The sequence below is a fragment of the Vicia villosa genome, linkage group LG1 (assembly GCF_029867415.1).
Source record: "Vicia villosa cultivar HV-30 ecotype Madison, WI linkage group LG1, Vvil1.0, whole genome shotgun sequence".
NCBI classification, from domain to species: Eukaryota; Viridiplantae; Streptophyta; class Magnoliopsida; order Fabales; family Fabaceae; genus Vicia; species Vicia villosa.
This window is the reverse complement of record NC_081180.1, coordinates 117,408,261-117,480,349: the sequence shown is the minus strand read 5'-3', so window position 1 is coordinate 117,480,349 and position 72,089 is coordinate 117,408,261. Positions and strand designations below refer to the sequence as shown.

The following is a 72,089-nucleotide window of genomic DNA, read 5'->3' as shown; positions in this document are numbered from 1 at the left end:
CCTACATGATACATGTTTTAAAGTAGTTAAGTTGCATGGTGGTGATATGAACGAATGTGAGGGATTTACTAAATATTATACTTAGTAGGTTCTGAGTTATTGCTAAATGCCATTGAAATTGTGAAGCATAAGTTGAATGCTATGAGGGCTATCTGAAGATACAGTGGAGGAGGCTGATGTTCAATTAGCCAATAGATAGGTGCACATATGTGAGGAGGATGATTTAGTAGGATTTCAGACATGTTTCCCTTAAAATTTATTTATAGCATCGCATGTCATTTTTAACTCAACACCTGCAATATGTATTTAACATTTTGAACCAAGTATGCTAAATTGCTATTAGGTACTTGAAGCATTTGTTTCAATTAGCCAATAGATAGGTACACATATTCCGTTTTCTGACTTGGGTATTGTGGTATTTGCTCAATTTTATTTGGTAGGTGCGGTTGGAAGAAATCATGAAGTTGACAGTAATTTGTGCGGCCTGTAATATGTTGCACTTATGAAGAGCAATAGCCTTTTGGTTCTCTGCATGTTGTCATTTACATCTTGAATACATACTTCTTTCTTATGCCTGTATTTAGAAAGGTATTATATAATATGGACTAATGTACAAAGCTATTTATCATGTCTCTTTGTTCTATCTAGACTGATTGCTGAATAAAATTTGGCTTATATATGATATGTTGATGAATTTCTGGTGAATGTTATTATATATGGATTGTAGGTGCTATACGGTATAAGGTAGATTGTATAAGTAGTTTGAGAACTATATAAAAAATATAAATAAATGTACCTTAATTTTTTCCTGTGGTGATATTTTTTTGTTATCTAAATCAATTTGTTTTCTAAAATTTAAGCATTTTATAGTGGTGCTGAAGTTTCCTTTGGTGGAGTTTGTGTCCACTATCAGTATGTATTTTGTAACTGCTAGCACCTCTTGTGCATTCCTTTTCTTTTTAATTGCTCTTTCAAAAGACCTTTGCTCTATGAAAAATTCCACATGATTGATTGGTTAAAAAAAGCAAGGGATTCTAGCTCCCAGTTGGAAATTATAGGATTAAAATTGTTGAGAATTTCTTCACCCACCTCCCAACCTTCTTGGCCACCTCCGGTGAATTTACCACAATACCCCTTGTTTCAGAAGTTCATTTCCGAAACTGTACTTTTTTTCTTGAAAAAGGTGTTTTCGGAAATGAACTTCCGAAAACGTGTTTTTTTTAATATAAAATATTGATTTCGGAGATTCATCTCCGAAATAAAGTGACTTTTTCAGAAAATGTGGTGTTTCGGAAGTTCATCTCCGAACGCACCCCCCTGGGGAATTCGGAAATGAACTTCCGAAAATATGTCTGGACAGAATAAAATGAAAAACAACAACAATTCGCTTTATTTAATCGGGTGAAGATTACAACGATAATATTACATAAAATTTAAGTTACATATTGTTGAACACGGGTAGGTGGGGATGAGAGAGTGGTGGGGAGAAAAAAAGACTTCCAACGAAAATTAAAGTTTCAATTCGCTTTATTTAATCGGGTGAAGATTACAACGATAATATTATCATCTTAGTTTTTGGAAGTGGTAACCCGGGCCGGAACATATGACGGAGGAGGTGGATGTCCGGAGGAAGAAGAACCGGAGGTACGTCCACCGCGACACAAAGGAGCCAATCAATGTAAGCTATAGTTTATCATTATCATCAGGGGACGTCATTACAAAAAATTGGGAAAAAAATCTTATTATTTTTAATCTTGATTTTTTAGAAATGACGTCCCCAGATGATAATGATAAACTATAGCTTACATTGATTGGCTCATTTGTCTCGCGGTGGACGTACCTCCGGTTCTTCTTCCTCCGGACATCCACCTCCTCCGTCATATGTTCTAGCCCCGGTTACCACTTCCAAAAACTAAGATGATAAATCCAATACAAAAACATTATTCGATACAATCCGAAATCAGAACAAAACAAGACACGTCAAACAAAACAAAAACATGTTATTCTGCCCGACGAGCGTTACAAAATACACATCAAACAAAAAAAAACACGTTATTCTTCCCGACGAGCGAACTCCTCCGAATGAAGATAATTATACCAATCCTCATCCCACTCAGTCTCAGAACCATCAGCGTTGATCACGACTCTCACGCCTGAAGACTGAGCTTGAGCATCCGGGCCCCGGGCCCCCTGGGAACGAGAAGTAGAGTCGGTCGAAACCTTCTTCTTCTCCTTCACCTCCTTCACCTCCTTCACCTCTTTCACCTCTTTCTTTGAAGAATCCTTTCTTCCCTTAGCGCCCTCTCTAGAAGACATGTTCCTGTAAACAATTGAAATCGATTAATATGCGCAAAATAAAAAACAAAAAAATTTGAACTTCTGATATATTTCGGAAGTTCATTTCCGAAAACTGGGATGGAGGTGTTTTCGGAAATGAACTTCCGAAACACCCCTGCGATGCAAATTCCTGCAACTTCCATGGCAGACCCCTAAATCAACCTTCAAACCAAATCAAAATGCTTCTAAACAACCTAAATACTACTAACAACCTAGCCATATATCATTTATGCAATTAAAACCCTAAATAACATGCATTTGAATAATAGATCTAAAAATTTCAAAACTTACAAAGTGTTAGGATTGAGGGCTTTTGAATGTTGTTTAGCAGTGTGATTGGAGCCTTGATGCAGCTTTGGAATTCTGTTTGCACAAATTTTCGCCTCTGCCACTTTTTGTTTTGATTTAGGGTAAATGATTGGGGGAGGGGGAGTGTTTTGATAAATCTGCAGAAATCGCAGTATTTCGGAAGTGAACTTCCGAGATAATTGTTTCGGAAATGAACTTCCGAAGTAAGTCAATTTTTTTAAAAAAACACGCTTTCGGAAATGAACTTCCGAAGCAGGGGTAGTTTTGGTTTTTCGCAGGAGGTGACCACCCATAGGGAGGTGGGTAAAGAAATTTTCAAATTGTTAGCCTCTGGGCTCTCTTTTGTTTTTCCCGGGTAGAAAGTGCACCTGCTGATGGGATGATATATATTTTTTTGTAAAGCACCAATTTATTACCGCATCTATTTTTTTGTATAGCACCAATGTATATAAAATTAACTATTAGTAATTTATTTTTTATTGATTTTTATAATTTTTATTTTCAAATTATATTTATATTTGTTATCACCACAATTTTTAACAATAAAATATATTGTTAATTTAAATATTTTATATACCAAAAAATTATAGGTACATGCAAATTTTCTCTTTTAAAAGTAATAAACTCTTTTGATTCATTAATATTCATTTTTTTTCTTTTCATTCTTATTACATTTAGGAAACAAACAACAAGTATCCGTGCGAACGCATCAGTACCGTGCGAAGTGCGAACCCACAGGTTACTAGGTCAAAATCTGTGTGAACGCACGGTTAATATATTTTTTTGTACAGTTAAATAAAATAACAATAAATATATTTAAAACACAATAATTTTAAAGATAATACATGAATAATTGAAATATGTATTATTGATGTATTTCTTTAGAAATTGGAAAATTGATACAATTTTTTGTATTTTAAAAATATGTTTTTTATTTAATATTTATTTTTAATTAATTTATATATTTATCTTTAACTTTTTTTATTTTCTATTTTCTATTTTTTTCTATTTTACAATTAAATTAAAATATTTCTATTTTATATAAATTTTAAAACTAAACTGATGACATTCTATATTTATTTTAATTTGTTGATAAACAAAAATAAGACTTCTGACAAAAATTATTATCACGAAGAGAATATGAAATAATAATTTGTTTATCTATGATTACATATATTTAAAAATGATGATTACGATGTTGAAAATAGTATTTTATTAAGATGATAATTTTTATTTTTTTATAACAACAAATTAAAATAGCTATAACGAAAACATGAAATGACTGTTCAAAATATTGAATATTAACGAGACTGTCAAATTACTGATCAAATTATTGAACATTAATGGGAATATGAAATTATTGACTAAAATATTTAATTATTACTTTTTTTCACGAGTACTAGATATTTTTCTGTACATTTAATTATTTTTTTCGCGGATACCAGATATTTTTATATACATTTAATTATTATTTTTCATGGTACTAGACATTTTTTTATTAAAAAAATGTAAATCTGAAATAAATGCGCGTCCCGTTAAATACGTATTTTTTATGTGAGTTATCCTAAATTATGTTTCTATTGATTTTTAACTAATTTTAATTTTAAATATTTATTCATCTCATTTATTAAACTTAATATTTTCAACTAATTTTAAATTTATATCATTATCTTTTGAACATTTATTTTGTTTTGCTTTTCCACAATAAAACATATATCTTATCGATGTTGCATGAAATACTTCTCGATCTTAGAAGATATACACAATTTATCTGGTATATCCGGTTCAGGCCAAACCAGTACCTGTGCGGAGATAGCAAAATTATAAACCCTACATAATTTTGAATAATATATATTTTATAATACCAATTATACATCTGAAATGAATGAATGTGCGTCCCATACCAGAACCCGTGCACACGCACGGGTTAGTTACTAGTTTCTTAATAAACTCAATGCAATACTGCCACACCACGTGGAAATACAATAATGCCCCTAAATACACGCCTAAAAACATACAACTAAAGTTGAAATTGAAACACACCTCAATTTTGTCGTTATGTTGCATTTCCGTATTATAATGAAGCAGAAGCAGAAAAATTAGAAAGATGTAGGTTGACAAAATAAAAATTTCATTGATAACATAAGAAAAAGCATTATATAGGTGATGTTAGCATAGATCAAACATTACAGTTCAATATTCAGGTGGACGTTGCAACATCTTCATAATATCTTTGATCGATCTCAAAATCGTCGCATCCATCTTGATTGGAACTTTTGTTTCTAAACGAAAAAAGTATTCCACATAACCCTTAAATTTGCACCCGTCTTCAGCTCAAAGTTGTCAAACTCAATTTTCCCATTGTTGTCAACAAACGACGAACGATACTTGATCTTCACAATTTTTTGATTGTTGCTGTATGGTAGGAGATTCTGCAGTATGTATTTTAGATCTTCAAGAGGAGTGTACTCGTTGATCTTAAATTCAACCGAGGGCTTCACACCGTTAAAGTAGACATTTGCGACATGCCAAATGATGTTCATTCTAGTGTAATATGTTTTGGTATGAAACAATGAGACAAGTGCCCCATATTTGTAGTAGTTGTAGATAATTATGGACATTAGAAATTCTATCTTGTACCATGGAATATTCCGAAAATGCATCTTCGGTACCTCCCTGTTATCTTAATCCGCATATATATTTTCGGAACCTCACATAACAAAATGAAATTATGTTCCAGACAGAAACATAACATGTAATAAAGTCATAATTTTTTGGTAACATTAATACAAGATTACATATAATAAATTGATAAAGAAAAACTAAAATGAACTGAAAGACTTATCGCCGGCTAAATATATAACTATGAGTGGTATCCTTTTTTATTTTTATTTATTTGATTCTCTTTCAATCTCACTCAATTTGGTGAACTTTTGCATCCTTTCAACAAAATGGTCCGACCAAGTCTCGACTTTGGCTGTTGAATGAGCTATCGACTATGGCGGTGTAAGTGGTATAGGGCATCTCAGTTTCAAATAAACTTGAACAAAATACCGCAGATTTGAAACTCACCTAACATACATAATACGATCATTTGGATTTTGAGATGGGGCAGTGCACAGTGAATTTGAAACCCACCCAATACACACTCTATCTTACACAATTGCTATGAGATGACTCATTTCAAAGAAGCACATCCATTTATCCTCTAGTACAGGTCCACTAATGCAAGGAACAAGAGAGTGATAAATTACTTCAAAATTATCTTTTTTCCCGTATAGTCATGTGTATGATTCTTTATGGCCCCTCAACTCTTGGATAAGTTGTTGGCGAACAAGTGTATGATCCTCTTCTCCTTTACCGAGCAAACTAGAAACTGCTCAAAATCCGCAGTTACCGTCTCCCTTTACATTGAAGATACGTTCAATGTATTTGTGCATAAAAATTGGCATCTCGTTAATGAATGGCATTTTTGGTGGAGACGGTGAATGAGGTGGTTTGCTAATGTGAGTTCCTTTGAAAACACTTTTTTTTTTTTGAGATTTCAGAGTTGGTGAATTCGAAAAGGTTTGCCAACATGTTCAAAATATGAAGGAGACTGAATTGTTGAATGGTCACTCGGTATAGGTTTGACCTTCTTATGAGCACCTTTTGTTTTTACCGATTTAGAGGGTGATTTCTAGTCTGTGGTTTCCGGATAAGAAATCTTCTTCAATTGCTCTTTGATGTGGAGTTTCATATTGTCATCGAATTTCATAAATCTCTGTTGTATCGCTTCTTATTCAGTCAAGATAGAGATATTCGATTTACCATCTTTCATGACACCACCATCATCATCAAACCCAAGCTTTTTCCAATGAGTTCAAACTCCATCCATTCATATCGGGCTATCAAGTTTCACCTACTTAGATATAAGACAAGCACATGGGAGACCATAGATTTTCATAAGTCTGAAATCACATTTTGAGCTATCAGAATCTACATTATCAACTCGTTTGGATTTGTAAAAAATATTAATTCAAACCTGTTCGAGATTTGTTTACGACCAATTGAGAATAAAGATTATTGTGTTTGAATATGTGTTTCAACACTGTGATGCTAGGACCAAATGATATTTGTATCTTGTTATGCTGATTTTGGATCATTTGGCTCACATAGTCCCAATCTCTACAAAAATCACCATTACTATTTCCCAATCAATTCATTAGAGTAGCATGAGCAGACTCAACCCGGTTTGTGTTGTATTTCTAAGGTGTCTAACCTGATCGGTCTAGTACATACAATCTTCTCCTTCACCTGATTCAAAATTGTACTTTCAACATATTTCAATAAATCTGGATATTTCTCACACACTTTCCATAAATGTATAACACCATCGACATATAACTCTTTTGTAGAAGAATTGATCATAACATTCCATGCATCCATTTTTTCCACTATGACACATGCCTTGCCATTTTTCCATCTTCACCCTCTATCTCTTTCGTCCCTACCGCGTATTTAACCTGAATTCTCACATTTTTTGTTATATGATACCTACAAAGTAATGCATAAGAAGTAGGAAATACATTTGCAATTGAATTCATCAAAGAGGTATCGTGGTCGGTAACAATTATTTTCAACATGTCTTCTTGGTCCTACAACATTGTCCAACACACCTCTAAAGCCCAAATAACATTATCCTTTTTTTCCCTCTCTCTAGAAATGTAAACCCGACTAAAAAAGTCTTTTTAGTAGAGGTAGCACCAAAAATTTCTAATAATGAAAGTATGTACTTGTTTGTCTTATATGTTGAATCAATGATGAGCACAGTAGAAAACATATTGAACAATTTTATGGAATCAAGATGAGTCTAAAATATATCTCTAACGGTTACCCCTTCTTCTCACTTTCAGTACCTAGATACATAACTGTTATCATCTAAAAGTTTCAAGAGGTGTTGCATTTTAGTTTTATCCCCATCAATGCCTTGTTAGTTTGGTACCGAATATTGTACACTTGTATGATATTTGCGATATTTCCGGGTCTTTTACTTTTCAAAGTTGCAAGTATGATTTTGATTGCACCAAATTCAATGTCATGTCTGAAACACATTCCTTCTCTTCCGACATGAGGCGACTTGCAATTAGATGACCGACTAGATCTTCACACAAATCATGGTTATGTAAACCACATATCACATTAAATCTCTATTTGTTATTTGTTAATAAATAAACATGCAACTTAAAGAAACACTCACATTTTCTTGAACGAGTGTCATCTCATTTGAAATTCTAGATAAAAGGTCTATATTTCCCACTTCTTTCGCATGTCAATGTCATAAATGCACCTCTTTTATCCGAACCATTATCGAACCTTCCGATTACAACATCAAACCTCAGTTTGGATACCTTAGTACGAATCCATTGAAGCATGTGATCACAAAATTCAAACTCTTATTTTTAAATTGATTGCCAACACCTATCTCCTTTAGAACAACACATTTGGCATCCGGAGACACAATAGGTTTCTGAGAAATATTAGGGTGCACCATATCTAATGAAAATAATAACATACAATACTAAAAAACACCTAATATTAAAAATAGACTGTTGGAAAATAAGACTTACATGATTCAGAAATCCATTTATGGAGGAGTTCATACTGAATCCGAAAATATATTTTCGGATTAAACATAAGTTTTTCAGTTACAAAACAAGATTAATGTGGGTAATGAGGCTTGAAATAAATGAAGTTTATCTTGAATTCCATCTTTCTATGCTCCTTTTGATGTGGTGAAACATAAGAATGAAGTTTTGGAGTAAAAATCTTGATTTAGAATGGAAGGGTTGTTGAAAAGGATTTTTAGAAACAAATGAGTATGGGGTTTGATCATGCAGGTGACTATTTTTAACAAATTCACATTTTATAATTCTGAAGATGCATCTCTGAAAAAACATGACATGCAGAGGTGACATATTTTCAAATTCCCGCTTCAAAATTTCATAAATACATTTTCATAAACTTTACTGGGATGCTTACACAAAAATACGTTGAAGCCTTTTGTCCGAAGATACATCTCCGGAACTTTATTTTGTTTGGCAATATGGTGACACTGATTTTGTGTGTTATTGACTTATGCAAATTATGCGTATGAAAATACATCTACGGAAACTGATGGACATTTTTAAATTTCTATAGGTTTCTTTTCCACCCCATAGGATGGGATAATAAATTTCTAAATAAATTTACATTGGACCAATGTAATATAAAAATAGAAGCTTGTAACAAGGTTTTTATCGAAATTAGTATTTGTTTTATTATTGAATGCATTTTTCACATTATTAATGAAATGACACATCATAAAAATAAGCTTCAAATATGATTCCGAAAATACTTGAATCTTGTGATAATGTGGATTAAAATATAAGTTAAAATGTGATTAAACGTGCATTTAAGTCAAACTTAAACAAATTGCTTTATTTATAACAATAAATTCAATAAATAGTTGAATTATGTTATGAATAATGAATATTTTTTCTCAATAATTTTTTTATTTGTAATAATTTGTATTGATTATATTGTTTGATATGATGTCTTGTAAATATGATGATCTCATTGTGTAATGTTACACTTGTACAAAATATAATGCAAAACTTTTCATGTTTCTCTTTAAACTTTGTTCCTCTTTTTCTTTATTTTATTACAAATTATCACCACGAAATTCTACCATATGAATGTTTACTACTTGTATAAGAAGTGATACAAATAATTTGATAATGAAACTCTATTTAACGGAGGTAATATTTATTCTTTCATTTACTCGAAACTCTAAGATTTAGAAAGTAACATTATTTTTGGGCAAAATACCCTTTTTGGTCCCTTAACTATACCCCAAGGTTCATTCTAGTCCCTTAGTGTCAAAGTGGTCCTTTAATTGTTCAAAAAGGACCATGTTTGTCCTTTCTGTCAGCTCCGTTAGTCAAAGTCTGTTAAAAGTCTACGTGGCAGTGACACATGGATTTGACCAAGTACTGTGACAGATTAAGCGTCGGAAAAACGGACGCTAAAGCTGTTTCTGGATTTTAATTATTTTTGTTCATCTTCTTCCCCAATTTTGTCCTTAAAAAAATCTAGAAATTTAATGATAACAACAAAAACCCAGAATCTCTCAAATCTCAGCTTCATATATATTTAATTCAGAAACATGAAATTCAAATTAACTACAAACATGAAATTAGTAAAAAGAAATATTAAAGACAAAATCAAAAAGGGGATTAGGGTTTCTGTGAACACAAGTTCTTTGAAAACTCAGACTCCCTCTCACTTTCAGACTCAATGAAACAACAATGACACCCACAATCCCTCCTTTACTTGTCGCTCCTTTTCTTCTTTGCTCCTCTTCTCCGATTCCATTCTCTGCTTCTCATCTTCACTTTCGTTCTCATGATACTCTCTCTCAAACTCTCTATTTCCACGACTGAAGGATCCAACATCTAGGTTGTGTTGTTGTTCTGATTTAGCATGAATGGTTTGCAGATTATGGTGTTGTTGAACGATTGTTGTTGAATCGGTGCAGATCGTGGAAGTGATGAACATCTTGTGGTTCAGTTGCGTTTGAAGATGTTGTACTGATTGTTTCTGAAATTTGTTGCTGGTTCAGTTGCGACTTTGTTGTTGTTACACGATGAAGAAGGTGGCACGAAATCGGTGATGAAGTTGAAGTTTGACGGTGACACTGACTTGGTGAGATCTCTCTGAGTCTTCTTTTACTATGATATTTTGTGATTCTGGGATTCCTTTCTTCTTTGTGATAGTTTGATGGTATCCTTAAATTTCTGGATTTTTTTAAGGATAAATTTGAGGAAGAAGATGAACAAAAATAATTAAAATCCAGAAACAGCTTTAGTGTCAGTTTTTCCGACGCTAAATCCGTCACAGTACTTGGTCAGATCCACATGTCACTGCCACGTAGACTTTTAACAGACTTTGACTAATGGAGTTGACAGAAAGGACAAACGGGGGTCCTTTTTGAACAATTAAAGGACCACTTTGACACTTTTTAGAGACAAGAGACCAAAATGGACCTTGGGGTATAGTTAATGGACCAAAAAGAGTATTTTGCCTTATTTTTTTTGTTTCATAATGTGTGTGTGTATATATATATATATATATATATATATATATATATATATATATATATATATATATATATATATATATATATATATATATATATATATATATATATATATATATATATATATATATATATATATATATATATATATATATATATATATATATATATTTGTAGTTCTACTTATCATGTATCGATATATTGATTAGAAAAAAAATCAATGATAATTTACATTCATCTCAAAAGGATTGAATGAGTTATGTTAAAATATCCCAGAAAGATTATAAAATAAAATGTTTGTTATATAGTTCATGAAGAACTTAACCAATATCTCTAAATGATAGAAAAAAATATTGTGTTATATAGTTTCTGAACAACTTATCAAACATCCATAAAGAATAAAAGAAATGTTTTATTATATATTTCTGGAAAAACTTATCAAACATCCCTGAAAGATAGAAAAAATAATAATTTATTTTATAGTTCTTGAAGAACTTATAAAGCATCATACATGATTACAAATGAATAATATATTTTTATCATGAATTATAAATAAACATATATGACATAGTTCTTAAAGAATCATGACAAAACTAATATTATAGTATTTTTAAAGAATTGCATACACTTCTAAATGACTCGTAATAAAGTATCATATGTAGCATTCATGCATCATGTAGAGAGGTGATAGGCGGGGCTTCGGTCCGTTGACGAGTCTTGATCTATAAATGTGATTAGTGATGAGGCCTGGTTCAGAGATGGAATCAATGAGGAGCTCATGGTTTAGAGATGTAACCATTGATGAGTTTGGGGTTTAGAGATGGAACCCGTGGATGAATTCAGTAACATAACTCTGAAAATTCCAAAATATGGTACCACATGTAGCGGAGTATAATCGAGGTATCCATTGCATACATGATATTGCATGATGATTGATTGAATTATGTTGTGTATCTATCATTGTTGTATTATACACCACTAACATGATTTGAATACATTCTCACCCCTGTTTGTTGTTGTGTGACTGTTTATGTCATTGTTGCAAATACTCAGATAGATGAGCCTTAACGTCATGCGTGTTAGAGGATGGCTGAGATGGCTATCTCCGCTTCTTTATTTTTATGTTTATTTAGTTTATGAGAATAATTTCTTGATAGTGTAACAATGGGACAAGATTTGTTATGTTTATTTAGTGAGTTATTTTTAATTGTATTTTCAATTATTTTAAAGTTAATTCCTTTTGAGAATAAGAGATGTTTTAATTGCTTAAATTCCGCTGTGATATTTCTTAAATTTTGAAAAGGATGTTTGATTGAGAAGTATGTGTTACATCCTAGTCGTGATGTTAATCATGTATATTTGTTGTTATCATTTAAATTAAGAGTCGGTGTTTTACGGTGTTACAATCTTCAGGAGGGGTGTGAATGCCCCTTCCTCCTTTGAGATCAGGAGAAAGAGTACGACACCTGTGTTGTTAGTAACTTAGAGATTTTTAAACCTCTTATGGATCCTTCCTGGCTCGACGACTTTATGCGACGCCGCTTCTTGCACAATGTTGTTCTTTAGAATGACATTGTGCAGGCTTTCCTCAATATGGATTAGTCTGTATGCAAAAGATTGAGAGCTTTGTTGCTGAAGCATCTGGTACATACTGTTCAATAATTTGTTAGCTCTTTGCAAGTCTAGATTAGCCTGCAGAAGCTAGAAACCAGAAAGCACTCAGCGTTCGATTACAGCAAGCTGTAACGTAGGTCTGAAGGAAGGTTTGCCTAGTTGAGATTGTGGAGTGGATTCGACAAATGGATGAAGCTGAGAAGTTCCTTGATCCACCCTAGGCTGGAAAAAGATCATAGTGAAGTAACATAAAGAATGGTTGTCGCGACTTGATCATATGTCTTTCGAGAAGGAGATAAAGGATTCCTAGTCGCTTTGGTGGTTATAGCTATTTATTGTTGAATGGCGTTACGAGTGCCTTTGAAAGCTACCATTATTTTGATGGATCTGACATAAAGAGTTTGACTACGAACATGATGGAATTGATGTGAAGATGGAGATATGCGCTTCAACCAAGGAGATTTGGATCTGATTTAGTTAAATCGAGAAACGGTGGATCGTGGATATTGTAGGAAGCAAGAATCGATTCCCACAAATGATGCCAATGTTTTGCTATGAAACTGCATGGTGATCAGAGAGTGTGAAATTGCGGTTTGTTACGGTGATTCAATATTTTTGATGATGTGGAGAAGATGTTGATCTACAAGGTTAACACTCCAACGCCCAAATTAATAAGGGTGTGAAAAAGTAGAATTTGAACAAGAATGATTTTTGTACCTTAAAAGTGGCGTGTTTTCCTTTTTAATATGGGAGTTGGTTGGTATCTCCACATGCATGGGATGTGGTGAACCGTTAGATGAATAATGAGAAATTGACATGATATCCCCATGATGAATACTTTATGACGTCTAGAGATGGGAATAGGCCAGACTGACCTACAAGGACCTGTAGCCTAGCCTATTTAAGGCCAAGCCAGACCATGCCAGACCTATTTAATAAAAAGATCAGACTTAGACTTTTTTAAAAGCCTATTTAATTAAATAGGCCAGAATTAGGCTATTTAAAAAGCATATGAAGCCTTATAGGCCGACTTATATTTTTATATATATTAAAAATAGTCTAAATATGTTGGCCTATATATGCATATATATTAGAAAAAATGTTAAATAGGTTGACCTATATATACATATATATTAGAAAAAATAGTAAATAGGCGGACCTATTTATGCATATATAGACTTACCTATAAGACTTCTTAAATAATATGGATTAATTGAAAACCTTAATAAGAAACAAACTTTTAAATAGGCTTTCAGGCTAGGCCAGACTTTTAAAAAGGTCGGTTCAAGCCGAAAAAAGAGCCTATAATAAACCATATATCAGACTCAAATCTAATAAATTTATTGTAGGCTAGGCTCAGGCCTTCTAAAAATTTATTAGATTTGAGTCTGATATATGGTTTATTATAGGCTCTTTTTCACGCTTAAATTGTAGGATAAAATTTATTAGATTAGCCTATTTTCACGCTTAGTGATGTCGGGAAAAAGAAGTATGCCAACTTTGTGTGTGATAACCACATACGCCTCAACCAGGCTTCGCTTATTAGGCCTTGCACTACCCCCAAAACAATTACAATAAATCATTAAAATTTTAAAAAATTTTTTATTAAAAAGAAATTACTATTATTTTTAATTAATAGTATTATAAAAAAAACTCTTTAATATTATAAAAAAGTGAAAAAATCTTAGTCACTTTTAAAAATAAAAGTGGAAAAAATCTACTTATTAGTATTATAAAAAAACACTCTTTAATATTATCATTGTTAACATACAATTTATTTAATTCAAGATAATCTAATACATATATTTGAATAAGTTTTTTCATCAAACATTAAGTGGGATATTTTAATAAATTTAAATACATTTTATACGAAATCTAGAAAACAAACTATAGTTAACTAAAATTTTTAATACCACGATTTTAATTTTAATTTTAATTTATTTGTTTATAACAGTGATTAGTGGAAGTCTTTTGAAACTAATTAATAATGCCATTATTCTTAATATACCTGATTAAAAAATATACGGTCAATTAAATGAAAAATTTCCCATATTATAAAAACGATATTTTAGTAAAATAAAAATAAATTTCCTATAAAATAACAAAAAAAATATTATTTACTAAAATTCACAATTGTCTAATTTTTTTGTTTGCAATTTACAACAATGACCAGAATTTCATTTGCATTGAAGTGAATTACATACGACTCTAGGGATACATTTGTCATTTCCGTTCTCAAAAATTCCACCTCCGGCCAAACTAATGCTTTTTGATCCTTTTATGTTACGAAATACGATTTTATGTTTTTACCATAGTCGAATATATTTCAGATTTTCTCATAAAAATAAATTTATAAATAAATCCGTAAATTAATTCCCTTCCGATATCTTCAACTCCGTCCTCCGTAGCTCCGCCGTGGACACCAACCTAACACCGTCAGATTCATCAGATTCACAATCGGAACCCAATCGCGTAAAACGATTTTTTTCCTTTTTTTTTTTTTCAATCACAGTTCAAAACCAAACTTTTCATTTTCAATTCCAAACACATCCTAAGATTTAAGTTCAGTGATAACAACGCAATTAATTTTTTTCCAGTTCAGAATTTTTTCCTTTCAGTGTTGAATTCACTGTCATTTCCCAACCCTAAACCCTTTCCAGTTTCTGATTCATTGCATTGTTCCGTTTCAATCTCTATATTAATGCTTCTTTTCGAATGGAAATTGGTCACTCTGTGGTTAAACCTATCGTTGTAGCTTCGAAACTATCTTCAGCTCAAGCAATTTCTGAGGTATATCTCTAATGCTCCTTTTGCCTCTTAAATTTGTAGTGATTGAGTACTTTTTTGTTGTTGTTTTGTGCTTTAGTTTTAGTTTGTTGGTTTGGTTTGTTGTAGGGTGTTTTTATATCATGGATTCGAAGAAGTGCAGGCCTTCTAAGGTTGTTGCGTCTTCGAAGAATGTTGTTCCTTTGAGTGTTCCGAATCAGGAGGATGAGATGGCCCGGTCCATCAAGGATATGGTAGCTGTTAAGAGTGATGTGGATATAGACCTTAGGGAAGTTTACTTTTTGATTTTGCATTTTTTGTCTGCTGGGCCGTGCCAGAGGTCGTTTGTTCAGCTTAGGAATGAGCTTTTAGAGCACCGGCTTCTGCCTAGAAGGTATCATGCTCGGTTTTCAAGAAGTGGTGAGCCTGGTGAAGATGATGCGGCTGATGATGACCATGATGGCATCTCTTTACCTCTAGATTACAATAATTTAATGGACAGGTATTTTTATTGTCATTTTATTACGGTATATAAGGTTAAGGTTTTAGGGGCAGCCATTCAGTGTTGAAACTTAGCAATTCAGCGTTCAATTTCATTTGTTCATTATGGTTTTAAAAATGATGACCATTCAGTATGCTTCTGAACTATTCTTGTTAAACGCAACCAGAAACATATACTGAATCAGCCTGAAAACTTCTTTTTCCTTTCCATTTGGTTCATTATGTAGGCTGTTTAATAGAGTTCCATTGTCCAATATTTTAACAATGAAAACTTCTTTTATTTGTTTCTTGGAGTTTAGCACTGGAAATGTTTTTAATTTTTTCAATTAAGAAAAGGAAAAAGGAACTTATGACAGATGAGTATGATTGCTGCTGCCTATTGGTAGAGGTATCCCCATTTGTAGATTATTACATGGAAATGGGGGATGCTTCATCTTTTAATCCAGTTATCTGTTATTTGATTTGGAATTTTTTTCTCTTGAGCTAGTGATGACTGCTCCCTGATATTACTTGAACGGGGACTAATATTGGTTGTTTTGTGTAACTTCAAGGTATCCTCACATAGCTAAGGACCACCTGGTAAAGCTTATGAAGCAATTAATGCCGAGTACAGCCCATCCTTTGGATGGAAAACACGGAGGAAGTAGTCCTAATGCAGCGGACGTTCCCACTTTACTCGGAGATGGTTCATTTTCGCTTCTTGATAGTATGTGATATGCTACATTAGTCTTCTTTCTTTTGATCATTCAAGTTAAGATCTATATAGTTTTTAACTTAAATACACTGAAAACAACATCTTAATAATGTCTTGCAATTTTTGGCTAGTATACCAATGCTGTCAATTTGTGATTTATTCATATTTCATATCTATTAAAGATTTTATTTTTTTTGTCATATAGAAATTCGGAAAGGGATTTATTAATATGTTAGAGCTAGCTGCATACTGCTAGTTCTGAATTGGGTATATAATCCTTGTTTCAGAGTCTGCTTTGGTAATAATTGAAAATTGAATAAATGAATACCCCAAAATTAACTTTGCTTCCTTAGAATACACTTTTTGCAGTGAGTATCTTTTTGTGCACTTTGTCATGGCTGGTATTGGGGGCGTATATACAATATTATCATCATGCAGACATGAACATTTATAAAAGGGAAAAAAAGCCAAGATTTTATTGTTCAAATACTAATTGCTGATTGGCTTGGTCTTGTAATATCTTCACGGTCTTTCCTTTTTAGAAGTGTAGTACTGAATACTGATCTACCGCCTCTATTGACATTTATATTAATATGTCTTGTAATTGCTATACTTATGTTATGCCCAACATTCACTAAAAACATATCTGTGGAAGAGTGAGATATTCACATCTCTTTATTTTAATCCTTGTGTTTTTACAGTTGATAGAAAAACGACTGCTAAGCAGGTGAAGCGACCTCCACTTTACATGCGTTGGCCTCATTTGAAAGCTAATCAGGTTCAGGGACTAAGTTTAAGGGAAATTGGAGGTGGTTTTACAAAGCACCATCGTGCTCCATCTGTTCAGAGTGCCTGTTATGCTATTGCCAAACCATCTACCATGGTGCAGAAGATGCAAAATATTAAAAAGCTAAGGGGTCACCGTGTGGCTGTCTATTGTGGTATGACACACTCCTCTGTTGAATTTGCTATTAATATGGTGGTTTTATGGGGCATGCTTTTATACGAGTTCATATTCAGTTATTTTCATTAATGCCATTAATTAGATGTAAAAGCCACATGAAATCAAATCAACATATATTAGTTGATTCCAATACTTTTTGCATCATGTGTTTCTTTCTCTTTTTGTAGTTTTATTCTGATGCTAAATACTGATTTTATCATACTTCCTCTAAAACGCATATAATGATATAACTAATTATTTCAATAGCCAAACTAAGATTGATGAAATTTGAAAAATGGTGCTATCTCGCAGCCATACTTGATGGATCAGGGCGATATGTTATCAGTGGCTCAGATGACCGTCTTGTCAAGATTTGGTCTATGGAAACTGCATTTTGTTTGGCTAGTTGTCGTGGACATGATGTGAGTCAAGAGTTATGGAACTAATTTTGATAAATTTGTTTCTTTCAATATCATCTGACGTTCTCTTGTCATTACATAAAACAAAGGGTGATATTACTGACTTGGCAGTAAGCTCAAACAATGCTTTGGTGGCATCTGCTTCAAATGATTATTCTATTAGAGTTGTAAGTAGTATTTCTTAATCTGTATGTTCAATCCTGTAAACCTTTGGGAACTGTGTTGATAATTGCTTCACAACAGTGGCGCTTACCTGATGGGATGCCCATATCAGTTTTGCGGGGGCATGGTGGAGCTGTGAATACCATTGCGTTTAGTCCCAGGCCGAATGCTGTATACCAGCTGCTATCGTAAGTTTATTTTAAGAGTTACTGTTCCCCATCATTGCTTTTCTATGATTCTGTAGCTCGAATGTCTTGTTGTTAATTTATTTCGTACAGGGATAATATAATCCTAAATTTATTGCAAGTGTCAGGTGTGCGTGTGACACAATTGGTTCTTATTTTCATATATTTCAAATGTGTATATCATATTGATTTTTTTATCCATAAAATTATCTTATAAAATATTATTCTGGTTTTAAAATCGATCCTCTGGGTTCACGTGTGGTGTTTTTATGACTTATTTGATATATAGGTCATCGGATGATGGAACATGTAGAATATGGGATGCAAGAAATTCACAAAATCCATGCATATACGTACCGCGGCCTTCAGATGCTATAACTGGTCAGATTATAGATTCTAATTTTGTGAATAGATTAGGACTGGATCTGGAATTGGTTTGAGTTTGGCATTATTACCATACTACATTTGATTTAGTTTACAATATGTTATATTTTTAGTTGAACTTATATTTATAATTTATAATAAAATCTAACTACCATATAAAAGATCATTTTACTTTGAAACATATTACTCACTCTATCCCAAAATTTAAGCCATGTATTCAATACTGATTTTTCATATTCCGAAGCAAATTTGTAGTATAATTAAGGCTATGTTTGGAAAAAAATAATAAATGCATCTAGTAATTTGAAAGGGGCTTATATTCAGGGACACATTTCCAATGGGTGCTTATAATTAGGGATGGATGGAGTAGTTTAAATGAATATCATTTTAGAGCTATGAATGGAGTATTCATGTCTGGTTCAAACCCAAATTATTTAAGTGTGGACATGCAAGTTTCTTAAGCCTTCTAGATCAATAGTTTTACCTGTTCACTGCCATCTTTTTGTGATATTAGGTTAGTTCGACTCATTATAAGATTGCCTGAGGAATTATAAATTTTTGTAGGGAAGGGAAATGCTTCATCAGCTAATCTACCGTCCTCAAGTAATGCTCAACCAGAACTTCAAATACTTTGTTGTGCATATAATGCAAATGGAACTGTTTTTGTTACTGGTAGCTCTGATACTTTTGCCAGGGTATGCTTACTGAAACACTCTTCAGATATTTCCTATTCTCTGATTAATACAATTGGCCTTCTCTTGTTCAAATATGGCATCTATTCTGATTCAAAAAATACTGCTATTTAACAGGTATGGAGTGCTCCTAAGCCCAACACTGATAACTCAGAGCTACCAATACATGAGTTGGATTTATTATCGGGTCATGAGAATGATGTTAATTATGTACAGTTCAGGTAAGCTGTTGTGGTTATATCTTTTATCATTATGTTTTATTTTGTAATGATTCTCATTTTCTTCGCATCGGTACTTCTATCTACAGTGGTTGCGCCGTGTCTTCGAAAACTTGGACATCTGACTCTTGGAAAGAAGAAAATACACTGAAGTTCAGAAATTTCTGGTCAATATCTATCTTAATGATTATTTCCTTCAGTTTTATTATTTTTACTGAATTTGTTAGGTGTTCATTTAGTATAACTGCCGTACCCTGTTCTCATTCCTAATCACTTTCCATACTGATATCATGTTAATTTTTTATAATAAAAATTTGGGAATGGGAATGGGATTTGTACTCGTCCCTTGAGTTTACAAGGTCCAACTCTCACTACTGAATTAACACCTCATAGATGCATGCTGATATTGTATATTTTCAGGTATTCTCATGATAACATAGTTACATGCTCTCGTGATGGAAGTGCAATTATATGGATTCCTAGATCACGTAGATCTCATGTTAGTGCCTTTATATTATTTACCATAGAACTATAGTCTATTTCATCCATGAAGATATTTTTCTCCATTATATCTTTTCCACAAATATTTGGGCATCTTTGTTACACGCAGTTTAACCTTGCCCCCACGCCTACCGTGCAAAGTATGTTTTAAGTTTCCCATTGCCATTTCAGGGAAAAGTAGGACGTTGGATTCGTGCATATCATCTTAAAGTGCCAACACCACCCCTGCCTCCTCAACCTCCACGAGGGGGTCCAAGGCAGAGAGTGCTACCTACTCCCCGCGGCGTTAATATGATTGTATGGAGTCTAGACAACCGTTTTGTATTGGCAGCTATTATGGGTAATGTACTTGCTCAAATTAATTGCTATAGCTGGGCATTGTGTTGTGTTGTCGTTTGATCCAAATAGTCAATCCCATCAGTGGGAGAAGACTTGTTGTGTTGGTAGTATATTAGTGTATTTTTTGGTATTACTTAGATTGTCAAATCGATGACACCTTATATCCAAAGTCAAAGTTAAACTTCTGCTGTGATTATTACCATATGATTTGTATCTGTTTCACATTCTGTGAGAACATTTACCCATTTGGGTTACAGATTTGTCCTTGATATGTCATTTACTATCTCATCCATTTCTAGAGAAACATTATTTAAAATTTAATTAGTTATTCATGGATCAAGCTTGTTTTGGTACATCGTTTGAAATTCGATTTTCCCATTGACTAAATCTGTCAAATAGTACCTGCCACATAATATATACTATGCTAAATTTGTAGTACTGATTACTGCTGTCACTTATAAGTTATATGACATCACATTATATTGCTTCACAAGTCCTTGTTTTAGTATGCAGTTGACATTTTACATTATGTAACTTACAAAAATTATGCTATTATAATTATAATTGTCATGATAACACGTCTTTTAATTTTATTTTTTGGTTTTGCTTTCATATGCAACATAGCAGTACCTTTCCATATTTTCTATAGATAATTTGAGTTATTTCATAGCGGAGAAAGGCTTTTGCTTGCTTTAGCTGATGATTTGTCTTTTCATCTCAAAGATTGCAGAATATGTGTTTGGAATGCAGTTGATGGCAGCTTAGTGCACTCTTTGACTGGTCATACTGAATCTGTAAGCCTTGTTCTCTCTTAATTTCTCCCTTCTTTGTGTTCTTCCTAGACATGGCAAAATGGGCTACACGACTCGCTTCAGGTCAACCTGAACGGGGCCATGGGTTTTATCAAACAGGGATAATCACCCAGATTAAATATGGATTCTCAAAATAGTGCCCAAGTTCGATCTTGTATGGGTTGTGGGCTTTTCGGGACAGCCCGGCATATATTTTTTATTAAAGAAAAGGACAAAATTAAGGTGCATTTCCTGGTGAGAATTAGGGTAATATTATTTTCTGGTAAAAATCACAATTGCGTTTAAATTTATTTGGTTTAAAAATAAAAAATAAAAATAAATAGAGATCCTAGACAAACACACGTATGTTCCCTACTTCCTTGTAGAAATCTTAGACAAGCACACCTTATATCATGTGCTGCTAATTCGCTCCCTCAACACACATACTCGACTTATATTTTTACTAGACCAGCATAAAATAGAAATGTACTTATGCTTTTTCTGATTGGGGATTGCTTTCTAGCCTCTTCTCATTTTTTTGATTGGATTACTTTCTAGCCTCTTATCATTTTTCTGTAATTTGCATGCTCACTGTACTATTATGATGCATCTGAATGCTGAGTTTTCATTGGTTGGCAGTCTTATGTTTTGGATGTTCATCCTTTCAATCCTCGGATAGCTATGAGTGCTGGGTATGATGGTCGAACCATTGTGTGGGATGTAAGCTTCTTTTCTTATAGGTCCTTAGATCATAAGTACTTTGTACTAACTTGTTCTTCGAAAAACAACAATTAATTATGTGTTTTGATATATTCTTTTTCTAGATATATGCTAGCATGTTCTTTTTAAAACTATTATTATTATTATTATTATTATTATTATTATTATTATTATTATTATTATTATTTATTATTATTATTATTATTATTATTATTATTATTATTATTATTTTGGTGTTTTACAAAGCATTATAATGTTCTTTGTAAAACACTATTTAACTTGTGCTTTTTGTTATGTTCTTTTTCTAGATATGGGAGGGCATACCTATTCGAACATATGAAATTGGACGCTATAGGCTGGTCGATGGAAAGTTTTCTCCGTAAGTGGTTATATGATAATTTCTATTAATGGAAAGTTTCAGTTGCTTAGTCTTATAGTAGTATAAAATACATTTAATAGGTTCTGTGTTTATCTTATCTTTTTATGCACTGAAATTTTGATTTCTTATGTACTTTGGTTATACTTTATGAATGTCTTTTGTATTTTCCTTTCACTTATTGTGGAATTTGTCTTTGGCAAAGAGATTATATAACTCTAAACTAGTTCCTTGTAATTGCTTTGATTGATATCCATATCAAGAGAGTATGCTTAAGTTGTTAGTCAAAGAGTTATATCTTTTTTTTCCTTTTCAATGCAAGGCACTCCTTCATGCAAGATGCCTTCGAGCTTTGTGCATGCAATTCACAGGCTCACTTTGAGCTGTTTGGGCAAATGCCAACTAGACACATATTTGTGGCAATGTAATGCTGCTCAATAGTAGCCAACATGTTTGGTTACTTTGTCACTCTCATATTTGAAGTTCTATTACACTAAAAGTAAAAAATAAGAAATGAATACAAGATATACTCACTCTCAGAACTACTTGTCACATCCTTCTTCTGTCTCATATTAAGTGTCCTCCTTAGATATTTATTTGTCTCAAACTACTAGTCACTTGAAAATATGAAGTATTAATTACTTTTTTTAATAGGTTCCCCATATTTGTTTGTACTTCAACCATCCATACATTAATTAGTTTTTCTAACTAACTGCTCCACTAGTTACTATTAAAAAGGGTTTTTGTCAAGAAAGATTATTTCATTTTGGAAACTAGTATATCGAATAATTTTTTTAGAGATATGAAACGAAACATAATTTAACCCGGAAAGCATAATTTTAAATTCTATGCATATAATTATATTTCAAAAGTGGTTATTCTTTACTATTCAAATACAACTGTACTAAACTATCTGATAATATTGTAATATTTGCCATGTGACTAGAACTTCATGGTTTCAATTCATAAAATCATCCCCTTGAAAGCGCAATGTTGGATGCATATATTAGATTCACATTGGCTTCAATATTCCATAGATGTGCGGAAGTGAATTTAGAAAGTTATTGGAATAAGCTGCAAATGGTAACAGTGCACCCAAATACTAACATAAAATGCATGCTCATACAAATCTAAACAGATTGGGCCCTCTAGCTTGTGCATAAATTCAACTTGGAATTAGAAGAGGAAGGGTAGTAAGTAGTAACTCACTTAGTCACAGTGGCTTTGATACCATGTCAACAATACCCTCACCTTATATAGGAATCTAATCGCATAGGTTAGATGAAACAGAATCTAGAACTTCCCTCTAACTAACTCTAATCCTGTGCCACAGTGCACAGGCTAGACCTAACAGAATCTAGAACCTTCCTATAACAAACTCTTATCCAGTTCATAGGTGCGCATATTTGGTTTAACAGAACTACAGCTGTTAAAACAACTGGCACTGTAACTAACTAATCAGTTACTGATATACTCTAATATATATGAATTCGATAAAAGATCAGATAGAGGGACAAATTTCATAGCATTTTGCAATTCTAAAGATTATTTTGAAATATTCATTAGGCGGGAGACTAGGTCAATGCAGTGCTATAACTTCAGAGAGAATTATAGTATCTGACACATTCTTTTATTTGTTGGTTCACATAGGTCCCATTAATTTTATGTGGGGCCTACGTGATTTAGTGGAGTCCATTTGAAGTTTCAACCCGTAAAAGAGTGTGTTGCTAGCACTCCTCTTTCAGAGATCAGCTTGGATATTTACATAGCCGAGATCCTCTTTGACGTGTATATTGATTGGTTAAAAAATCATCACATTATGTTTGCTGCTTTGTATGTTGATGAAGAAACAATGTAGGCTCTATACTCACCTTGTTGATGATGAGTTTCCCATGTCATAGATATTATGCCTTATAGTGTCCATCTTTGATGAATCATCAAGAGCTATGAACACATGTTACTATAATATATAAATATACTTTTGTGTTTATTTTAGGGATGGAACATCAATCGTGCTTTCAGATGATGTTGGACAGATATATTTTCTGAGTACAGGTCAAGGCGAGTCTCAGAAGGATGCAAAATATGATCAGGTGGTCAAATATCACTATATTGCGAGGGCACACACTAATAAAGAAAGAGAGAGAAAGACATATTTATGACAAGTTGATTAATGTTGTTGTCTCTTTGATTTTTATCGCAGTTTTTCCTTGGTGATTACCGACCCCTAATTCAGGATACTCAGGGAAATATTCTTGATCAGGTTGAGAATCATCATCATGCTTTTTTAACTTTGATTTTACCATCATAGTTGAGATTGAATCAATAAATCTAATTTTCATTTATTGGCCTTTTCATACAATCTAAATCTAAACATATGTCACCTGATGTAGGAAACTCAACTTCCACCTCACCGAAGAAACATTCAGGAACCTCTATGTGATTCTAGTAAGTTGTGGCTCTTATTCTGAAATTCTTGCTGCCTTATTTGGATTCAAATTTCTCTTATCACATTATTTAATTACCAGGTATGATACCATATCCAGAACCTTACCAGAGTCAATTCCAGCGACGCCGTCTTGGTGCTCTGGGCATTGAATGGCGTCCTTCTTTGATAAAATATGCTATTGGTCCAGATTTTAGTGTTGGCCAGGATTACCAGGTGATACCTTTGGCTGATTTGGAAGGAGTGCTTGATCCACAACCAGAGTTTTTGGACGCCTTGTTATGGGAGCCTGAATATGATATCGCGAGTGATGATAATGACTCTGAATACAATGTGAACGAGGATAACTCTAGCGCAGCCGAGCAAGGGACTATTAGTGCCATCTCTTCTAGTGACTTAGAATGCAGTGAAAGCGACTCTAATAATAGGGATGGTCTTAGAAGATCAAGAAGGAAAAGCCATAATATTGGAGTAAGTAGTGTCTTTATTTTTGTTTGATCAATCTTTAATTATAACTTGTCATCTAATCATAGTGTTTCTCAGGTTGAGGGAATGACTTCTGGAAGGCGTGTTAGGAAAAGGAATTTGGAAGAATGTAATGGTAATACTTCTGGAAATAACAGAGTTAAGAAATCCAAAGTAAGCTCAAAATCAGCAAAAAGGAAATCTTCCAAAGCTAAGACATCGAGACCTCGAAGAATTGCTGCCCATAATGCTCGTAATATGTTATCTCATATTGACGAAACATCTACTGAAGGGGAAGATAATTATTCTGAAGATGAATCATCAGACAGTTTTCAAGATTCAGAAAATCACAGTGAACCTGAGAGGAAAGTCCATACTAAGCGTGAAGAACCTAAAAAAGCCCCATTGGAAAAGTCTGCCAATGCATCCAAGCCACCTCCAAATTCTGAGGCTCAGTCAACTCTTGAAAGTAGACCGAGACTGGTTCTTAAGTTTTCACTTTCTAAGAAGAATGTGCCTTTAGAGGACGCAAGATTTGCACGTGAGAATCAGGCTGATAGGGTATGCCAGTCTTCTACACCCCAATCTCTAGAAAATGTACTAAAAACTTCGCCAGACACACATGGTACGTCAGATGCTACCAATGCCAACCTTCCGGAAAGCCACACATATGACCTTTCAAGATCAGGGGATGCTTTGTTGACTGATACTGAAATTAATGGCCATCCTGAATTTAGTGCCACTGGGTATGCAAAGCATGCTACACGTGTTAAAATATTTTCTATGATACTGCTTTCTTTTAGTTATTTGGTAACCTCTTTGAACTCAAAAGCATATGTTTTTTCTACCATGTTTTGCAGGAAATCAGAACATATGAATAGCGAATTAAAGACTGACAGTAGCATGGTTAATATTGAGCTGTCTGATTTTGATAATACACCTAAATTTTCATCGCTCGAATCTTGGGGGCTTGACAACCATCAACCAGTTGCTGATGGTCCCATAGCATCTGGTTATGATAAGTTGAATGGTGGTTACAAAGGCCAGTCTAGATCTGATAAATGCACAGAGGACTCGCAGGAAAACAATGGAGTTGTTCATTCAAGCCACTCTCAAGACCTCAAAATGAAAGCACCCCTTAAACCTACTAAAATAGTTATTAAAAAGAAACAGCCTCTAGAAGACATTGAAGGTCCTTCCAAACTGAAATTTGGTAGTTCCAAGGCAGATTCAATCGTTACTAGAAATGATGTAATCTCTGGAAATCCCTCTTTTACAGGGCCTGATCGATTACCAGAAGCACAAGAAGGGGGAGATGGCAGAAGTACAAGTTATCCGCAGCTACTGAATTCATATTCTAATCAGAGAAGTTATAATCCCGTCCACGAAAGGAATAAATCATATAAAAGGGAACCTAATCCTAATGGTTTTGGTTTTGATCTGGAAGAAAATGCTTCAGTTTACAGCAATCAGCATAGCTTGGGAGTTGATTTATCTAATGTTGGCAGCGATCCTATTCGTCGAACGCGATCAATTAGGATGAAAAGAACTTACGAGGAGCCCGATGCTTTGAACGAGAGGATTAAAATCCGAGGTGGCCAAAGTTCAAGGGGCACATCCAGCCGGGAAGGTTCTTCTATCAAAGTGTCTGATGAACTTCATCAAAGAACAAGGTCTGCTAGAAACAAGTCTGATGAATATATTGCCAATGATCCTGGTATTTTAGCTCAAAGCATGCCAAATTACCATGGCAAAAAGCTTTCTTGGCTAATGCTTTCAGCAGAGCATGATGAGGGTTACCGTTATATTCCTCAACTCGGGGACGAAGTTGTATATTTGAGACAGGTAGTTTATGTTGTTATGATTTTTTTTCTTCCTCAGAGATCATACTATTGACTTTATTTTGGAATGCAAGTTTCTGCAATATGTTTCTTGGTTTACATTCTTGAGCATTTTGTATTGCCAGGGTCATGAAGAATACACAACCCCATGTCCTTCGTCTGAACCAGGTCCATGGAGATCATTTCAAGGACTAAGGGCTGTTGAAACGTGCAAAGTGGAAAAACTTGAGTATGCGGAGGTCCCAGGTTCTGGGGATAGCTGTTGTAAGCTCAGACTGAGATTTGTGGATCCTTCTTCACATGTGTTTAAAAAATCATTCAAATTAACTTTACCTGAGTTGAACGACTTCTCCGATTTTGTTATTGAGAAAACATTCTATGATGCTGTCATGAAGAGAAATTGGTCCCCAGAAGAAAAATGCAGAGTATGGTGGCGGAATCCAGATGGGAACGGTGGAAGTTGGTGGGATGGTCAAATAGTTACAGTGAAGGCCAAATCTGATGTATTCCCTGACAGTCCTTGGGATAGGTTTGAGGTCAACTATAATACTGATCCGACAGAAAATCAGCGGCATAGTCCTTGGGAACTCAATGATCCTGAGATGCAACGAGAGCACCCCCACATTGATCCCGAGATCAGAGATAAGCTGCTGTCTTATTTCACTAAATTATACCACAGGGTAAGTAGACATGAAGTTTCATTTCTCCTAATGTACATGTTTTCCCTCCTTAAATGAGGATTGTTTAGTATATCTTATATATGAAAAAATTTCTCATTCATTTTTTATTTCAAGAAAACAAGAGTGACATGTTTTGTTTTGGATTTGGGAGGGTGGAGGAAATCAGATATTAACCTTGTTTTTATCTCTCTAAATCCAGGATAAGTATGATATCCAGGCACTAAACCGAGTAGCTGCGAAGTTGGACTTTTCTAACAGGTACTAAAATAAGTTTACAACTTAACCAAACCATCAGATTCATATTTCTATATGGAAAAACAGAGAACTGACGTGCATGTATCTTTTCCTCTTTTATATGATAGAGTAGTGTTCTGGCATTTTTGGTTACTTGGGCCCAAACAAATGAAATAAAAAGAAATGACAGAAATAAAGCGACAGTTTAAATTTTGAACTTATAACGTGTCTTTGGATTTGTGCTACAGGTTTCCTGTTCAATTTTATCCCGAACTGATTCAGTTAAGGCTAAAGAATAATTACTATCGGAGTGTGGAAAGTGTCAAGCATGATATAACGGTGATGCTATCAAATGCTCAAGACTACTTTACAATTACAAAAAATGATAAGCTGCAGGGGAAGGTCAAGCGAATATCAGAATGGTTTAGAAGAAAACTTGAAAGGATATAGAAAACTCAAAATGGGTTATATAGGTTTCTTCTAACATTGGTTTTCATTCTTTTACTCAATTTTGGAGAACTAATTGGTCTTTATGCAATGATTTTGTAGAATGTATAAGGCCATAGGTGGTGGTAAATATTAGTTGTTACCTGTGTATATTTATTATATATACAGATCATCCTTCTTAATGCTACAAGTGTTATACTCAGTTTCAATTTTAAAAGAAAGTGTTGTACTCAGTATACAGTGTCACTCTGAATGTGTTGGACTTGGTGGTTTTGTCTGAGCCTCCACTATAACAGCCCAAGTTTCAGTAGAAAAATACTATCAAAGCAATAAGATCGTTCATTTTCTACTTGTCAATGTATTAAAGTTTGTTGTCAATAAATAAATTATATTGGGTTACTTGTAGTTTGAGATTGAAGCTTTAGTTGGAGTTAAAGTCCATCATCATCATGGTCATCTTCTCTTATACATATCCAAATAATAATGAAGTTGTTACTTTTATCTATTTTTTATCATCTAATTATATCATCAATTGATCCAAGCAGCTGGGTCCAGTGGAAATGGACTTGGTTGTTATTCTAATTTATCTACACTGATATTTATAAAACAAAATGCCAACACCAAAATTTTTTCATTATTTTTTGACACTAAAACAAAAGTAGTAAAGACAATAAATGAAAATAGAGCTAAATAAAATCTGAATTGTCTTGGAGGCATGTGTTGACCCGAGTCATAAGAACCCATCATGATTCAATTTGAAAGGGGAGATCATGAGGACTGATCTCATTGTAAGGGAAGATCTAGTAGCTTTTGAGCTTTATTTATCTATCATTCATTATGGTTGCAGAACTTTTCTAGTATGGCTGTGTTTTTATTTTTGTTGTGACTTAATGTTCTATTAATTGGTCCGATCTGGATTATCAACTGGAACCACCTCTCCATTCCCATCATCGACCCCCTCTACCTTCTTGCTCTTTCCCTTTGTACTAATTACCGGGTCCTCCTCCCTCTCCTTAATCACCTTGTTTACCACACCCTCATCATTCACTACTCTAATTTTTTCCCTTTCCTCTGTGCTCCTAACTGCTTCCTCCCTCACCCTATCTAACTCCTTTTTCCTGCTAAACCCAGAATCGACCTTCCTTTTCCCATTTTTACATGAAAATTTTCTTACCTCATGTCTCAACATTTTTTCTTCCTCCCCCTCCCCAAGTTTCTCCTATCAAACTTGAGAAACATATCATAACGAACCATATTCACAAATAATCTAAAATCTCCAAAATAAATGTTATTTAAAGCTTTCCTTAATTTTCCATACCCATCACCTTAGCTAACCGAGCGAAACCAAACAATTGGTCCATTACGTTTCTATTTCGAGAAACAAAAACATTGGATATGATTCCACATACTAATGATTATCAGGAAAATTGGAAAAATAGAAAGAAGCCATTGATGTCCAAGTAACTGAAACCTATTTTGAATTGCACCGTCACGGGAGCTATTCTCTCTACCTATAGCTCTGCATAAATCTGCCACATACTTGATGTTCATGCGATTCTGTCCATTGCCTTTGAAATCCTCGCTCCTACTTCCTTCCTGTAATGCAAAAATCATAAACCCGTCATGTCCTTGAACTTCCAGTCGAAAAACTTTCCGACGTCTAGTGCTAACCTCGATCTATTCTCCTCGATTCCCCATTTGTGCTACCCTAGCTGAATTAAAAAAAGCTAACTTAAAAAAATTCTTTAAATTTGTAACTGGTAATAGTTATTCTTTCTAAAATTTAATATCACAATTGACTTTAGCCTATACAATATATATTAGTTGTATTTTGTACCATAGAATTGATTTTTTTTTTAATAATTTACTCGAAAGAGTTATACTAATTTTTTGGATACATCTTAAATTTAATGGTGCTCTCTCTATAAAAAAAATGAGTATGAAGAAATATATTTTTAATGTGAGATTTAAATAATGAAATTGAGTATAGTTATTAAATGTGAGATTGTGATGAATTAAATCAATTAATTAATTTTCAATAATAATAACATAATAAACAACATAATTTTATTTATCTTTATTATATTCATAATTATAGATAACAATAATTTTTTAATGACACAAGTTCCACCTCAAAAAATATATCTATAATTCAAGATATTTTCGTAATGTGATATTCACTTTTGCATAAGAAAACTCCCAATAAATACCAGAGTTACATTTTTAGCTATGAATGCCCACTTTTAAATGGTGAGTGATTCATTTTAAAGATACACTTTTTTTTTAATGGTGATTTTTTTAAAAATCACATTTATAACTCAAAATATGACTGAATCATTGCACTGTATTCAAAATCATCAACATCTTTATAATGACTCCTATTGTTTATTATTGCCATATTATATTAATAATCAAATATATCAAAATTCAAATAAATCCGAAAATCGTAGTTATGTGATCTAAGCATTGAAATTTACTTGTTTTTTTTTTTTTTGAAAGCTTATTATACGTTCATTTGAAAATGATAGACATTTGAAAATATACATAATAATCATTAAATAGAAATCTATATTCAACATTTAAAAATGATACTTAATGACCTTTAAAATCATGATTAATTATTTTTAATGAATATTTAATGCCATACCTTATTATAAGTAAATTAATACAACTATTTTTGACATCTAACAAAACAAACATAACATTTTCAGTGTATATTTTAAATATAAGTTGTATATTTCCCCCATACAATCCATAACTTGAGTTAGAAGCTATGTTTATTTTTTATTTTTTAATAAATCATCCTAATTCTGTATTTTCAAAAAGAAAAGCCTTTCTCAAAAAAATAATAAACAAGGAAAGCTAAAATGTTACAAAGCTTCCTTTAACCTAAAAACTATATAAATAACTTACATTATATCTCACTATTTTCTATGTATGTAATAGCTTTGAGTAAATGCTCCTTCTTAATAGGCTTGGTTATGTGAAAATCCATTCCAGTCTCTGTTGTCAATTTATCAATTTCAGCAGATAATGCAATGATTGAAATGTGCACACCATATTCTTTCTCCATTTCTCTTATCTTCCTTGTTGCCTCAAATCCATCCATCTCTGGCATCTGTTCAAAAAAATACACGTGTCATACGAGTATCAGACAGAAATTTGAAGAGCGTTAAATAATAACGAGTTTTAGACATACGCGTTGAATAATATTAGTAATTAATTACCTGACAATCCATTAAGATGTAATCATAAGGAGGATTAGGAAAATCATTTTTTAAACCTTGTTCAACTTGTTTCAAAGCCTCTTTACCATTCTCACATTGATCAATACTAGTAACACCAAGAGAACTCAAAGTAGCCATAGCAATCTTTCTCAACATTGGAGAATCATCAATAACCAAAAATTTCTTCCCACTTAAAGGTTTAGAATCATCTGAGTTTGCACCACATTCTTGTATTTCACTTTGATCAATATAACTTTTCGTCTCCCTACAAGATTTCGTGTTTAGATACACGCTTTCGTCGTGAGAAGATACTTGTGATCTTAATTCTCGTAAAGCTTTATTACTAGAATTGCTTTTCAAATTCCCACCAAACTCGGGAAGAAACTTTATAACTTGAAACAATCTAGTTCCATGAAACGGTTTAGATATCACAACATCATCTCGATCAATCGTTTTGAAATCGATGCTACTTTCAAAAGGCTTTTCCAACCAAATAACTTTACTAGGATTGACAAGATCTTTTTTAAAGTTTGTCACAATAGTAGAAAGTTTAGAAAACGGTCCCGCATTTGCGTCGATGATAATCAAAACAAAACTCGTTGCAGCTCCATTATTCGTCATCTTGAACATTGAAGATACGTATTCCGCTCCATCCAAAGCTCTCAAAGGAATTTTCGTCGAACCTCTACTATAAGAAGAGTTATAAGACGGACACCGAGAACCTAATTCCGAAGACTCTGAAGAACTTTGATCACTAATTTGATGACCATTTTGTTTCTTTATCTTCTTGAGAGTATCAATGAGATGTTTCCTATTCTTCACAACTTTAACTTTGATCCCTAAACTCTCAATGAACATCTGCGAAGTTCTTCTTCTTTCTTCATCAGCAAGGTAAAGAATAACATGCGAAGGCTCGGTCTTAGGACTGGAAGAGGGGCAAATCTGTAACCTTGGACTCAAAGATCGAATACTCGAACCAGAACTAGTATTGTGAATGAATCTTTTCTCCGGAACTTGGTTTCTGTTGCCCGAGGTCGATCCATATTCAAAACCTTCCCTTAAACCATAAGTTACCGCGTCGTTTTCACATAACGAGAGAAGCACATTGAACTTGAAGCATGTTCCTTTTTTGCCTACTTCTTTCTCCACAATTTCAATGTCTCCATGCATCAAACGTACCTAGAGAAAATCACATTAGACTTTTATAAATCAAATTTACTTGAAAATCATAACTACGAAAATTATACTTACCAGTGACTGCACAATTCCAAGTCCTAAGCCAGTCCCAACTTGGCCAACAGTATTCTCTTTAACTTGAACATAATTCTCGAACACCGACTTATATTTCTCTTTCGGAATTCCTTTCCCCGTATCATCCACTTCAAATACGAAATCCATCAAACAAGTGTCTTGTTGAATCGAACTCACCGCTTCTATATCATCAACATCTTTATCGTTTTTCTTAAAAAACATCCAAGACAAAGGCTTCATAACACTATTTTGGTTTCTCTTGATTATCGACTTCTGCAACGTCGATTTCTGCGCCCACGCTCTAACCGTTATGTGTCCTTCATCGGTAAACTTAACAGCATTGCTAAGCAAGTTACACAAAACCTGCTTCAATTTTCTCCTATCGCCTTTCACGCGCGAATACCTTATAACCGAACCATTACAAGAGTCCAACACAAGTTCTACGCCTTTCTTCATCGCCATCGGATAATACAAATCAACCACATCTTCAACAAGATACGATAAATCAAATTCCTCTTCCTCTAGTTGCATTTTTCCTGCTTCAATTTTGCTCGTGTCGAGTATAGAATTCAATAGTCCTAGCAAGTCTTGCGCGCAATTATCCATTTGTTTGAAATTCGTTTCCAATTCAGAACGCGGTTTCAAATTCAAATCGGTGCCTGTATTAGAGAGAACTAATTTAGAAGACATTTCAATCAAACCGATAAGCCCTGCAAGATAAGCGCGAAGATCATGGCTAGCACTCGCGAAAGCAAGACTCTTGTTCATATTCTTTCTCTCGGCCTGTTCCGTTGCTTCCATTTGTTTTATGAGTGATGCACATAAATTCATTTCTCTTCTTGTTACTCCAATGTTCACGAATAAGAAACTCGAGATAGCTATAAATATCAGCACCATCATAACAATCAAGAGTATCAATCCTTTTTTTTTATACCTTGGATCGAAGTCGGAAATTTCATTTTTCGGAACAACCATCACATACACCTAAAATTCAATCAAATCCGTGATAAGAAAAATATTCAATCCCGAATACAAATTATAGTACAATTGTTTTTTTAAAAACAGATAACAACTGAACTGGCTTAACGGAATAAAATATTATGACGTGATCAAACTAATATGCAAAAAATATATAAAAACGTACCGATTCTACTCCGATAATATCAATAGGATAGCATTGAACAAAATATTGAGTATCTTGAATATTCAAACTAGAATCATAAACTTGATCCTTGCAAGATACACCTCCTTCATTTCTTATTATATCCCCATTAGCATTCAAAGATTGTAATAAAACACTATCATTCAAAATCTTCAAACCAATATTTTGATTTCCTTTTGCAATCACATTTCCATCTTTGGTAGCCAAATACGATATCGTCCCTTGACGATCGACAACCTGAGTAACATAATCCGTTATTGTTTTCCCCGAAAATCCAAGAGATATCACGCCTATTTTATTGATTCTAGCCGAATTGATGAACAAAAGTTCACTAACATTGTTCAACTTCGTTCCTAACGATGCACATTTGTGTCGAGTATCGTTTGTACCGGGTATCAAACTCAACTTGATATTGATAGTCTTGTTCGATATTAAGGCTTCCCCGAAAATCTCTCCGGTGTCACGATTTACTGGTTGAATATAGTATATGGTTTTATTTGATGCATCAACTATAGAAGAATTAGAGTACATTGCTAGAACTTGATCATCATCATTATAGTATGTGAAAGAAAGACCTTGAGTTCCTATGTATGAAATTTGTGTTAAGTGAGGAATTGTCTTCAATGCTTGAAATAATAATGGAGCCACCTACAAAGATCAAACAAATTTAACCTTTAAAATCAGAAATTATTTTATTTTATTTCTTAGAAAATTTGAATTACATTTTAAATTTTTCTATCACAAATAATAACAATGATTTTCCTTTGTGGAATTTGAGCAACTTACCTTAGTCTTAATATCAGAGAAAGTGATATTAGTAGAATTAACAGTTGAACTCAATAATCTAGCTAAATTTGTTGATGATGACTTGAATGGTTGCAACAATTCGGCTGAGTACTCAATTTCAGATTGCAGATTTGACACAATATTGTTTGAATGCGAATTCGCGCGTTTTTGGATATGTGTGACCATCACATACCAACATGGCGTCAATGCGGCAAGAACTATTAATGCACCATATGCCTACAATAACACAACATCAATATGGGTAAATATTCGTAATTAGTTGTTAGATTAATATTTTTTTTCTATGTATATTCAAGTCGAAGAAATAAAGAACAAATTTAACTACGACATCACTTGATGAAACTCAATTATGAATCCAAATTATTTGTTACGAATCAAATATTTTTTATAAAAAAAATGTATGAATCGATAAATATAACGACTTACCAATAAGATTATGAAAGATGAAGGTCGAAGTAATGCCATTGAGAAAATCAAGTTAACATATTGAATTTCTGAATAGTGAAAATACTAATATTTAGATTTGGATGATTTTCAACTCTTTGACTGCAAAAGTTATATGATGATATTTAGAATAATAAAAAGAGAATGATGAAGATAGAACAAATTTAAAGAGACAGAAAGAAAGTTAGAGAAATTTTGTTTAAAATACTATGGGCATTTCATAAATAGTAAATTTTTGGCAACAAAACTTGTAGAGAATATTTTTATTTTTTATGCAAATCTTCATCATTATTGTACAAGGCAACACATTAGGAGAAAATATCAAAAAGATTTTTTTTTTGACAGCGGGAAAATATCTGTTAAGAAAATATTTGATTTTATTTGCACAATGTATATTCTCCATAATTGAAAGTCAATCTTGTTCATTAATTATATCTACTAACATGATATACAATTTAATTTCATTATTAATATAATGAGCCGTGCTATTTAGTACGAAACAATTCGAAGAAAAAATGCAAGAATGTACGTATATTATTATTTTAGAGGATAAATTTTAAGTTTTTAAAATTTAATTTCCTTTTTAATAAGAATCATAGGTTAGTGGTGATAATGAGTTATTGAAATTTATTCCTGCCATTCTTTTTTTACGTTTTCTTACCAATAAGTATTTTTCTAATATAATATAATTTCATAAATTTCCTTGCTAGAACAATATTTAAACTAGGGATCGCACATACCCATGGGTATCAGCGGATTAAAACCTGTCACGGATACGGGTTGGATGTTAATGGGTATCCGCATGAAAAATAAATCACTATCTAATTATCAGTTTCTTTACGGACACCTATACCGTTTCTTTACGGACACATACAGATTTGATGGTACTCGTACTTACGAATATCCATATCCGTTAATAATTAAAAAAATTACTTAAATATTAATTTGTTTAATATAAAATTATTATTATTATTATCATTATTATTATTATTATTATTATTATTATTATTATTATTATTATATATTATTAAAATTATTTAGTTGAATATGTAATTATTATTATTTTGTTGAAATTATTTATTTAATAAAATAAGAAATAACATCAATGAGATTCATTTTTGTTATTATTATTATGAGTTAAATTCGATTTTTTTTTGTCTTTTAATAGGGATAAAAAAGTTAATTAATCATATTATTTTAAAAAAAATATATTTAAATAATAGTATTCATGAATATCTGATTAATATTTATAAATATCTCAAAATTCACTTATATCCATTTAACGGATACCCACACGAGTATAAAACGGATACCAATATCATATTTATTAAATGAGACGGATAGCGAAAAACTAATACCCATGCCTACGATACCCATTGTCATCCCTAACTTAAACACATAATAAAAGTATTAAAAAAATAATATATATATATATATATATATATATATATATATATATATATATATATATATATATATATATATATATATATATATATATATATATATATATATATATATATATATATATATATATATATATATATATATATATATATATATATATATATATATATATATAAAATAAATATTTAATTTCGTCACTCAAAATTTTTTCACTATCTAATTCCGTCAATAACAAAAAAAAAATTATGATATTTTTAAAATGTATGATTGAAATATGGTAAAATTTTGTTAAATTTTACAAAATTACTGTAACTAACGTGATTTTTCAAACCCATTATATAAAAATGTTATTCTTATATATACTAATAGTAGACTTATTATCATTATAAACTGCAATAACGAAATATTTCCATAAATTGTAATTTTTTTTTACCCAAAAAAGTTATCATCATTAATATTTCAACAATAAAATAATATTTACAGAAATAAATAGCAAAATTTCTAAGGTATATACAATAGCTGTCTTGCTTTATATACATGCTGATGCATCTAAAGAAAATACCCATTTCTTTATTTCTATAAGTGAAAAATAGTACCCTGTTTCGAATCAAATTTTCCAAATATTTGATTTGTTACAACTTGGTTACTCTAAGTGGAAGATAGATATTTATCAAATAAAGTAAATAGTAACTAATAATGTGAAGTAATAAATAAATCAATGATTGATATTATATTTGAATATGTGACAAGTTATAGGTGTTTGAAATGAACTCTTAACTTTTTTTTTCAACAATATTTATTTTAGAGAAGTCAAATTCAAAATCTTGGTAAAAAAAGAGTAATTTAATATATATATATATATATATATATATATATATATATATATATATATATATATATATATATATATAAATTGTTTTTGGATTAAAAAAATAATGATAGTTCACTTATAGTTTGATTGATTTGTTGATTTTTTTTTTAATATTAACATCACAAAATTGTTTTTAAATAATAAATATCACAATTTTTTTTTTTCTTAGTATCCAAGTCACTAAGGAATGAAGTGGAGGAGTGGAAGGTATTCACAAATCAATAGTTCAATTTTTCAATCATTTTGCAAATATTTTAATTCTGCAAGGACCCTAGACCTAATTGATTTGGAAAACTTCAATTTCAATTTCCTCAGCATCCACGAGGCTAGTTTTTTTTTTTGGTGAGTTAATTTGATGAAGAAGAAGTGAGAAAGAGTGTGGAAATATGCTAGTTATAAAAGTCTAGGGCATAATGGTGTCATCTTTAGAGTCTTATTGAAAGAGTTTTGGGAAAAATTAAAGGTGACTTTATGAGATTTTTGTATGAATTCCATAGAAACAGAATATTTATAGATGTGATCATGACAAAAAAAAATATATATTTTGCAAATCCTTTTGGATTATCGCCCCATTTCTCTAGTTAGTTACATGTAGAAAACTTTGGCCAAGGTTTTGGAAAAAAAATGAAATTGATGATTGATAACCTCATGTCAAATACTCAATCCTCTTTCGCGAGGATCGTCAAATGTTAGACGATATTCTTGTTGCTAATAAAATGGTTAACAACACTACTGAGCGGTGTTACCCGTAAGAGGTCGCATGTATGATGAAGTTCTCTAATAAGTGAAGGAGATGGATTATGGAGTGCGTTAGTTCAACTTTAGGTTGAGTAGAGGTTTGAGGCAAGGTGATTCTTTTTCTCCATTCGTATCGAGGCCAAAAGTGTTAATTCTATGTTGAAAGTGATAAAAATTAGATTAAATGTAGACACAATTGGAAGCACACACATTGCATACAAGCAATAGAAACAAATGGATGCACAAAATCTCACTGGAAACACACAACTTCATATTGAAACACCCAATCTTGACCATCTTCAGATGGTCTTCCACCTCTTGCCCATGTCAAAGACCCTTATGTACTCCTTATTGCTGTCACCAACTCTTCTATCTTGCCGAAATCTCTTGTTCCATCATTTAACAATAGCAATTTGCTTAGGCTTCTCAAGCACTAGAAAATAGAGGAAAGATGCAGTGTCAGTTGCACTCCTCCATTTATGTAATTGCTATAACTCCTCAATAACGCTGATTCCCAACTCACCCCTAAGCTTTTCAAACTGGTTTGCATCCAAAGCTTTGGTTAAAATATCAGCCAGTTGTTTCTCAGTGGTTATATGCTCCAGAGTAATCACCTTATCTTCAACAAGATCTCTGATAAAATGATGACGAATGTCAATGTGCTTGGTCCTGGTGTGTTGACTAAGATTCTTAGAAATATTGATAGCACTCAGATTGTCACTGTATAATGTCATGACATATTGCTTGACATTATATTCCTTCAACATTGGTTTTATCCACATCAGTTTAGAACAACTACTTTAAGCTGCAATATACTCAACTTCAGCAGTAGACAAAAAAACACAGTTTTGTTTCTTACTAAGCCAGGAAATTAGATTATTTCCCAAAAAGAAGCACCCACCATAAGTGATTTTTATATCATCAACACTACCAACCCAATTCCCGTCACAATACCCTACCATCATGGAACCTGGACCATGAGAGTATAACATACCATAATCACTAGTACCATTGATGTGCTTAAAAAGCCTTTTCACTTGATTGATTTGACTTATTTTTGGCTCGGCTTGATATCTTGCATGCACACCCACAACAAATGTGATATCAGGTATGCTAGTTGTAAGGTATAACAAATTACAAATCATACTTCTGTATAAGCTTTGATCAACAACAATACCTTCTTCATTCTTTTGATAATTTCAAATGAGTAGGAACAGGTGTCGTTTTTTGTCTTTCTTTTTCCATACCAAACTTCTTTACTATATTCTTGACATACTTACTTTGAGAGATGAAGATTGGGTCATCCATCTGTTTCACCTGAAGTCCAAGAAAATATGTCATTTCACCAATACAAGTCATCTCAAATTCTGATTGCATTTGTTTGACAAAATGTTCCACCATCTGATATGATATCCCTCCAAACACAATGTCATCAAAATATATTTGAGTAGTCATAAGCTTGTCATCCTTCTCCTTGACAAACAAGGTCTTATCTATTCCTCCTTTTCTGTAGCCATTGTTGACAAGAAATTCTGTCAAACTCTCATACAAAGCTCTAGGAGCTTGCTTCAAACCATAGAGAGCTTTCTTTAGCTTAAACACATGATCTGGATATGTAGGATCAATGAATCCCTTTAGTTGTTCCACATAAATCTCTTCATGTAAGTACCCATTCAGAAAGGCACTTGTCACATCCATTTGAAACAGTTTAAACTTCAATAAATAAGCCACTCCTAACAAATGTCTAATGGATTCAATTCTAGAAACTGGAGCAAAAGTATCATCAAAATCTATTCCTTCAATCTGAGTGTAGCCTTGTACCACAAGTCTGGCCTTATTTCTGGTGACAACTCCATTTTTATCAGTTTTGTTCTTGTACACCCACCTTGTACCAATGACATGAGTTCCTTAGAATCATCTTTTTAAATTCTGATTGAAGGCCCCTTATTGACTTGAATGTCCTCAGGTTTATCATCACCATTGGCGTAATCTTCTTCCACATTTTTTGACTCATCATCCATCTAAAATCCTGTTCCAACATTGTCTTCAATAATATGATCACTGTTTGTGCTTGAGTCATCAACCACAAAATTTATAGACTCCATCATGACCTAAGTTCTAGTATTAAAAATCTATAGGCTCTTCTATTTGTAGAGTAGCCAAGAAATATCCCTTCATCACTCTTGGGGTCCATTTTTCTTCTTTGCTCATGGTCAGTCAAGATGTAACACTTACTTCCAAAAAATGGAAGTATTTGACAGTAGATTTCCTTCTGTTCCATAGCTCATATAGAGTATTTGTTGTTCCAGTCCTTAAGGTAACTCTATTGTGGATATAACAAGCAGTATTCATAGCTTCTGCCAAAAAATGATATGGTAACTTTGTTGCATGAAGCATGACTCTTGCTGATTCTTGTAGAGTTATATTCTTTCTTCAACAACTCCATTATGTTGGGGAGTAATAGGAGAGGAAAATTCATGACTAATACCTTCAGAGGCACAAAATTCAGCAAACTTGTTGTTTTCAAACTCCCTCCCATGATCACTTCTGATCCTGACAATGTTGCTTTTCCTTCTCTCTTTGAAGCTTTTGGCACAACTCCTTGAAGACCTCAAAAAATTTTGATTTTTATCTGATGAAATTCACCCAAGTGAATCTTGAAAAATCATCAATAACAACATAATCATATCTTTTTCCACCAATACTTTCAACTTGTATAGGTCCCATCATATCCGTATGAAGAAGTTCCAGAACTTTTGAGGTGGTCTGATGTTGAAGATTTTGGTGTGACATCTTGGTTTGCTTTCCAATTTTGCATCCTCCACAGATTCTTTTTTCCTCAATTTTGAGTTTAGGAATAGGTTCTTTCGACACAATCTTTTCATACCTTCAAATGTAGATGGCCAAGTTTTTGATGCCATAGATTGACTTCATCTTGCTTGGACAACATGCAGGTGGAGGTATCATTGATTCCTTGAGCTGTCCATGGATAACAATTATCCTTAGATCTGTCTTGTTACATTCCTTGAGCTTTTGGATGCCATATTCTTGCTATGATGTGTGCCTTGATTTTATGTTGTCTTGTTACATTTATCTCATTTCAATCCCCATTCGATCAATTTGTACCCCAATCCCCAATTGTGATGTATTAATTTTATCGTTTCTATATTACTTGTGTTCATTGCTTCCTTTACTTGTCAATCATTCACCTACACACCAAATTTTTTTCAAACTAATTCTTGATCTCATATCAAGTCATTTTCTACCATAAGCCGATCACTTCTTAAGCATCGCCATCAACCACACTTGCACACATTCACAACTTGATCCTGGGCTTTCTTACAGTGAGACCAATTCGATTAATTCCATCCAATTAGTCGTCTAGAAGACTAGCCCACTTTGCTAGTACACATGTAATTTAATTATTTCTTTCTTTCCTTTAGCTTTATTTGCTTCCTTGTTTGCATGAATAAATTGTGAACCCCCACACTCTTGGTCCATATACCAAGCCCTAGACTACTTTTTGTAAGTCGATCACCTTGTGCATCGCCATCAACCTTGTTTTTCAAAACTTCAAACGTCTTTCACAATAAACCTTGACCTTTGTCAAGTGATCCCAAAAACCTTTTTCCAAATAAATGCTAAGACATCTAAAGCATATTCAAATCATTTTCAAAACCTAAAACGAATAAAACTCATCAAACTCTTTTATGCACTTGCACTCTTTTTATTTTAAAAATCTTTCTCATTAAAAACAAAGAAAAAAAACTTCCATGTTTCCTCTTAAGGAGAATTACAAATGTTACGACTTCCCTATTGCACAGAAAGGAGATATGTAGGCACAAGATGCGACGTCTTGCCGAGCATACAAAAATAAAAACAACTTCTTTTCTCATCTCCTCGTTCTTTTGCAAATAAACCCTTTAACCTAAAAACAGGTATTTCAAAAGGTTCCTGTGGAGTGCCACATATGTGAGGGGTGCTGGTACCTTCCCCTTGCATAACCAACCCCCGTACTTAGATCTCTTATTTTCTTTTAGATTTTATCGATATTTTCCCTTTCCCTCTTTTGGAAACAATAAAGTTCGGTGGCGACTCTTGCTTTTTACGACTTAGGTTAATTAATAGCTTAATCTCCGATTTTTCCGCCGCGACACAAACAACACAAAATTTGAGAGTCTAAAATTCATGAACTCATAGAATGCGATAGGAAATTCATAGAATTTCCAATATGCGCCAAAGTCAGTGTAGTGGAAGTTTGATGGAAAACCATCAAATGATGAACTAAAAAGAGAAACTACATGAAAAATATAGGGGGAAGATTCCCACAATAAATTGCAGCTATGAGCCTCTCATATAAAGCGACAAAGAAACCTCTAAAACACAGGCCAAATGCAGGACACATACACTCAAATTTGTCCCCACATAGTCGGGAAGGAAAATCGAGTTGGATGAGGTAAATCGTAGTAAAAATTGCACTAGTTGGGCTACATGTAGGGCCCACGTGATAGCAAACTCTTGGAGATGTTTTTAGTGGCATAGTTTTTATGAAAGATAGATTGGCGACATCTGGTTCATATGGCAGGGCGCCTGTTAGTATCAAAGGCAGTGTATACTTATATGTTTGTTTTGGCGATATTCTGGTGACTGTTTTAGGGCCTAATATTAGTTTCTATTGGGCACCCAATAACCAAACTTAAAAGTAAACTAGGGTTAGTCTTGACGGCTGTTAAATCCAAAAAGTAAAATAAGGATTTTGAACCAGCTTTGATACAATATTGAAAAACATAAAGTGATTTTCATATATTCTACGATAAGATTATGTCAATTTAGATACAAGAGAAAATCTCTTAAGGAAGGGGAGAAAATTGAAAATAAGAAGACTATATCATTGCTAATAAATAGAGAGTATTCAACAAGAACTTTATTAATTATTGAACGACTTTAATATCTCTCATTTCTTTGTGGATACAATAAAACTCTTATTATTTTATAGTTTATATCAAAATGGCGCTAATGTCGTGTAATTGTGTATTTGTGGCTAGATATTGAAGCACTGCCGTAATTTTTATTGTTTTAAGTAATTGTGATTTTTTTATTGATGTGCATAATCTCTTTTTATATTTTAGCCTTTATTGTAGCTAACATTTTATTTAGTGTTCTTCGTTGTAACTAATGTTTCTTCATCTGTGATACATGCAGAAACCATGGATGATCATGGTAAAAGCAACTGCTTTGTGCCTAAGAAACAGGCCATGGTTGATGGCAATATTATGGGTCACCTCCGTATCAACAAAGTAGACAATACCTTCCTCAACTTGATATATTTTCAATAATTGAGAATATTAAAATTCAGGTTATGTGGGTATCAATTTTCATCCATAAAAGAATTTATATTTCACTTATTAATCTTGAATTTTAGGTTGGACAAATAGTCGATCAATTATTTGATCAACAAAGAAGCATAATCACAACCACTTTTCCAAAATAAAATGGATCCTAGAATCTAAGTCCAAGAGATTCCTATCAATATTTCAATCATAATATATGTTCTTATATTCCCATCTTCTCTTATATATAGAGTGCATTAGCAAACATGAGAAACGCTAAGAATTATGAGAAATTTTCTTTTCTAAGCAAACTTGATCATTGCGCCTAGTGTAAATTGTATATTTTTAGTTTAAAATTTTGTTTATTTTTTAAAAATATTGATCATTTGGTTCATTTGATTCAAGCTATTAAGTTCATGTCATATTCAAATTATTGAATTGAACACAAGTATTTTTGTGAGTTATAGTTTTAGTCGAATTCAAACTAAAAATGAAGTTTAAGATAACTCAACTCAAATTTCAAGTTGATCCGATTATTATTTGATCGACTCAAATTTGACTTAGTTGAATTATTTTTTAGTCTTTTATTTATTTATATATATATATATATATATATATATATATATATATATATATATATATATATATATATATATATATATATATATATATATATATATATATATATATATATATATATATATATATATGAGAGAATGCTTTCTCTACATGACAATGTGAGAATGAATCTGAACCATTATATTTTAAAATAAATGGTGGAGATTATGAAAGAAAAAAAATTCATACATAATCTCCACCATTTATTTTAAAATATAATGGTTCACATTCATTCTCACATTGTCATATAGAGAAAGCATTCTCTCATATATATATATATATATATATATATATATATATATATATATATATATATATATATATATATATATATATATATATATCGTATTCTCTATTAATTGGTATAGTAAGGTTATGATTTTTCACCTTCCTAATGTCCTATAAATAAGGTCCACTTTGCAATGTAGATAATTCTTCTTAAAGAAGATAATAAAATACCACTTTCACTCTTACTTTCTCTAGTTCATCTCTATATTATTTTTGTTAATTTCATAACACGTTATCAGCATGAAGCTCTACTAAATTTGAAAAAAAATTGAAGTCCTAACTATTAGAGAGGTAATATTAGTTAATTATTTTATTGTTTTACACTAATATATAATAGCACGGGGAGTTAAGAAATTGGGGGAGATCAAAATTAGAATTTTTTTTTTAAAAATAACCATGTATTAAAAAAAAATTACGCAAATAACCACGTTTCGAAAAAAATTACGCAAATAACCAGATTTCTGAAACCCTTAACACCAAGGCGCCATCTCACATGGCTTATTCCCTTTTTTAGTCCTAGACGCCATCTGACATGGCACACTCAGTCCCAATAAGCCATGTCAAATGGCGCCTCCCTTCAACTTTTAGGAGGAGAAGCCATCTCATATGGCGCCTCCTTGTATATTTTTGTTCCATTTTCCATTTGAAAATGCACCAAGGCGCCATCTAAGATGGCTTATTGCAGAAAAGTTGTTTATAGGAGCCATCCCAAATGGCGCCTCCCTTCATCGGCTACAATGGTGGCGCCATCTCACATGACGCCTTGGTGTCAATGTTTTCTGAAACTTAGTTATTTGCGTAATTTTTTCCGAAATATGATTATTTGCGTAATTTTTTTCTAATACATGGTTATTTAAAAAAAAAATCTCAAAATTATTGTGTGCCACAAAGTGAATTACCTTTATGCATTGTTTTACTATCACAAAACAGATACAGCTAATGCTTACTCAGTGCTTTGGAGAGTGTTGATGGAAGCAGAGCTAAAGCTATTGCTATGTGTCACACAGACGGATCAAAATGGAATCCAAAGCATTTGGCATTTCAACTTTCAAGTCCTCAAAGTTAAACCTGCAACTGGTCCAGTTTGCCACCTCCTACCTCAGGATCATGTTGTTTAGATTCCCAAGTAGAAACAAACAAATCCCAACGGTGACATTGAAGAATATTTAGGGCCCGTTTATTTTGATTTTTTTTAAAAATAATTTTTATAGTGTTATCAAATTTTGCGAAATTTTTTTTTACAAAAAAACTTTTTAGAAAAGCTTCAAATAAAAAATCGGTTTAAATAGCTATTCTTAAAATGTGATTTTAGGTATTTCATCTATTTATGGGGAAAAAATTTGGATATTAAAATTTCAAAAAATCACTTAATTTTGAAGCTATTTCAAATAGATTTTCATAAAAATCATTTTTGAAATACAACTTTTTGAAAAAATTATGATTTTGACCAAGTTTTGGTCTTCAATTATGTATGTTTATGATATAGGATGTCAAATTAACTGTTTCATTTTAGAAAAAACGAATATGAAAAAACTTGTAATATTTTAAAAAACGGTTTTAGAAAATCTATTTTCAAAAATACAAAGAAAAAATCCATTTTTTTAAAGCTGAAACAATCTGGCCCTTATCCAGTTGTAACAGAAAATAGTGAACTATGAAATTTAATCTAGCACTTTATAATTACTTCACTGTTTTAGATTTGCAATATTTGCTATGCTGTATTATTACAAGTATCATTTGGATGAAAATTATAATTGATGGTTTTTACTATGAGCACTGAGACTTCTTTATACTAAGACAATGCGCCAATTGGTATTAAATACGTAAATAAATCATGATTAAGAGCAACTAACAAATAATTAAAATAACCAGAGTTAAGGGCCCATGTTACCCGGGTTGGAACAAAGAAGTCACGGGCATTGATTCTACAACTCTCATCAGCATCATCTCCATTTATGTCTCCTATCATCTTAAAGTCAACTGGATGCTCAACACACTGCATTACCAAACAAGATTATACATGTGATAAGAGAACCCAAACCTCAAGATTAGGTTCCTCCAAGTTTCAACTATCAAATCATCACAAAGTGGCAACAAATATGTGCATGTTTGTACACTAATGTATGCAGTAGAAGACAACTATTTAGGTTACCTTGTCCATGTTTGGACTAGAGCTACTCTCTTCATTAGGCCAAAGAATCCAAGCAACAATGCATACTTCAATTGCCTCTTTAACATGGATTGGGGGTAATAATATGTAAGAATTGTCTATACTCTATAACTTCAAGGTCTTTATTTTTATCAAGTGTCTCAACAGAACCAAACCTCTGAACTGAAACTGATGGCTTTTATAGCACCTGAATCTGAATTTTCAAATTCCAGGAGAACTTTTTCGCATTTTTTTCTCTATTATTTTGCTAATCCTGCTCCATCTATTCATGGCATTCATCAAATTTTGCTTAGAATTAGATGATGAACCTTTCTGCTTATAACAGCAAATAATCTCGCAAATAATAGCCAGGTGAATTAGCCAGGTGAAAATTACCTCGCAAATAATAGCACTTGCGGGGTGAAAATCACTACGCAACAAAATTTAAAAAAAAAAAACAATTTTCCACCTTTTCCATCTCGCTAGTGAGGGAGGGAAATTTAAATTTTTTTAAAATAAAGTTGCGAGGTGAGTTGTACCCGACAACTATTTTGGGGGGAAATATATTTGGGTAATTATTGATGGGTCAGAGATGGCAGGGGAAAGTATGGGTCTCAACAGTAATAAAAGTTGCGGGGTGTATTCCACGTCGCAAGTTGTGAGTTTGCGGGGTGCATCCCACAACACAACTATTTTTTGAAAAAGTGGATGAAAAGCATTGATTAGGAACAGAAGAGAAGGTGGACGTTCTGATCAATTCTAACAATAAATGTTGCGGGGTGACTTCCACCTCGCTAGTTGCAATGGTCATAACATTTGCAGGGTGATTTCCACCTCACTACTTTCCTTTATATACACCCAACGCATTCTTCTTTTTCTGCATTCCAGAAAATCTTTATCTCTTCATCCTCTTGCAAAACAGTCTCAAACCTTCAATGTATCTCCAAAATCTTAAAATCTCAACACAAAATAAAAACCCCAAGTTTTCAAATTTATTGTTGGTCTTGGATTTTGCTCTCATATTTTCATCATTTCCATTTGCAAAGGTTAATGATATGATAGGGAAAGTTGTGCTCTTGTTAGTTTAATATGAACAATGCAAGACAACAACAATGCAAGACAGTTCATTTCACTTCAGGAAGCAATCTAAGCGCCTTGAAAGAGCTCTTTGGATGAAAAATTTCAAACTCTTGTGAGTGAAATTTCTTCCTTAATATAAGGAGTATATATTTGGAAAGTACATTTTTTTTTTAATATTTTGTTATTAGGATTTTTTTTAATATATATCTGGAGTATCAAAAGTTCTTAGGATTTTTTTTTTGAATATTTTGTTATTTTAACATATAAATTGATTGTATGAATTAGTTAGATTGGTATGAACTGTGTAGAATAATTTGTACGATAGCAATAATTATGTTTAGATTTGTGTAGAATATGTTAGAATTTTTTTTTATAGAATTTGTATGATTTTATTATGTATAATAATATGTTGAAATAAAAGAATAATGAAGAAAATGGAAACAACCAAGAATCTTCGGATCCGGAATAAATGTTATTTTAAATTAAAATATTTTGGATTAATTATAAATTTATCTAATTACGAACTTTTTAAAATTAAATTTGAAATTAAATATTTAAAATTTATTATAAATATAGCATTTTTAAATGTTTCTGAATTTAAATTATTTATTATATTTATATTATTCTAAATATTTATTTAATATTTAGAATAATATAAATATATTTTTTTTGGTATATTCAAAATATTTGCCAGGTGAATTTCACCCGGCAAATATTTCAAATTTCAAATTTTGCTAAGTGTTATTCACCCCGCAACTTTCTGCAGTCTGTGGTCCCTGCTCTGCTCTGAACTCTGTGCATAACTGCTCTGCTCTGCGTCCTGCTGCGCGCATGTCTAGGAAAACGTGTTGCGGGGTGACATTCACATGGCAACGTTGCGGGGTGATAATCACCTGGCAAAGTTGCGGGGTGATTTTATATTGGCAAATAGTTGCGACTACTGTTTTTGCAGGGTGTTTTGTGCCCTTCGCAATTGATGAATTGCAGGGTGAATTTTGGGTTTGCGGAGTGTTATCCACCTAGCAAATCAGAGTTTTTTTTGTAGTGAACAGTTTTTTCTTTTTCTAAAGTAACTATCTCATCAATGGATGCTTTGGCAATTGCGAGAGGCGTGCGTAAACCTGCTTTATAGAGTGCTCTTGCTCGAGAGCCCTGCAAATTAAATGGAAAAAAGACATGGGAAAAGGCGAGTACTTCAACAAACCATAAGTTATTTGAAGAAGTGTGTAAAACAGACATGGAACTTAGGCTACTTACTTTAACATAGGAAATGGTGGTAAGCTCAACAACTTCTTCTTTAACTCCAAATGATACACGATTTTGAAACTTGGCGACTAAGCCTTCAAGATCATGCCACTACCCCAACCTCTAACAGAACACGGCAACCATATATGCAAACGGACCAGCATTTTCTTGCAAACCTTGAACCATTCCTCTGGCAATTTTTAATGATTCAAAAAAGTATTCTTAACAAAAGAGACCCTAATGTTTTAACCCTCAGTCTCAAACTGAAGTATTAAGCTTAAGCTCTAAGCTAGTTTAAGATTATTGATTACCAATTACTGTAGGTAGTTATGCATTTAGAAATCTTGCTACATCAGTAATTCTTCAACAAGAACTACTAGACACAATTAATTGTCTACTATACACTCACTCTTACTGGTATATCTTTGTGGTTCTAGCCTCATACATCAGTAATTCTTCAATTATTTGTAACAGAAGAGTTCAGGATATAACACACCTACACTGTCGTATAATAGTTGAGGATATAACAGAAGAGATCATACACTTTATCCTTTTGTATCAATTCCAGTTCGACTAGCACGACCAGCCATCTGCATGTACCTAGTCCCATCAACAAAATCACAACCAAATCTCTCGTTCCTCAACCTATTAGAATTTCGAATGGTAAAAAATGGTTTAGGCCGTTAAGAACTATTTAGTATTCAATAATTTAGTTATTCATTGTCGATAAATAGAGAATATAATGTGATTAATTTCTCATGAATTCTAAAATAGAAATAAATATCAACAGTATGTATTGGTGAGAAATAGAATTAAAATACACACAGAATGTGGCAAGCATGAAAACATCCGAAAGGGCTAGTCTATCAATATCAAGCCCGGTCTAAGCTATAGGCAAACTAGGCATATGCCTAGGGCCTCAAAATTTAATTTCATATGTACCTACTATTACTATTTAATTAGAGATCCTGTCAATGAAAACAAAAATTAATAACTTTCATTTTAATAATTTGTTTCTTTTTATACTCCATTGATAGAATAACTACACTTTATTATCATTAGAGGATCTATTCACCTTTTTCAAGTAAAATCACGGTATTATTGCTTATCTAATAAATTCTCTCTTGTTAGTATCATATTGTTATATTATTATTTTTTAATTAATATAAATTCTCACTGTCAATTTTTTTTAGAAGTGTGCTCCCACTTTTCTCTTGGACTAGAAAGAGAGAAAAGATATTGCACAAAACATAACTAGATTTTATTTATTTAATATTTTTAATTAATTTTAATGTAAAATCTTTATATTTATTTAATTATTTTATTTATGGTAATTTTTTATATGTGTGTTCATTGTAAAATATTTAGTATTTTATTTTAAATCATATTAAAATTTTGAATAAAAAATTTAAAATTAAAATTAAAATAGTTGAAGTTTTATTTGAAATATTGAACAAATTTAATTATCATATTTAATAAATAATTGTGTAATTTAAGAATATAAATATTGACTTTTAAATAAAATTATTATTTTTATAAAATTTGCCTAACGCTTCATAATCGGTTGGGCCGGCCTTGTCTATCATAAGCTATTTTTTAACTAAAAGGAAAAACCAAATAATTATTTTGTTATGAGCTAGATTTGTGTTGCATTAGTTTATTATTATATTCAATAACTTATAAAGAGACGTTTCCAATAGAAGATATACATGTTTTACCAGTCACCATACTATATACATGTGTTACCGATCACCATATTATATACATGTTTCAACAAACAAGGCACCTTTAACGAGTAAATTGTAGAGCCATCTATGTGCTTTAATCATTAAGTTTTTGGTATATTATAGATTAAGAAAGTGAGTTTAACTTTATATTTTTAAAAATAATATTTATGAGAACTTACTCAAAATTAGTAAAATTTATTTCAAAATTATTTGTTACAAATTAAAAGAACTATTTAGTATTCAATAATTTAGTTATTCATTGGCAGAGATTTTAATATAATAAAAGTTACATAATTTATACAAAAAATATATATCTTAAAAATAATTTTGAAGAGAAGATACTCAAAATAAAATTTCATTTTAGCCATTTAAAACTTTAAATAAATTAATTCAAAAAAAATTGTACAAAAAGATAAAATACATAAAATTGTTTTTTATAAGAAGATATTCAAATTGATTTTACTTTTAAAACTTTAAATTTTTTTAACAAAAATATTTAATACTATAAAAGTTATATATAATAAAATGTAATAAATGGTCCAATTTCTTAAACTGTTTTGTGGATGTGTTGTTATTCCGTTCAAGAATCAGAAGAATTAGATGCAGTTCACAAACTTGTGATCTTCGTTACACCGGCATGAAATAGATCTATATCATTCACACTCTAACATTCAAGTCAGTTCAAAATTCAAGACAAGTGTAGTGAAAAGTGGCGATGAGAGAATGTGCATATCTTTTTGTGTGAACTGATTTTTATATCTTGGGTCAAGTGGAGTGGATTTGAGACGAATTGGACTTTAGTCAATTGGGAATTTGGATGGCCCATAACAATTACCTCTAAGGCTTTGTCAGACACTAAGAGAGTCAGAGAAGCCTTAATTGATGTTGGTCGGCCTCTAGGTTGTTCGATGGGAGTTAGAACAAAAATGTTTGGAATCAGTTGAGGAAGTAATGGAGAAAAATCATATTAAATGTATTTCCATTTTTGAACAATCACATTAAATGCATTTCCTAACATGTGTGTTAATGCGACAAGTTAGGACCCGACGCTGCTTATAGTCACTACTACAAAATATACATACGGTGAAGATATATTATCACGACCATTTATTCACCGTAGTAATATCTTATTTTTTACGCGCATTATTTTTTTTTAATTTTATGAAGAAACATTTCATCACAGTTTTGAAATCTAACCGTGATCATAGAAATTGGGTGACAAGCTTCAGATTCTAGCATCAACGTTTTTCCATTTTTCCAATAAAAATAAGAGTGTGACCCTTAATATTTTTTGTTATTTGAAAATTAAAAGTATAACAACTACGCTTGTTTCATTCAATTGTGGTTATTTGTTTCATATTTCATTACGGTTGTCTCTTGCAACTGTTGTGAATTTTTTTTCACTTAATATAAACATAACAGACAATTTATTTCGTTCATAAGACATGAAGGTGCCCTAGAGAATGAGACAACGGCGATAACAAAATCTTCACCATCTTCATTCATTTCTGGAAATGAATTTTGTTCTGGAAGCGAATTTCTGAAATCTTCACCTTGTTTGTTGTTCATTTCTTACTCTCTCTCTCTCTCTCTCTCTCTCTCTCTCTCTCTCTCTCTCTCTCTCTGAGGTAATGATATTTTTTTATGAAAGTTTATGTTCTTCTCTAGGGTTTCTTTATTAACATAATGACATTGTGATGTGTATTGTTCATGTTTTATTCAGATTTTGTGACAATAATTTTGTTTAGTTACAAACTCATTATTGGGTTGTTGATATGCTTTATATTTTGGTGTTGTTAAATAAAGTAAATGGCAACAGACACTACTAAGAGAAGGAAATTGTTTATTCATTGAGAAGGAATTACATTTTAGATCCTCAACTGATGTGTCTACATTAGATAATTTTATTCTTCATCCCTCTCTTCTTCCACTTTAGAGGCCCCAACAGTTGTGTCTATTCCTTCAAACTTATGAATCTTTGAAGCTTCCTCAGACTTCTGCTTCTCTTCCTTTTTTTGTTTCTTCCTCAACTTGGTGATCTCCTTTTTAAAATACCTCTTTTCAATCTTATACTGTTTACGTTTACCCATTTTAACTGTAATGTGATCTGGATGTTTATGTTTACCCATTTTTATAAGAAGAAATCTTTCTTGAAGACTATGCATCAAGAATCTAACTTTGACAATCTTGAAAACTATGCTTAGATTCTCTCTGTTTCTGTTTTTGTAAATGTTTGTTTATGTTTTTACTAGATTCTCTCTTATCTATTTTTTAATCTTCTCTGTAAAGATTCTTGAGCCTGCTTCATATGAAGAACATCAAGAAGTAATATGGGAAAAATAACAAGTAAGCATTTTATATCCTTCATTCATAATTAACTGTAAGTTATAATTTCTAAGGTTATTAACTCACAACTATTTTTATTTGGAGTTATAGGTGTTTACTTGTATGTTGTTGTAAGTTGTTGATGTTGTTGTTGATGTTGTATGTTATTAGTGATGCATCTGGAAATACTTATCAGTGAACATGAATCTAAGACAGTTGCGAACTTGTGTTTGTTGTAGAAATATTATATGAGTCTTTCATATAATATTTCCATAGAGAAAATATGTTTTCAATTCTTCATAGCTTACATAAACGATTAGTTATCAAGTTCTCCCAATCTATTTTAATTATTTGATGTTTTTGTTAGTGAGTTTGTTATATCATATGTTATTGTTTGTTTCACTAACCGCTCACTAAACATGCCTTCAATTAAATAGATTTTTGAGTTAATAATCAGAAAAGTTAAATTATTTTTGAAAAACAACTTTGAAGATCCAATGTTTTTTTCCGAATTGCATCCATCTTGTAAATCATAATTTCCTATTTAGCCTATAGAATTTGATTCAATGCCACAAATTCTTCAAAACAATGTCGATAAATGGATGTCAGTCTGAGTCTTTCATACAAATCTTGATGTTTGAAAAATAAACTAAAAAATAGGAGGAAATCAAATTTTGTGTGAAAGACTCAGAAGACATCCATTCATCAACATTACTTTGAAGAATTTGGGATTGAATCAAATTATATGGGTTAATGAGGAAATCATGAATTACAATATGCATGCAATTCGAAAAATATTGGATCGTTTAAATTGTTTTTCAAGAATAATTTAATTTTTCAGATTATTATCTTAAAAACCTATTTCGATTGTTGTATATGATTAACGAGGGGCAATGAAAAAATAAACAATCCCATATTTTATAATAAACTCTTATATATACCACAACGGTCCTAAATTTATGACAACAGTTGTTTAAGCTAACCGTTATGATCGGTAAAGCGCTACATAGTTTATCACAACGGCCGTACAACCGTAATGAAAAGCATCGTATATGCAATCACACCTTACCTCACAACGGTTGGTCAATTGTTGTGGTAAGACTTCTCTAACTATTGTGTTATCACTTTTCCGTAGTAAATATTGCACTTGAATTTGCGTGTCTTCCCAAGAAGAAATCCAATTGTCGATCTCATAATTTCTCTCTCTAGTTGACCTGAGTTGTTTAGTAATGCCTTCTTTTTTTCTTTCCTAATTAATCAGAACGGTTGCAGTTCCTTGATCAAAATCTCGGCTTTCTTCATTTATTCCGCTTCATCAATTTCACATACTCAGGTACAATCCTAAATCAAACTTTTTCTCCAACATTTTTTATTTTCTAGTCAGGTTTAGTTATAGTACCGCTAACTTAGTGAGTGGTTTTGAGAGAGAAAATTCCTCTATTGTAGGAATTGGTGCATCTCCTAATTCTCATATCTCTCCTCTTGCTCACGATATATCGTATGGATCTAAAACTATTATAATTATATGTTGAATAATAAAGTTAGTTTGAGTTGTAAAAGCTAGAGTTAGTCATCTTCACAACTTGTGATCAATAAAAATACACGCTAATGTATGAAAGCACTGCGAACAAGCTATATTAAACAATAATGGGTATCAATTGCATGAAATAATACATGGGAAACTACATAGATCAAACAATTCAAGATAAATTCAGGAAATTTCTCTATAGACCTCCCAACCTTCTAGTCCACCTCTGGTGAAAAACCCAAACTACCCCTGACTTCAGAAGTTCATTTCCGAAATGCAAGAAAAAGGCGTTTTCGGAGATGCATCTCCGAAAGCGTCTTTTTTTTTTGAAAAAATTGTCTTATTTCGGAAGTTCATTTCCGAAAACATCATTTCGGAAGTGCACTTCCGAAATCCTGCGATTTCTGCAGATTTATCAAAACACTCCCCCTCCCCCAATCATTTACCCTAAATCAAAACAAAAAGTGGCAAAGGCGAAAATTTGTGCAAACAGAATTCCAAGGCTGCATCAAGGCTCCAATCACACTGCTAAACAACATTCAAAAGCCCTCAATCCTAACACTTTGTAAGTTTTGAAATTTTTAGATTCATTATTCAAATGCATGTTATTTAGGGTTTTAATTGCATAAATGATATATGGTTAGGTTGTTAGTAGTATTTAGGTTGTTTAGAAGCATTTTGATTTGGTTTGAAGTTTGGTTTAGGGGTCTGCCATGGAAGTTGCAGAAAACTCCATCGCAGGGGTGTTTCGGAAGTTCATTTCCGAAAACACCTCCATCCCAGTTTTCGGAAATGAACTTCCGAAATGTATCAGAAGTTCAAATTTTTTTGTTTTTTATTTTGTCTCGCATATTAATCGATTTCAATTGTTTACAGGAACATGTCAGACAACCAACCAGCACGCATCAGACAGGGAAGGGAGACCAAGACTGCGTCGGCTAGAGAGGGTAGGGAGTGTCCGTTTTAATTTGCAAGTACTTTATTTTTAACGCCTTTGTTTATTGTGCTTGTTTCTTTGAAGTTTGTGTGCATGCGTTCTGACTTCTTTGACGGCGTGTCGCTGGTTTCCAACGTCTTTGTTCTTTAATGACTTGTCTGTTTCCCAAGCGTTTTTGTCCCCTTTCTTCTTTTATAAAAGGAGGTCTCATGGACCTTTCTTTCTTCATTTTTACGCAGGAATGGGTGGCGCTAAGGGAAGAAAGGGTTCTTCAAAGAAAGAGGTAAAGGAGGTGAAGGAGGTGAAGGAGAAGAAGAAGATTTTGACTGGTTCTGCTTCTCGTCCCCTGGGGGTCCATGGCTCGGACGTGCAGGCTCAGTCTTCAGGCGTGATCAACGCTGATGGTTCTGAGACTGAGTGGGATGAGGATTGGTATAATTATCTTCATTCGGAGGAGTTCGCTCGTCGGGAAGAATAACGTGTTTTTGTTTTGTTTGATGTGTATTTTGTAACGCTCATCTATAAAGGTCTAATCGGAAAATCTTAACTACTCATGGAATAAACATTCATAGCTAAAAGTTTAACTTTCACTCTTGATCAACAACCCCAAATTCTGAAACTTTTAGAATTTGTCTTCAAAATTTTACTCAAATCTTCATGAATATCTTTTATTCTCTTGACAGTTCATGCATTTCACTTCTTAACTTGATCCTTTAATTGTGGCGCGACCACTTTATAAATATTTCTAAAACTAACCTCTTTGGATTTCTAATATTTATCCTTTTGAGATCCTTTGTAAATAAAATTCTTGAAGAAACCTAACTACTTCAAATATTATCTAATTGTATCATTCACAATTCAAATTTCATTAAAAAATTCACAGAGCTTTCAATGAAAAATTCAAAATAAAATGGAATAAAATTATTTGTTTGTTAAGGAAAAAAGTGGATAGTAATGATTTATATGGGAAGAGAAGAGAGAATGAATCACCATAAAAAATAGTTTTTTTTCCAATGAATTATTCGAACTAACATTTAATTACATGGATTTCAATCATCTACATAATTTAGGTTTTAGACTTTTCATATAGTAAATGAATGATATGGTAATGTCATTCAAATGACACATATATATTATACTGTTTAAATTTCTTAAACTAAAACAAACAACTTGATTCGAATGACATAAAGCATAAATGGGACCAATGTTTTAGGACCACAAGAGAGGGAGATGTAACATTTCAACCGAAAATCTTAAGGTGTTAGGTGAATGGGTCCTGTCTCTTATAAATCCAACATTCCACCCATTCATAAATAATGTGGAACTTTAGTTACTCAGACTTGCTTCCAACATTCTCCCCCATAAGTGCGAGTCCTCCACATCCTATAATAGGTTCCAACACCGGATTCAACTCTTTCTCTCCCACCAAGCCGAACCATGGCTCTGATACCGCAGAATGGAAGTTTAGGAGAGTCGAGAGCACCACCAGGACAAATGCTCCAGGACCACAAGAGAGGGAGACGCCACATCTCAACCCAAAATCTTAAGGTGTTAGGTAAATGAGTCATCTCTCTTATAAATCCAACATTCCGCCCATTCAAAGACAATGTGGGAGTTTAACCACTCACACTCGCTCTCATCACCATATGAAACACCAGATGCTAACACGACCATCTCGTGTCACTTGACACGTCCCGTATCAACAGTCTGGGCAGTTACGATGTTTGAACTTTTGATCCTTTTTTTATTTTGTAACTCCAATTTTATGATTCAATGCTGTTAATGATTCATTATACACGAAATTAGTGTATGTAATTAATGTCCTAACCCTTAAAATACTATAAATAAGTGCTTTAAGACCCTTTATTAGCAATACTTTTTTTTTTGGTTATTTGCTTAGTTACTTGGTAACTTAGAGTTCTTGTTATATTTATTTCAATTGTTATACTTTTTCTTGTTAATATTTTGTTAATTATTCATTTATTTACTTTACTTATAGTGCTTTATATTATTGTTGTAATTTGTCTTACCCTGAGTGAGTAACTCATATGGATTAGGGGATTATGTAAGTCCATCTTATGATGAACTTCTACTAGTTTATGTTTGTGTAATCGTGAGAAAGTTTAAAGACAATAATTTGTTTTAGAACTCAGGTTCTTATTGCGGCACTTATGATTGTTGCGAACGCAAGATCAATAGAGATGTCGTTCATGTATAGAAAGATAATGAATCGATATCTGAAAGCAGGTTGCTAAACAATTAAGTTTGAGGCGCCAATAACCAGGCGACTTGATCTCAATTGTTAAACAGTCAAGAATGTGACATCGTGTGAAAAGGCGTATGCTCTCGATTGCCAATTAGTCATGTCTATAAAATGTTTAGTTGCACACACTACGAAAGTGAGTGACACACATTATTTTCTACTTCTATAAAAAATTGCCTAAGAACTTCCCGTGATTCAAAATATATGCAAATAGTAGAGGTAAATCTAGACGTAAAGTTAACATAAATCTTGGTAATCAATCACTTCTCTGTGGGATCGAACTTTGTATTTGATGTAAGGGGAACACTTGAGAATATTGATACATAATGTAGGACATTTCGATACAAGTTAGTCGGTCACTTTCTCGAACCAAAGACTCTAATACCATTTGTTGGAGGGAGTTAATAGGATCATTGATACAAAGTTGAGGATTATGCACCTTTGTGAGAGACACACTACTTATCCACCTAAAACCTTAAGGTGATAGGTGAGTGGGTTCTCCCACTTATAAATATTCAAGTTATCACATTCCTATTCAATATGAGACTAGTTCTCCGCTTACTCACACTTCTATTATTATTCTAATATTAAACATAAATCGTACAATTGCGGTTAACATAGTATCATGATTAATATTTTAAAAAATTAAATAATATTTATAAGCTATATTTAAAAAACGAATACTAAAATATGTTTAATAATATGTAACGAATCTTCTATATAAGTACAAACAATACATGTTTTAGATTAACATGTTATTTGTACAAATGATTACATAAAAATGAAGTTGGTTGTTCAATATTTTGGGCTATTGTGTGGTAGATAGGAGACACACCATCATTAATACGGCAAGGGAATATGCATGTCAACATAAATCCCATTCCTTTTATAAAAAAAAACATGTTTATAGACAAAACATTGGAATTTTAGAGAGCATCAGCATAATGCACTTGTACACAAATTAAAGAAAATAACAAATTAATAATGTGAATGTCTTAAAATTGCAATATGTGGTGTTCCATTTTGTTCATCATCTGCATCAGACATTGATGAGTCATCATCAGAATCCTGTTAAGCAGAGGAAAAATCGTTCATTAGTTGTGTGGTTGCAATTTCATAAATCAAAACTCATAATCAAAATATTAATCTGTCAAAACGAAAGATGTTAACATAAATAATTAGATGAAAAATACTTTTGAATTAATTAATAATTAACCTGGTGATAATGACGCTGGATACTTTTATGAATGGCACCCATAGTCCTAATTATTATGAACATAGGTATAATAATTCCACTGGCCCTTAGTATGAAAATCTACAAACACATTAATGCATAAAGTTAGAAGATCAATGATTCATAAAGTATATAGTTTTTTCTTATTATTGAGATTAATAAAACTGGAAACAATCAATTAAGTAGTACTTACTGTAAGAATTGTAAATGGGTAATCTTCCATCCCACTTGTAAGCAAAGCAAAAAGATGTCTTAGAAGTAATATGAGAGTAAACTGCAAAAACAAAAATAATTAGTTAATTAAACCACTTTAAAATTAATTTATACTAATTTCAATAGTTTGCAATTAGGCGGTGAGAATAGGCCGAACTGAGTTAGACTCTGCCAATTATAAGTCTGACTTGAAATTGATGATCAATAAATCATTCATTTATGTAAATTGAATTAGTTCAATTATGATTAGACAACTCAAATTTAAATTGAAAATAAAAAATTTCACTAGTCAATGGAGGAAATAATTGCAATCAACATTGAAGTCTTTGACCCATTAATTATTTTCCAATATGCAATATAGAATTAGTAGTAGTATAGTACTATGTCATATGTCTCCATTTTCATTCCATTTAATGATTACAAATAAAAATAGAAAATCTTACAGCTAAAGCCAGTGATCGACAACAAAACGCGCTTCTATCTGCAGCATAGGTGCATTCAACGTAACTGTTTTCTCTTCTCACACCGTCTTCATATTCAACTATTCTTCTGTTTAATTCTTCTTCTTCTCTCCTTGATATTTCAAGGCTATATCTGTAAATTCCCAATCAAAATTAATTATAATTAAACAAATTTACCAAAAAATTAATTTCAAAAAAATGTTACTATATTAGAGGAATCACCTAATGGTCATTACTTCATTAGACTTTTTACATTTCTCTGGTGGTGGTGCTGTATATCCAGGTTCATATTGCTGCAAAAATTGATATTTATATATAAGAAATAAAAATTCATTTTCGTTAAACCAACTCGGTTGATAACTGTGTAAAACATCGGATGCAGAAACTAAGATTCATACGTACTTGTAAACAAATTTCACAAGTTGTGTTTCCTTTCTCATTGCACCATGTCTGAATGCAATCTCTATGAGCAAACTGAGAAAAATTCAAAATGTCAATGAAAAAAAAGAGAAAATCAAGAAAAGCTTAAGAAATTTTGATTTTACCTTAACTGTTCCAGAACAAGCACAAGGAGCTTCTAAGCTTTTGAAGCTTTCAAATTCTTCTTCATGACATATTCTACATCGAGAAAATCCAGAAATTGATTTCAAATCATCAATGAACAAAACAACTTCTCCTTCCATGTTTCTTAAAACTTGTGCTATTTTGATTTTCAAATTTTGTGTCTGGCACGCTCTGTTTTCTCTTCTCTCTAGAATCTAGGATTTATATATAAATTTTAAAAATTGGATTTACAATATTGTCCTTGTATTACTTTTCAAGAAATTATTATGTTAATATAAATAAGAGTAGGACTTTTTCTCTTTATTGTTAATTTTTTTCTTATTATTTATTTAATTTATGGAACCTTAATATTAGAGCAACAAAAATGTTTGACCTCTTCAATATAACAAATGGACTTGAAATTAAGAGTCAAAGGAAATTTCATTTTGGCATGCTTTGAAGGTGTGAAGCATTTAATTTAGTCAAAATAAATAAGAAAACATACATGAAAATTGATATGCTTGCACTCTAAAATATTTAAAATATCACTTAAATTTTTGTAAATTTTATGTTTTGATTCTTATTTAAAAATTTTGCACCTATAGCATCTAATATTTTACCATCGTTTGTCATTAAAAAAATACATTGCACCTTCTCTTTCAACTCAAGACCGAGCAACTACTTGACATGCACAACTATTTCTTACATGCACAAAAAATATTATAGTATCATTATATAACGAATTACATTCTTTCAACTATAAATACTTCTAAAAGCTAAAATATATTCTTTTACTGAGTCACAGTAGACTATTTAGACGCAACTATTTCTTACAACAACACCAAAGTTTTATTCCATTAAATAGAATCAATGGAATCAGTTGTATGATTTTCGTAGTAATGTTTTACCTATGAGCATTCTTCTATCTAATTAATAATTTTGTATGATTTTTTTCTTTATCTTTAGTTTTCTTGCATATACTTATGACTCATAGATTGAAATTTTGAGCCATTTCATTTAAAGACACGAATATTTTATGATAAATAATGAAATGATTTCAAATTTCAATGAAAAAAATAAAAACAAATAGTGAAATTGTAACAAAAACATCACAAGAAGGAATTGATGGAAAAAAATAAGACAAGAGTTATGCCACACTTTTAATCTAAGAAGATGATAAGTCTTATGAAATGAGGATTTCCAAAAGAATATGAATTATATTCTTGATAAAATTGAACATTGTCCAATTCATAACCAAAAAGACCAATGCTCATAAAATTTTCAAAGAGTCAATTTTTTCTATCAAAATATTTAGTCTTTCTCATTATTTTGTTTTGTCCCCTTATCAATGTATTTTGATGCACACTCTTTTACTATTGTCCCACGATAATTCTATAATTTTCTATGTTATTTTTACTATTTTAATGAGTTTCCTAAGTTTAGTTTATTTCTGCTTTTATTTTAATTATGTTACTAATTTTTTTGAATAAACAATTATTTATACCTTTTCATTGTGCATGTCATAACTTGAGCTACGAGATGTCGTTTGACGCGTTCTAATATGCGTTGAAAGTGAAAGGATAAGCTTCAAGTTTCATGTTGAAGTCAGGAGCCATTTCGAAAGATAGAAGAGTCAAATAATTATTTTTCATTTCAGACTTAAGAAAATAAATAGTTTTGGGTCGGTTTTCATGTTTAATGGGGGCGGTTGCTCTTAGGGCCCAATTTCCTTTGTTTTATTTAAATAATATTTGCAGCCTTAGGGCATTCATTCATTTTATACGAATTAGAGAGAGCATTAGAATTACATGGTCGGCTAAACTCCAAGGTTAATATACTGTTTCAGAATTTAATCAAGACTTTGAGGTTATTATATGATCAGTTTTCATTCAATTCCTTTCAATTCTATTTTGTGTATTCTTGTTTGCTTAATTCGAGTTGAATATAATAGTGTTGATTACATTTGATCGATGCATGTTCCTTAACTTCGTGTGTTAACTTAGCTTATTCATTAGCTTCGCCTGATCTTAATTCGTCATGCTCAACGCGACAAATAGGAATATAATTCACATAGTGTTGATCACACTTGTTAATCAGTACTATAGTCAAATAGGAATTGAATTTACTTAGAGAATTGATAATATAAAAATCTATGATAGGTCTGAAATTACCGAACCAATAGATTAATCTGTTAATCATGATTGTAATTGTTTTCTTTATTTTTAATTGTCCAAAAACCTAAACCCCCCAATTTGTTCTTTATTTTGGTTAATTGAAACTTAGAGTCCTTGCGACAATACTCGAGTGTCGCTTCAGTTTTACTACATCTTAATTACTTTTTTTTGACACGTGTACGACAGCGGATCAAATTGGCGCCGTTGTCGGGGACTCTCTGTTTATTGTAGCCAATTTTAAAATCCTAGTTTAAAGTCTTGTTAGCGATTTTTATTTTGTTTTTGTTTTATTTTTATTTGTTGATTTTTCAGGGTTGTAGTATATTGGTAAGTATACAACTTATCAGGTGACTCTGTAAGCGAGTGTTTCAAATTGCGCCGAATTTTTTTCTAGAAAATTAGAAAAAGTTCCTCTCAAGGCGTGAATGAATAGATCAACGGTATTTACAACATCATTCAACAACAAAACTCAAAAGTGTTAGAAGAAAGATTCTTTCTTTTGGAAGAAAGCCTCCATAACGCCCAACCTCGGGCGAATTCAGTGCAAAAAGCCGTCTCCAAAAGAAATCGCTCCACACAGGCAGAGTCGTCCGCAGCGAGAGAGGGAAAAGTCCGTAAATCAAAGGAGCGCTCTAAAGGTGAAAATTATAATTCCCCTCCTCGGAGTCCAGGTGGAGACTGATACCAAGAGTTACGTTTACAACAACAAATATATAATCTTTCTCATTCTTTGTTTTAGGAAACCAAAAAGAAAGTCCAAGGAGATGTCAATCCAAGGATATTCAGGGGTAGGTAAAGGTGTGTAAATACCATGAGGGATAACTTTTGATTTGGCCTTTTTACGCATAATTCATCTTTCACAGATTTTTTGTACATCAATTTTCATGTGAGGCCAATAAAAATGCTCATGCAATATTTCTAAGGTTTTATAAACCCTAAAATTCCTCATCAAACCTCATTCACGTTCCTCTCTTAAAAGTAATTCTCTAATGGAACACTTGGACATACATAGTCTTTTTCCTTAAATAAGTTGCCATTGTACCTAAAATATCCATTGTAGACAGCATGTTCACAAGCTAAAAATTTTGAAGAACATTCAAGATTACTTTCATATGATTCCTTGGTGGGTTCAAGACCAAAAACTTGTGTTTCAAGAGTAGAAAGTAAAACATGTCTTTCAAAGAGTGCATCTGCAACTACATTTGCTTGACCTCTTGATAAAATATGGAAATTATTCAAGAAATTCAATCCATTTGGTGTGTCTATTATTTAACTTACCTTGTCCCTTCAAATATTTCAAGGACTCGTGATCATCATGAGTGACAAACTCTTTAGGCAGCAAGTAATGTTGTCAAGTTTGTAGTTCCCTCACCAAGGGCAAATCCTTTTAACTTTTCATAAAATAAGTAATTAGATGTCTTTCCTGCATAAAAAAACTCCGACTCCTATATTAGATGCATTGCATTCAATTTCAAAAAATTTAGAAAATTTTGACAGTGCAAGCATTGGTGCTTAGGTGAGCTTTCCTTTAGGGGCAACAAAAGTTTGCTCTTGTTTCTCAATCCAGTTAAAAGCAACAATTTTCTTAACAATTTCATTAAGAGGTGCAACCAAAGTACTAGAGTCCTTTGATCTATAGAAACTTGTTAAGCCATGAAAGCTTCTCACTTCACTTACATTTTTTGGGTGTGACCATTCTTGGATTGATCTAGCCTTTTCTTAATCAACATGGATTCCTCTGAACCTGTCATAAAAGTTTGGTGTAAGAAGGTTATGGGCTGATCATGTGATAAAAGTTATGTTGTTAGTGGATGTCTTAATTGGAAATTCTTAGTAGCAGTGCGGTTTAAGGTCAAACCAATATAATTTCTTCTATGTTATTTAATATCCCTTATCTCTTCATACATTCATTATCTACTCTTCCATGCTTAATCTCTGTTTCATCTCTTTTCTAAAAATCAATCAAGTAAAACTAAATATGTCCTTAAAGTTTTAAAAATATTTTTTAATCAAAATTAACCTCTTTCTTGTGTTGGAAGTCACTTGGTCAACACCTTCCCCTATTAGGATTGAAATGAAATAGGATGGAATTGGGTTTACCTTTGGTGAACTGAGATGACTCTATACCTGTAAGGAATCTCATGGATGATCATACAACCAAAAGTGAAACTAGGAGTTTTGGGTGTATATGCAAACATGAGGCTACCAAGCATGCAGTGAGATGGTGATTGGAGGAACAATCAAGATGTAATACTTGAAGCTGCATATCCCTAGCGGAAGATTGTTGCATGTCCCTAACACATTTAATGGGAGCACCCCAAATAAAGTTATTTTATTACTTGTTTTATCGCTTTCGTTTATTATCGTTTATTGAGTCTCCCTCGAGATTGCACATCTGTTGAATCAAGGTCAAATCGATTTGTTATTTTTTTTAGCATGCATAAATAAATTATTATTTTTAAGACTTTATCATGATGGTTTAAGTCAATTGGTTGAGTTAATGAAACAAGAACCAAAAGCAATATCAATTCAAGTCATGTGGGAAGTGGAATCTCAGACTATTTTGAAAAAAATTGAAAATTCGAGATTTTTTAAGTGTGATCCAAATCACTCACAATCCATGACTTGAATCAAGTAAAACAAAGGCAAACCGAATGATTTTGGTGTTTGTGATTTGAATCACATATTACACTTGATTCAAATCTTGCTGCTCTGTGATTCGAATCATAGTTTGCGCATGACTCGAATCACAAAACATTCTGCTAGCAAATGTCTTATCTGATTCGAATCAAGATTTACACATGAATCGAATCATGGACCTGTATAACTCGAATCACAGAAAAATGGGTCACTTTCTTTATGAGATATTATTTCAACTTACTTGCTCATTTGACTCAAATCATGAAATGCACTTGACTCGAATCTAACTAACCTTTTCCATCTATTTTTGTGATTAATCTCAAGCACATATAAAATCATCTTGTCAACATTTTTCGTGTAAGAATTTCATAATCATTTTGTGATTTCCTGTGAAATCAACTACCTCTGACTATTGAAAAGGTTCAAAGCCCTTGCATTTGAATTTCTTTCTTCTTTAATCTTTGTTTTGATAATGAGATATTTGTAATTGATCGAGGGAGATGTTGTCTTGAAATTAATTGTTCTTGAAGATTTAATAAATATTTTCAGGTTTTTGCGAGATTTAGAAGTTGTCATTGGTGTTGACAAATTCAAGTGAAAAAGGAGGTTCTTCTCTCCAGATTGCCTTAGTAGCGATTGTGTGGAAGGCTACGGATAAGGAGAAGTTCTTTTCAGATCTTTAGAAAATTCACCGCTCAAGTAATTGGTAGGATTAAAGGGTTGATTGCTACACATGAAGGCTTGGAGCATATTGGTGATACTGGAAGATTCTTGAAGTGTGAATCGAGTAAATATTACGTTGAAGAGTTTGGAATTGCGTTGTATACAAGTCAAGATCCAGATAGAAGATTGTTTTCTCAGCATTATTATGGACTAGTGATTTTATGAACTCTTGCAATATTTGTCAAAATAAAAAGGAGTTATGCAGGTTCCAATGGGAAGCCATTGAAGAGTGCAAGTAGGCAAAGTGAGGATGAACACCAAATCACTATAAATCATGTTGTCTTCTCTCTCTCTCTCTCTCTCTCTCTCTCTCTCTCTCTCTCTCTCTCTCACTCTCGCATTTAATTTTCGTAGGATATTACATGCTTAGGCTTTCAATTCTTATAGTAGTTTATCGTTTATTCAATTAGTAACGATTTATTGCTTAAGATTAGTTTTTGTTGGAATTGGTACCTAATTGAGCTTTAGTGGTGATAAAAATTTAAGAATTTTGTTGAGTTTAGAATTTGCAAACTTGAATTGTTGTATAAACATACCTCGTGAAGTATACAACTGAATCAATTAAATACCTTGTGTATCATCATTAGAACATCTTTGATATTTATGAAGTGATTAAGTGTCTACGTGAAAAAATTTCCATACAAGTATAATTTTCATATTTTCGCTCTAAATATTCTACGTGCAAACTCTGAAAAACCTATGATAATTCATTTCTGAAAAATCATTTGAATTTGTTTTAAAAGTCTATTCACCCCCTCTAGACTGTTTTCTTATTCCATATTCTCATCCAACAATACTTATCGTAAACATCTTTTATTTGTGAACAGTGAAAATGACATGGGAAAGAAATTTCCATCAACACTTGAATTACTTAAGGATGGTGTTGAATATATATAGGTGGATGACAAAATTCGAGGAACTCTATCCTAGTACACCATCGATAGAAGAATGAAGTACGCATACAGAGATATGGGTCCATCCTCCAATTTATAGGTGACATTCCCAAAAAAACTACAAATGTCTTTGTAGCCAGTATGAAATGTTTGGATTGCTTCTACACAAGTGTCCATTTTAAAAGATATGGTTTACCATCCCTTTTAATGAATCTTAAATTGGAATTCTGAACCACTTCGGGATTGCCCCTTCGCAAGTGTACCCTGTGAGTCGAGCCTATGTGAAGGCGTTTCAAAACTGGTGTGAATATAAAAATAGTATTCCTACATTGACATTATACTTCCAATTTTTCACGTTATGAGAAAATATGACAATTCTAACAACAACCCAAGGTTGATCTCCTTCAAGAAAAGTCATAAAATGTTTGAAGTATACATGGATAGATTCAAAGGGTTCAAGGACAAGCATCACTTTGTTGCTTCCCTTAACCTCATCTGAACATACTATTTCCAATAAATCCTTCATGGCCATGATGAGTCTAGAGGAGAAGAGTATTTGTCTCTATGGTCCCTTTCTCCTCCCACAACTCTTTTTCCTCTCCATTACGTGTAGGTATTTTCTCAAAGTTTTGGATGCAAAATCATTTTCTTTAGGGTTTGGTGACATATATTTACAAATAAGACGACTTATGCAATAAGGAGGCAAGGCTAGAGAGGGCTCTTATAATTTTCTAGCAAAAAAAACTAGGGCGCATTGAAGAAGTTGACCCTGACAATTTTAAATCTCCTAAAAAGAAAAAAATTAAATTAAAACTCATTTTCTACTTAAGACAAGTATCAAGGAAGAAAGGAAGAAACTTTTTATTGAGGAGTGAGCCAACTATGAACTTTATTATTTTATATTCTTATAAGTCATTTTCTTCTTGTGAACTAACATGTACTATTTATTCTTAGAGATATTAGGAACTATCTTGATGTTATTTTGGCAATCAGGAAAGAAGGAAAAGCCATTCCATCCTCATCTATGATGTCGTAGACATTCCATGAATTTGTTGTTAGGAATATCATGCATACATAGGGCCTTATGAAGGTGAATCATGACAAGACCGTGGAGGCGATGGTCCCTAGGAAGAATGAATAAGATGGGGAAAAAGGCGAAGACAAGAAAAAAGGTGACCTTAAAAGGGCGAACTTGAGTAGAAATTCCCTAGAAACTAAATGGGTTTTGTCGAGAAAAAAGCAATATTCCAAAGAAACCTTCAACTGAACTTGCTGAGAAAATATCATCTAAACATGTTTTATATCTTGAAAATTATAAGAGGCAATGGAAATGGCACATTGAAGGTGACCAACGCAAGAAGAAATAAAGAGAATAGCCAAATCAAAACAGGTTAGCTCTTTGGGGGAGGGGGAAGACCGCCCTTTCCCTTCTTTCAAGCTTCCATATTTCTTTTTAAGAAAACGGCCCATAACGAGCAGGGATCTTCTGATTGTTATCATTGAGAACAACTTCACATATCTATCCAACTTGGTCGAGGTTGTTTGTCGTGATTTGATGGAGGAAACCAATTTTCATATGCACAATGAAATTGCCCCTAATTTCTTTGGGAGATATTGGAGGGGGTGAAGTCCTAACTCCATGAAGGCTTCATGAAGAAAGGGATGCCTTGAAGAAGAGTTTGGAATCTTTTGTTGGTTCTCTTCGACCGAGATGAGCCTTGTGTATTGAATTTGGTGCTTCAAACGATTTATAGAGTTGTTGAATGTCATGCAATAGTGATGGAAACAAAAGTCGGGGAGGAGGAAGTTGATGTTCCGGTGGAAAAATGAGAGTTGCAAAGGAAAAACATGTTGCTAGAATGAAGGAACTTGACGATATTTTGAACAATTGGTTGGAAAATTACAATCGATTGAGAAATTGTAATCGAAGTTTGCATATCTTGGTGTTGTATGGGTTCTTCGTTTACTAGACATATAATTGGTATAATGTTATTTTGAAGGATGTAGATCATTAATCAGACATCAGTTTTGGTGTTACGATTGTGAGTTGCCTTCGAATCGACCATCAAAAAAGGAAGCATAAACAATTACAATTGCCAAAATGGTAATATAAAACAACTGCAGAGGCGCAATGATAAAGACTGAAGAAATTCATTGGCAATTCGTGAGAATTAAATTATGATTCCCATAAATTGCGTCATTATACAATACTATAATAGAGGTAGATGAGAGATGAATATGGCCTCCATGACGAAGCTTTTAGTGTGGTGGTTATGGTCTCTTGGGATCAAAGGCGATGATACATGCATGATTAGCACTCTCAATCTCAAGTCAGTATTTGAGAGAGGTGAAATTGTCACACTTATATAAAGAAGATGATTGAAACTATTACAATTGATCTTGCGTAAAATGCAAATGACCGTTGAATATGATAAACAATTGAGGTGATGAAGGAGGAGGTGCTTTATAGGGTGTCTAAAAATGAAGGTTCATGTGTTCGGGAGTGACTGGAACCCTTTTGTTGGATTATATAAGAGAATTTCTTTACGGACCCCCCAGCGGTGAAAATCCATGTTGGAAACCCGAAAATACCCTTCGGAGATGCATCTCCGAAAAATTGGGATTTTGGTTACGAAAACACAAAAAAAATTGGAATTTTGATTAATTCGGATATGCATATCCGGAAAAAAAAACCCAAAAAAATGGTCAGATGTTTTTCGGATATGCATATCCGAATTAATCAAAATCTAAAAAAATTAAAAATTTTAGGATATTGATTAATTCAGATATCATAAAATTGATATAGTTTATAAGTTATGAATAGTAATAATGATAATTATACGGTTGATATTTCTTTTCTAATTTCAATTATAAATTAAAAAAAACTCATAAAAATTTAATCATTTTTTGATAAATTTCATATTAATAATTACTAAAATTATAACTAATACAATATAATTAAAATTATATAAAAAATAAATATATTAATAATTATTCAACAAAAATTTAAAATAAAAGAGATCAAGTAAAAATAAAATTATTTACTTTTTTATTCTTATTTTAATATAAATTTCGAATTACACTAGTTTTTCAAATGATTTTTTTATGTATCATAAAAATAAATATTAAATAAGGCGTTAATTTAAATATTTATTAGGCTAATATTATTATTATATATTGATTATAATGATATATATTTAATAATATATTTTAATTAATAAAATTAATTATACTATTAATTGTATTGATTCACATTGATTTTAATTTTTTAATAATTATTGAATTTTTTCGGATATGCATATCCGAAATATTCCAAGACCAAAAATTGGAATATTTCGGATATGCATCTCCGAAGACACTCTCTCTCTAAAAAAAAAGTTGATTTCGGAAATGCATATCCGAAAACATTTTTTTTTTGTGTTTTCGGAAGTGCACTTCCGAAATCAACTTTTTTTCAAAAAAAAAAATTTTGGAGATAAATTTCCGAAATATAAAAGCATTTTTATATTTTCATCGAGGATGTCCAAAAAGATTGGAGTCCATAAAGAAATTCTCTTATATAATATGAATTGGGCTGGTGTAAATGGACATTTGTCCAACACCAAACTACTTCCATATAATTATATTTAAGGCTTCTTTACACATATTCAAATTAAAATATAAATTTAGTATTGAGTATTTCTTAAAACTAATTATCAAGTGCTAAAAATTATCATAAATTGCCTAAAATGATAAATTATTATCTTAAGTAAATAGTAAATTATAAAAAAAAACTGTCTAAAACAATAAATTATTATCATAAACAAATAAGTACATTAACTTGAAAGTATTGTACACGGTAATAAGTTGGAGATAAAACTACAATGATAATTACATTTTATAAATAGAAAACCATATTCAAATGCTTTTTCTTGTAATATTTGTAAATTTAACTGTTTTTAATTAGGAGTGAAAACGAGAAATATGTCAAAACTCTTGTACCGCTATTGTACGATAATGTAAATTTCTCTGTTTTTGATTAGGAGTGACAACGAGAAGGTCTTTGTTGAACACTGATGCCACACCTTCAAGTTCATGCAAATGTGGTTGAGATATAGAGAGCCTTTCAGGTAAGGTGGACCGTAACCATATTACAATAACGGTGAGATATAATTCCCATTTTGAAAGGAGCATTCTCTCTCTGCAAAATCTCAGAAAAAAATTGGGCGGGATGGAGGGGATATTATGTAAGACTCATGTTTAAAATTTTGATCCACACTGAAAAGAAAAAAAAAAAAAGGCGCAGACGCGTTTTTTTAATCTAAATATCATCAAAACTTATGTTAATACCGCGTCTGTAAAAAGTTAGAACCTAAGGACATTCACCTCGATTTGAGCTTTACCACAGGGAAAGGGATGAGGATCCTATGCCTTTGGTCCCTTTGGTCGGGAATGATCCTCCGTGATACAGAGTGCATCTCAAAGCATAATCACATCTAATTGGTTTCATGCCCTCTTTTTTATTGTGAATGTAGGATCAACGAACAACCCCATTTAGTTGGACCACTATCTCATGAATAAAATGCGTACATCTTCATGCGGCATACTCATAAGGAAGTCAACTGAACCTAGCTTTAAGAAAGATTTAAAAGCTCAAAATCGAATCTCGACGCTTTCCAACTTTCACAAGATGGATAGTCACAATTAAAGGAGCACGATATAAAAACCAACATGAAAAAGGTAATAATATAAAAAAAATTATCATCCAGGATATAAAACCCAATAAAATTTTAAATCCACTTGCCAGAAAATATTGACAACAACTCAAGGTTATTTATATTTTAATATACCTCATCTGATAACTTTTGCGACAAAACAAAGCCTTCATAAATTGCAAGTATATAAACAAACTATGACACCATGGGGAGGAATTATATCCACGATAGAACAAACGTACTTTAAACATGAACGAGGAATAACTTCATTCACAGCACAAATAAATTACAATTATAGACTCTCTAGGGGAGCGTGCCAAAAAAATGGCAGGCGGGTACATGAGTCCTAATCAAGAATAGAGACAACCCTACTGTCTTGGAGAATTTGACCCTACCGGATTTGCTCCCCCAAAATAACTAGCGAATGATGGAATTGCTCCACTTGTTGCAGCACATTCTCAAAAGATTCTACGACTGCCCCAAGATTAAAAAAAAAACTAGATTCTTTTAATTTTTGGGCCAAACAAGCATTTTGATCGCGCAACAACTCTAACTCCCTCTAGGAAGAGTCGAGAACCTGGGTCCTCTTCTCCAACGTTCCCGCCAGATAGATCACTTGACTACCCACAGTTTCGGAAATACTGAACGGGGCCAAAGCTTTATGTACCTCCTCCAGAGAACCATAAAATTTATGCAATTCCCTTAAATAGGTATCCTGTAGAGAACTATTCATGCTTCTCTCTAGCCGACTTATTTCTACACGCACCTGGTCTGTCCAAAGAGCTTCCCAACAGCCAGACCCCAAGAGATAAGGAGCCAAAAGTCTTCCTAGTAGAATGAGTCAGGTGGTCAACTCCTATTTTAGGGATTACCCGAAAAGATTGGTAAAGAATGCCCAATCAGCATCAAAGACTAGATCACGAAGATCACGAGA

The 72,089-nt window shown here is 32.3% G+C and overlaps 3 protein-coding genes across 4 annotated transcripts; 1 reads left to right on the top strand and 2 right to left on the bottom strand.

The window, feature by feature from the left end:
- Positions 1–14,684: 14,684 nt before the first annotated feature.
- On the top strand, positions 14,685–28,617 carry LOC131643955 (uncharacterized). Of its 2 annotated transcripts, XM_058914329.1 has the most exons (26): positions 14,685–15,169; positions 15,275–15,647; positions 16,198–16,352; positions 17,042–17,281; positions 17,596–17,705; positions 17,792–17,869; positions 17,946–18,052; positions 18,339–18,430; positions 18,998–19,128; positions 19,243–19,346; positions 19,433–19,510; positions 19,764–19,842; positions 20,016–20,184; positions 20,907–20,977; positions 21,614–21,694; positions 22,003–22,073; positions 24,067–24,163; positions 24,274–24,333; positions 24,464–24,518; positions 24,599–24,987; positions 25,060–25,727; positions 25,842–26,173; positions 26,261–26,826; positions 26,948–27,502; positions 27,702–27,760; positions 27,985–28,617. In XM_058914329.1, the coding sequence occupies exons 2-26, from the start codon at positions 15,289–15,291 to the stop codon at positions 28,184–28,186; spliced, it is 4,908 nt and encodes a 1,635-aa protein (XP_058770312.1). In that variant the 5' UTR covers positions 14,685–15,169; positions 15,275–15,288; the 3' UTR covers positions 28,187–28,617. The 2 variants fall into 2 exon arrangements, with proteins under 2 accessions (XP_058770312.1, XP_058770311.1); XM_058914328.1 differs by having other exon boundaries at positions 25,842–26,826; positions 27,985–28,614.
- A 2,480-nt stretch (positions 28,618–31,097) lies between these two features.
- Positions 31,098–35,095, bottom strand: LOC131652457 (histidine kinase CKI1-like). The gene is made up of 8 exons (XM_058922310.1): positions 35,057–35,095; positions 34,610–34,846; positions 33,806–34,471; positions 32,662–33,645; positions 32,425–32,589; positions 31,650–32,352; positions 31,411–31,619; positions 31,098–31,301 (listed from the first exon to the last, which is right to left on the bottom strand). The coding sequence occupies exons 1-8, from the start codon at positions 35,093–35,095 to the stop codon at positions 31,098–31,100; spliced, it is 3,207 nt and encodes a 1,068-aa protein (XP_058778293.1).
- A 23,207-nt stretch (positions 35,096–58,302) lies between these two features.
- LOC131615234 (uncharacterized) lies at positions 58,303–60,210 on the bottom strand. The gene is made up of 7 exons (XM_058886709.1): positions 60,034–60,210; positions 59,891–59,962; positions 59,711–59,781; positions 59,471–59,621; positions 59,008–59,088; positions 58,797–58,895; positions 58,303–58,648 (listed from the first exon to the last, which is right to left on the bottom strand). The coding sequence occupies exons 1-7, from the start codon at positions 60,169–60,171 to the stop codon at positions 58,559–58,561; spliced, it is 702 nt and encodes a 233-aa protein (XP_058742692.1). The 5' UTR covers positions 60,172–60,210; the 3' UTR covers positions 58,303–58,558.
- Between the last annotated feature and the right edge of the window lie 11,879 nt (positions 60,211–72,089).

Bases quoted from the DNA above. Each gene is read 5' to 3' on its own strand.
- LOC131615234 (XM_058886709.1), bottom strand. From the start codon at position 60,171: ATGGAAGGAGAAGTTGTTTTGTTCATTGATGATTTGAAATCAATTTCT. The intron at 59,963-60,033 runs GTAAAATCAAAA...AATTTTTCTCAG, and splicing joins CTTGTTCTGGAACAGTTAAG to TTTGCTCATAGAGATTGCAT. The intron at 59,782-59,890 runs GTACGTATGAAT...CAATTTTTGCAG, and splicing joins CTTGTGAAATTTGTTTACAA to CAATATGAACCTGGATATAC.
- LOC131643955 (XM_058914328.1), top strand. From the start codon at position 15,289: ATGGATTCGAAGAAGTGCAGGCCTTCTAAGGTTGTTGCGTCTTCGAAG. The intron at 16,353-17,041 runs GTATGTGATATG...GTGTTTTTACAG, and splicing joins TTCATTTTCGCTTCTTGATA to TTGATAGAAAAACGACTGCT. The intron at 18,053-18,338 runs GTAAGTTTATTT...TTTGATATATAG, and splicing joins GCTGTATACCAGCTGCTATC to GTCATCGGATGATGGAACAT.
- LOC131652457 (XM_058922310.1), bottom strand. From the start codon at position 35,095: ATGGCATTACTTCGACCTTCATCTTTCATAATCTTATTG. The intron at 32,590-32,661 runs GTAAGTATAATT...GATTTTCTCTAG, and splicing joins TTGGAATTGTGCAGTCACTG to GTACGTTTGATGCATGGAGA. The intron at 31,302-31,410 runs GTAATTAATTAC...TTTTTTGAACAG, and splicing joins ACATCTTAATGGATTGTCAG to ATGCCAGAGATGGATGGATT.